Source organism: Caloenas nicobarica, chromosome 39 (assembly GCF_036013445.1).
Source record: "Caloenas nicobarica isolate bCalNic1 chromosome 39, bCalNic1.hap1, whole genome shotgun sequence".
Classification (NCBI taxonomy): domain Eukaryota; kingdom Metazoa; phylum Chordata; class Aves; order Columbiformes; family Columbidae; genus Caloenas; species Caloenas nicobarica.
In genome coordinates, this window is record NC_088283.1 from 281,232 (window position 1) to 347,764 (window position 66,533).

At 62.6% G+C, this 66,533-nt stretch overlaps 8 protein-coding genes and 10 non-coding genes across 21 annotated transcripts in view; 6 read left to right on the plus strand and 12 right to left on the minus strand.

The window, feature by feature from the left end:
- The first annotated feature begins 1,912 nt into the window (after positions 1-1,912).
- Positions 1,913-6,897, plus strand: THAP7 (THAP domain containing 7). 3 transcript variants are annotated; one of them, XM_065655348.1, is made up of 6 exons: positions 1,913-1,958; positions 2,523-2,602; positions 3,669-3,824; positions 4,476-4,658; positions 4,754-5,289; positions 6,367-6,897. In XM_065655348.1, exons 2-6 carry the CDS (start codon positions 2,523-2,525, stop codon positions 6,537-6,539), a joined length of 1,128 nt encoding a protein of 375 aa, XP_065511420.1. In that variant the 5' UTR covers positions 1,913-1,958; the 3' UTR covers positions 6,540-6,897. The 3 variants fall into 3 exon arrangements, with proteins under 3 accessions (XP_065511420.1, XP_065511418.1, XP_065511419.1); XM_065655346.1 differs by lacking the exon at positions 6,367-6,897 and having other exon boundaries at positions 4,754-6,359; XM_065655347.1 differs by lacking the exon at positions 6,367-6,897 and having other exon boundaries at positions 4,814-6,359.
- On the minus strand, positions 6,450-17,702 carry SLC27A5 (solute carrier family 27 member 5). Its single transcript, XM_065655362.1, has 11 exons — positions 17,658-17,702; positions 13,830-16,053; positions 11,970-12,179; positions 10,998-11,156; positions 9,919-10,043; positions 9,631-9,825; positions 8,930-9,020; positions 8,551-8,749; positions 8,368-8,465; positions 7,676-7,806; positions 6,450-7,035 (listed from the first exon to the last, which is right to left on the minus strand). Exons 2-11 carry the CDS (start codon positions 14,317-14,319, stop codon positions 6,859-6,861), a joined length of 1,875 nt encoding a protein of 624 aa, XP_065511434.1. The 5' UTR covers positions 14,320-16,053; positions 17,658-17,702; the 3' UTR covers positions 6,450-6,858.
- On the minus strand, positions 16,825-16,896 carry TRNAQ-CUG (transfer RNA glutamine (anticodon CUG)). Its single transcript has one exon. It is a non-coding gene; the product is annotated as a tRNA-Gln (tRNA).
- TRNAK-UUU (transfer RNA lysine (anticodon UUU)) lies at positions 17,067-17,139 on the minus strand. Its single transcript has one exon. It is a non-coding gene; the product is annotated as a tRNA-Lys (tRNA).
- Positions 17,703-17,948: 246 nt separating the features above from the next.
- On the plus strand, positions 17,949-18,403 carry LOC136001255 (histone H2A-IV-like). The gene has a single exon (XM_065655360.1). The coding sequence runs from the start codon at positions 17,949-17,951 to the stop codon at positions 18,336-18,338; it is 390 nt and encodes a 129-aa protein (XP_065511432.1). The 3' UTR covers positions 18,339-18,403.
- A 1,067-nt stretch (positions 18,404-19,470) lies between these two features.
- On the minus strand, positions 19,471-20,179 carry LOC136001256 (histone H2B 5-like). The gene has a single exon (XM_065655361.1). It carries the CDS (start codon positions 20,144-20,146, stop codon positions 19,766-19,768), a length of 381 nt encoding a protein of 126 aa, XP_065511433.1. The 5' UTR covers positions 20,147-20,179; the 3' UTR covers positions 19,471-19,765.
- Positions 20,180-20,979: 800 nt separating this feature from the next.
- TRNAG-GCC (transfer RNA glycine (anticodon GCC)) lies at positions 20,980-21,050 on the plus strand. The gene has a single exon. It is a non-coding gene; the product is annotated as a tRNA-Gly (tRNA).
- A 181-nt stretch (positions 21,051-21,231) lies between these two features.
- Positions 21,232-21,305, minus strand: TRNAN-GUU (transfer RNA asparagine (anticodon GUU)). Its single transcript has one exon. It is a non-coding gene; the product is annotated as a tRNA-Asn (tRNA).
- A 474-nt stretch (positions 21,306-21,779) lies between these two features.
- Positions 21,780-21,861, minus strand: TRNAS-GCU (transfer RNA serine (anticodon GCU)). The gene has a single exon. It is a non-coding gene; the product is annotated as a tRNA-Ser (tRNA).
- Positions 21,862-21,981: 120 nt separating this feature from the next.
- On the plus strand, positions 21,982-22,053 carry TRNAA-CGC (transfer RNA alanine (anticodon CGC)). The gene has a single exon. It is a non-coding gene; the product is annotated as a tRNA-Ala (tRNA).
- Positions 22,054-22,306: 253 nt separating this feature from the next.
- Positions 22,307-22,378, plus strand: TRNAM-CAU (transfer RNA methionine (anticodon CAU)). The gene has a single exon. It is a non-coding gene; the product is annotated as a tRNA-Met (tRNA).
- Positions 22,379-23,398: 1,020 nt separating this feature from the next.
- TRNAD-GUC (transfer RNA aspartic acid (anticodon GUC)) lies at positions 23,399-23,470 on the minus strand. Its single transcript has one exon. It is a non-coding gene; the product is annotated as a tRNA-Asp (tRNA).
- A 193-nt stretch (positions 23,471-23,663) lies between these two features.
- On the plus strand, positions 23,664-23,737 carry TRNAT-AGU (transfer RNA threonine (anticodon AGU)). Its single transcript has one exon. It is a non-coding gene; the product is annotated as a tRNA-Thr (tRNA).
- Positions 23,738-23,965: 228 nt separating this feature from the next.
- TRNAE-CUC (transfer RNA glutamic acid (anticodon CUC)) lies at positions 23,966-24,037 on the minus strand. The gene has a single exon. It is a non-coding gene; the product is annotated as a tRNA-Glu (tRNA).
- Positions 24,038-24,422: 385 nt separating this feature from the next.
- LOC136001250 (proline-rich proteoglycan 2-like) lies at positions 24,423-32,070 on the minus strand. Its single transcript, XM_065655356.1, has 5 exons — positions 31,964-32,070; positions 30,699-31,506; positions 28,645-28,770; positions 26,592-26,786; positions 24,423-25,634 (listed from the first exon to the last, which is right to left on the minus strand). The coding sequence occupies exons 1-5, from the start codon at positions 31,995-31,997 to the stop codon at positions 25,535-25,537; spliced, it is 1,263 nt and encodes a 420-aa protein (XP_065511428.1). The 5' UTR covers positions 31,998-32,070; the 3' UTR covers positions 24,423-25,534.
- Positions 32,071-32,819: 749 nt separating this feature from the next.
- On the minus strand, positions 32,820-41,138 carry ASPDH (aspartate dehydrogenase domain containing). Its single transcript, XM_065655335.1, has 7 exons — positions 41,078-41,138; positions 39,593-39,728; positions 39,025-39,109; positions 38,349-38,498; positions 36,035-36,267; positions 34,673-34,824; positions 32,820-32,887 (listed from the first exon to the last, which is right to left on the minus strand). Exons 1-7 carry the CDS (start codon positions 41,136-41,138, stop codon positions 32,850-32,852), a joined length of 855 nt encoding a protein of 284 aa, XP_065511407.1. The 3' UTR covers positions 32,820-32,849.
- Positions 41,139-49,259: 8,121 nt separating this feature from the next.
- LRRC4B (leucine rich repeat containing 4B) lies at positions 49,260-61,434 on the minus strand. 2 transcript variants are annotated; one of them, XM_065655350.1, is made up of 2 exons: positions 61,109-61,434; positions 49,260-51,245 (listed from the first exon to the last, which is right to left on the minus strand). In XM_065655350.1, the coding sequence occupies exon 2, from the start codon at positions 51,204-51,206 to the stop codon at positions 49,260-49,262; it is 1,947 nt and encodes a 648-aa protein (XP_065511422.1). In that variant the 5' UTR covers positions 51,207-51,245; positions 61,109-61,434. The 2 variants fall into 2 exon arrangements, with proteins under 2 accessions (XP_065511422.1, XP_065511421.1); XM_065655349.1 differs by lacking the exon at positions 61,109-61,434 and adding an exon at positions 54,518-54,573.
- A 2,587-nt stretch (positions 61,435-64,021) lies between these two features.
- Positions 64,022-66,533, minus strand: part of SYT3 (synaptotagmin 3) — a 22,105-nt gene continuing 19,593 nt past the window's right edge. Inside the window, exons 8-10 of the mRNA XM_065655352.1 lie at positions 65,762-65,891; positions 64,736-64,806; positions 64,022-64,110 (exon numbers count right to left, since the gene is read on the minus strand). Coding sequence (XP_065511424.1) covers positions 64,741-64,806; positions 65,762-65,891 — 196 coding nt within the window. The 3' untranslated portion in view covers positions 64,022-64,110; positions 64,736-64,740. The remainder of the gene's footprint in view (positions 64,111-64,735; positions 64,807-65,761; positions 65,892-66,533) is intronic.

The window sequence follows — 66,533 nt, forward strand, 5'->3', positions numbered from 1 at the left end:
CCGCCCCCAGTTCAGGGGACCCTTGGAACCACCCCCAGTTCAGGGGACCCTTGGAACCACCCCCAGCCTTGGGGGGGCCTTGAAACCGCCCCCAGCTCTGGGGACCCTTGAAACCGCCCCCAGTTCAGGGGACCCTTGGAACCACCCCCAGCCTTGGGGGGGCCTTGAAACCGCCCCCAGCCTTGGGAGGGACCCTTGAAATCACCCTCAGCCTTGGGGGGGACCCTTGAAACCACCCCCAGCTCAGGGGACCCTTGAAACCGCCCCCAGCCTTGGGGGGACCCTTGAAACTGCCCCCAGCCTTGGGGGGACCCTTGAAACTGCCCCAAGCCTTGGGGGGACCCTTGAAACTGCCCCCAGTTCAGGGGACCCTTGGAACCACCCCCCGCCTTGGGGGGGCCTTGAAACCGCCCCCAGCCTTGGGGGGGACCCTTGAAACTGCCCCCAGTTCAGGGGGGACCCTTGAAACCACCCCCAGCCTTGGGGGGGACCCTTGAAACTGCCCCCAGTTCAGGGGGGACCCTTGAAACCACCCCCAGCCTTGGGGGGGACCCTTGAAACCACCCCCAGCTCTGGGGACCCTTGAAACCGCCCCCAGTTCAGGGGACCCTTGGAACCACCCCCAGCCTTGGGGGGGCCTTGAAACCGCCCCCAGCCTTGGGGGGACCCTTGAAACTGCCCCAAGCCTTGGGGGGACCCTTGAAACTGCCCCCAGCTCAGGGGACCCTTGAAACCGCCCCCAGCCTTGGGGGGACCCTTGAAACTGCCCCAAGCCTTGGGGGGACCCTTGAAACTGCCCCCAGTTCAGGGGACCCTTGGAACCACCCCCCGCCTTGGGGGGGCCTTGAAACCGCCCCCAGCCTTGAGGGGGACCCTTGAAACTGCCCCCAGTTCAGGGGGGACCCTTGAAACCACCCCCAGCCTTGGGGGGGACCCTTGAAACTGCCCCCAGTTCAGGGGGGACCCTTGAAACCACCCCCAGCCTTGGGGGGGACCCTTGAAACCACCCCCAGCTCTGGGGACCCTTGAAACCGCCCCCAGCCTTGGGGGGGGCCTTGAAACCGCCCCCAGCCTTGGGGGGGCCCTTGAAACTGCCCCCAGTTTTGGGGGGACCCTTGAAACCAGCCCTGGTGACCAGCGCTGAAAGCGCCTTTGGGTCCAAGGAGCCCCTAGAAACCGCCTCCAGGGCCCACCCCCCCAAATCTAGCAGGAAGGGGCGGGGCTTATTGGGGGCGGGGCTTATTGGGGGCGGGGCTTGTCCGTATTCATTAAAGTGCCTTTAAGATGGATCCGCCCCCGAGTGACCCTGAGGGATCTGGGTGGGGAGAGGGACTCCCTGAGCCTCTCTTTGGGGGGGGGGCATTGAAACTCTCCCCAAAACACGATTGGGCACCTTGAAACGCCCCAAAACCTTGTCGGGGGGGCCTTGAAACCCTCTTTACTCCCATTGGGAGGTGTCTCTATCCCTCTCCATATATGGGAGGGGCTTTTAAAAATCACCAAAAACTTGTTGGGGCCTTTTTACCCCATTTTTTTTGGGGGGGTGGCTGAGACCCCACCCCAATATAGTAAAATCTCTTTGAAACAGGCGGGGGGGGCCTTGAAACGCCCCCAAACCTCGTCCGGGGGGAGCCTTGAAACGCTCGCAGCGGAGGGGCGGGGCTTGCATGGCTGCTAAGAAACGGGCCGGGTGATTCTGGCCAATGAGAGCGCGGCATGCAAATGAAGGGGCGGGCTCAGCGCGCGAGCGCTCCGCCCACCGCCGCGGCGCAGCCAATGAGAGGGAAGGGGCGGGGCGCGCGGGGCGGGGGGCGTGAGCCACGCCCCCTCGGCGGCGGCGCAGCCAATGAGAGGGCGAGGGACGGGAGGGAAGGGGCGGGGCGCGGGGGCTCTCGCGAGGGGTTGGGGGAGATCGCGCGGAATCTCGCGAGAGTTGGCGGCGGGATGGGAGCGCCGAGGTGAGGCCGGTTTTTGGGGTGGGGGGGGGACCCCGGGAACCGAACCGGGAACCGAACCGGGAACCAACCCCGGGAACCGACCCCGGGAACCAGCCCCTGGCGGTGGGGAACGGGGAGGGGGTGTCCGATCCCGGGGGGCTCCGGGCCCGCCCCTTCCGGCCCCCCCTTAGCAACCACGGCCGTTGCGAAGGGCCCTTAGCAACGGCTGCACCCCCCCCCCCCCCCAAAAGGTCCTGGGGATCCCCCTGTGATTTCATGGAGGGGGGAAACTGGGGGGCACTGGGGCTTTGGGGGAGCTCTGGGGGGCACCTGGGGACAAGGACTGTCCGGGGAGGGGGGGGCAACAAGGGGTCAACGGGGTGAACATGGGGTTTGGGGGGGCCCTGGGGTGACTTATGGGGGGGTAACAGGGATTTGGGGGGAACCTGGTGGGGGGGGAGGGTCTCAGCATCTGGCTGTTTGGGGGGGCAGGGACCGCGTTGAATTTTCAGGGGGGGGTTTCCTGGGGGAGATTCTTCTCAGCCCCTGCATTCTGTGTGTGTGTCCCCGCCCCCCCCGCCCCAGATGCCCCGTCACTGCTCTGCTGCCGGCTGCTGCACCCGCGACACTCGGGAGACCCGCAACCGAGGCATCTCCTTCCACCGGTGGGTGCCCCTGCGCCCACTTTTGGGGGGGTGGACCCCCCGACTTGGCCCCTTTGTTAACCCCCAAAATGCTCTGGCTCGGCGGGGTGGGGGGTGGGTCTCCCTGTTCCTGCCTTGGGATTTTGTTTGGGCTGGATCAGGTGTCCCCCCCTTAGCAATGGTTTGGCCCAGGCGTGTTGTCCCCCCCCCCTTAGCAATGGTTTGGCCCAGGCGTGTTGTCACCCCCCCTTAGCAATGGTTTGGCCCAGGTGTGTTGTCCCCCCCCCCTTAGCAATGGTTTCGCCCAGGTGTGTTGTCCCCCCCTCCTTAGCAATGGTTTCACCCAGGTGTGTTGTCCCCCCCCCTTAGCAATGGTTTGGCCCAGGTGTGTTGTTCCCCCACCTTAGCAATGGTTTGGCCCAGACGTTCCCCCCCCCTTAGCAATGGTTTGGCCCAGGTGTCCCCCCCCCCCTTAGCAATGGTTTTGCCCAGGTGTGTTGTCCCCCCCTCCTTAGCAATGGTTTGGCCCAGGTGTGTTGTCCCCCCCCCCTTAGCAATGGTTTCACCCAGGTGTGTTGTTCCCCCCCCTTAGCAATGGTTTGGCCCAGGCGTCCCCCCCTTTAGCAATGGTTTGGCCCAGGTGTGTTGTGTCCCCCCCCTTAGCAATGGTTTTGCCCAGGTGTGTTTCCCCCTCCTCCTTAGCAATGGTTTGGCCCAGGTGTGTGTGTCCCCCCCTTAGCAATGGTTTGGCCCATGTGTTTTTTCCCCCCAACTTTTGGCAATGGTTTGGCCCAGGTGTGTTGTCCCCCCCCCTTAGCAATAGTTTTGCCCAGGTGTGTTTCCCCCCCCTCCTTAGCAATGGTTTGGCCCAGGTGTGTGTTCTTCCCCCCCCCTCCCCCCCCGACTCCCCCATTTTCAGAATGGTTTAACCCCCATCCCCTTTCACTGAGCCACCCCGGGCCATTCCATTTGCAGACACCGGGGGACGACGACACCCATCCAACCTTACAGAAAACGGGCTGCGGGGGGGGATTTGAGGCCCCCGCTTCGCCGCTCACCCCCGTATGTGTGTGTCCCCCCTCCCCAGGCTGCCCAAGAAGGACAACCCGCGGCGGGCGCTGTGGCTGGAGAACAGCCGGCGCCGGGACGCCAGCGGCGAGGGGCGCTGGGACCCGGCCTCCAAGTACATCTACTTCTGCTCCCAGCACTTCGAGAAGAGCTGCTTCGAGATAGTCGGCTTCAGGTAGCTTAACGAGGGACCTAACGAGGTGGTCGTGGCGCCCCCCCGCCCCCGCTAAATGGGTCAGCCTAATTAATGACACCCCCCCCCACTTTGATTTCAAATGGACTCTTCCAGCCATGGGGGTTGATTGGGCTGTTCCCCCCTCCATGTGTGGAAATGGTTTGGTCTGACACCCCCCCCCCCCGCCTCAGTTTCCCAGCTGGGGGGTCCCACCCCCCCCGCTCTCCTCCCTTGTTCTTTTTGGGGGGTCCCCAGGACTTTGGGGGTTCGCGGTCACCCCCACGTACCCTCACCAAGGCTTTGGGGGGGGGCACAAACCTTCCCCTAGAGCTTTGGGGGACCCCCCCACTAAGGTCTCGGGTGGACACCCCAGGAACCCAGGGGTTATGGGTCCTCCAGAGCTTTTGGGAGCCCCCCCAATTCCCCCCAGGGCTTTAGGCCACCCAAGAGACACCACAGATCACCCTGAGGGCATTTTGGGGACCCCCCCCTCAAGGCTTTTAAACTTCCTCAAAGTTTTCCCTAGAGCTTGCGGGCACCCCCGGGGGCTTTTGGGGACCCGTCCTGAGGACCCTCTGGGCTTTTGGGACCCCCCAGGGAGTCTGACAGACGCTCCCTTGTCCCTCGCTGCCCCCCGTTTCCCCCCCGCAGTGGTTACCACCGCCTCAAGGAAGGGGCCGTACCCACCGTCTTCGAGTTGGCCACCCCCAGACCCCCCCGGGCCACCAAACTGAAGCCCCCGCCGCCCAGAGCGACCCCCCGAGCCACCAAACTGAAGCCCCCGCCGCCCCAGAGCGACCCCCCGAAGCCCCCTCGGGCCACCAAGAGGTGGAGGTGAGTCCCGAGGCGGGGAGGTTGGGGGGGGACGCGCGCCGCCGGGCCGCCGCCGTTTCCCCGTTTAACTCCTTGAAACCCGCGTCCCCGTGCAGGCGGGACCCCCCCGATTCCCCGCCGGACCCCCCCTTCCCCGACGTCTCCTGCTTCCCCAGCGAAAGCGAAGACCCCGGCGCCCCCCCGGCCGGTGACCACGGCGGCGTCCCGGCCCTCCCCGGCCCCTCGGGCGCCCGCGCCCCCCTCCCGGATGGCCTTTTGGTGACGGCGGGGGACGAGGACGCCACCCCCATCCCCTGTGACTCCAAGGCGTCCCCCCCCCAGCCCGTGTCCCCCTCCCTGTACATGCTGCGGCTGCCGCCGCCGGCCGGCGCCTACATCCAGAGCGAGCACAGCTACCAGGTGGGCAGCGCGCTGCTCTGGAAACGCCGCGCCGAGGCGGCGCTGGACGCGCTGGACAAAGCCCAGCGGCAGCTCCAGGCCTGTAAACGGCGCGAGCAGCGCCTGCGCCTGCGCCTCCTCGAGCTGCAGCGCGAACGGCGAGGGGCCGCCGAGCACCGCAGAGGAGCCGCTGAGCACCGCGGGGGCACCGGCAAGTCCCCGGGTGTCCCCGCCGAGCCCCAGCGTGTCCCCGGTGAGCACCGGGGTGTCCCCACCGAACCCCCTTATGTCCCTGGTGAACTCTGGGGTGTCCCCGGTGAGCCCCGGGGTGTCCCCACCAAACCCCCTTATGTCCCTGGTGAGCCCCGGGGTGTCCCCACTGAACCCCCTTATGGCCCTCGTGAGCCCCGGGGTGTCCCCACTGAACCCCCTTATGGCCCTCGTGAGCCCCGGCGTGTCCCCACCGAACCCCCTTATGTCCCTGGTGAACCCCGGGGTGTCCCCACCAAACCCCCTTATGTCCTCAGTGAGCCCCGGGGTGTCCCCACCAAACCCCCTTATGTCCCTGGTGAACCCCGGGGTGTCCCCACCAAACCCCCTTATGTCCCCAGTGAGCCCCGGGGTGTCCCCACTGAACCCCCTTATGTCCCCGGTGAGCCCCGGGGTGTCCCCACTGAACCCCCTTATGTCCCCGGTGAGCCCCGGGGTGTCCCCACCAAACTCCCTTATGTCCTCAGTGAGCCCCGGGGTGTCCCCACCAAACCCCCTTATGTCCCTGGTGAGCCCCGGCGTGTCCCTGAAGAGCCCCCGTGTGTCCCTGGTGAGCTCCGGGGTGTCCCCACCAAACCCCCTTATGTTTCTGGTGAGCCCCAGGGTGTTCCCACTGAACCCCCTTATGTCCCTGGTGAACCTCCATGTGTCCCCGGTGAGCCCCGGGATGTCCCCATTGAACCCCCTTACGTCCCCGGTGAGCTCCGGGGTGTCCCCACTGAACCCCCGTGTGTCCCCACTGAACCCCAGTGTGTCCCCGCCAAGCCCCCATGTGTCCCTGGTGAACCCCCGTGTGTCCCCACCAAGTCCCCATGTGTCCCCACTGAACCCCCTTGTGTCCAAACCAAACCCCCATGTGTCCCCGGTGATCCCCCACGTGTCCCCACCAAGTCCTCGTGTGTCCCTACCGAACTCCGGGGTGTCCCCACCGAACCCCCATATGTCCCCAATGAACCCCCATGTGTCCCCACCGATCCCCAGCCCGCCAGCCCCAGCGGCGAGTGCCACCGTCCCGGTGCCGCTGCCAAGGTCTGTAAATAAAGAATTTCACCTTTTCTAGGAAAAAACCAAAAATCGCGGGGGTTTAATCCCGGCCGGCGGTCGCGTCCCCGAGGTGGTTTTGCTCACGGATCCGGCACAAAGTGGAGAAATAACATTTATTTGGAGTCGTGGGGTGTGCAGGGGGGTCCCCCCGGCTGCTTTACACAGAAAATGGGCTCGGGGGGGAAATAAATCAAAGGGTTTTTTTCCAGATTTGTGAGCAAACGCAGCTCAAGGAGTCCGGGGTGGGATGAATTTGGGGCCGGGAGCGTCTCCGGGTCCCCAAAAGGGACGATGAGTGGATCAAGTCCCCCAAAAAACGTCCCTCACAAGCGCCCGCCCGGCCCCAAATAATCAGAATTAAACCTTTAATTGGCGCAGCCGGGGCGGCGAGCGCCGAGACCAGCCCGTTGTGCTCCCGCGCGGCTACCGAGGGTGCGAGAACCGCATAATTAGCCCCAAATTAGCCTCGTTAATCACCAGGAGGGCTGTTAGCGTGCTGGGGCCGTTTCTATAGGTTGAGCTTCATGTCCAGGATGGCGGCGAAGGTGTCGCGGGTCAGGGGGACGTAGGACTTGGCTTTGTCGTCGCGGAAGAACAGGGGGTCGGTGACGGCGTCGGGGTCGAAGCCGTCGCGGACCAGCTGCGTCTTGCGCTGCTTGAACGTCCCCGTCACCTCCAGGGTGTCCTGGGGACGGGGACGGTGTCACCGCGGCCGGGGGACGGGTGGTGGCACCAATAGGGGGAAATGGGGACCCTGGTGGTGGCGTCACCGTGGGAAATGGGGACCCTGGTGGTGGCACCGATAGTGGGGTGGGAAACCGGGACTGGAAATTGGGGGGACACTGGAACTCACTGGAAATTGGGGGGACCCTAAAACTCGTTGGAAACTGGGGGGACCCTAAAACTCGTTGGAAACTGGGGGACACTGAAACTCGTTGGAAATTGGGGGACACAAACTCATTGGAAATTGGGGGACACTGAAACTCATTGGAAATTGGGGGGACCCTAAAACTTGTTGGAAACTGGGGGGACACTGAAACTCATCGGAAATTGGGGGGACACTGAAACTGTCGTTGGAAATTGGGGGACACTGGAACTGTCATTGGAAATTGGGGGGACACTGAAACTCATTGGAAACCAGGGGACACCGAAACTGTCATTGGATATTGGGGGACACTGGAACCGTCATTGGAAATTGGGGGACACAAACTCATTGGAAACTGGGGGGACCCCGAAACTGCCCCTCGAACCGGGCGCCGCCGCGTTGGCCGGCAGCCGAATTTGCCGGGCGCCCGCCCGAACACGGCGCTGTCGTCCGCACTGACCTGGATGCGCAGGAATCGCGGCGCGGCGTAGCCGGGCAGCGCGGCGGCAGTGAAGGCGTAGAGCTGCTGGCCGTCGAAGGGCTGGCCGGCGCGCAGGCGCACCGCGGCCATGCCGCACCGGCCCTCGCACCCTGCGGGCGACAACCGACGCTTGGCCGGAGCTTCTCGGTGGCCACCGGACCGGCCCCCGGGTCCGAAAACGGCACCGGACGCTCGTTTTTTGGGGCGGACGGGGCCCGGTTGAAGCTTCGTGGTGGCCACTGGGATGGTGGCGGAGGGACGTTGGGCACCCAAAACAACACCCAATGCTTATTTTGGGGGGGTGTCTCCCGTTTTAGGCTTCCTGGTGGCCCCCTGGACCATCATGGGGACATCTTGGTTGCCCAAAACATCACCAGATGCTTCTTTCGGGCAACCGAGTCCCATTATGCTGTTCTTGGTGGCCACTGAGACCATTGTGCTGGCCCAAACCACAACCAGACGCTTGTTTTGGGGTGACCGCGTCGCACTCCGGCCTTCGCGGTGGCCCCCAGGGCCACGCTGAAGACCCATCATGCACCCAAACCAAAGTTGGGCGCTCCTTTTGGGGGGAACATCTCCTATTTTCGCCTTCTTGGTGGCCACCGGGACCGTTTTGGGGACGCTTCCCGTGGCTGAAACATTCAGCAGGTGGTTCTTTCGGCCCGACTCACCCGGCACGGACACGCCGTAGACATTGACCTCCTGGATGAAGTTCACCATGGCCAGAGTGGCCTCCACCTCCGTCGTGGCCACGTTCTCGCCTTTCCAACTACGGGAAGAGAAAAGGACGAAGCCGTGAGGGGACGCTCGGGTCGGCGGGCGACGCCGTCCGGGCGCGAGAACGTCGGAGTTACCGGAAAGTGTCTCCCACTCGGTCCTGGAAGTAGACGAATCCTTCCCGGTCAATCATGAGGAGGTCGCCGCTGTTGAAGTAAGAGTCGCCTTTCACCAAGACGTCCCTTAAGATCTTCTTCTCCGTCTTCTGGGCATCACCCACGTAGCCGTGGAAGGGGGTGTTCTTGGTGATTTTGATGACCAGCAGCCCCGTCTCGCCTTCGGGAGGGGAGGAGAAGGTTGGAGGTTGGTCAGTGACCTCCTGAGCGCCGGGGAACGTGTCCGTGTCCCACCAGGGCGACGTTTTGGTTTCTTTGAGGGGTTTCTGGTGCCTTCAAGCCACCGAGGTGATGGTGATAAGGACCAAAAGTGGCCCTGGAGAGGCCGAGCTGCTCTTACCGGGGCGGACTGGGATGCAGAGACCTCGCTCGTCACGGATGGGTTCGTTCTCCTCCACGTTGTACTCGATCAGCTCATAGGGAGCGAAACTCTGGAGGGACAAAAGGGAGAGAGTGGTGGGTGGAGGAGAAACACGGGACAAGAAAAGAGCAACAAGACTTTGCCTCCAGTGCCAGGCCCGACCCACAGAAACACCCCCCAATCCCCACATCGCCGCTCGTTTCCCCTCTGAGCTAATTGCTCTTTATATTGAAAGAAGATTTGATTGAATCGATTTGAGGGTTGACCAAGCTCATCGTGTTCTTTCAAATCAAAACCCGTGAGGGGACGCCGAGAGCTGGAACGGGGGGAAAAATCTTATTTTTGGAGCTTTTGGGTGGTTGGGGAGTGAGATGTGACACCGAAGTGGCCTTTTGTGGGATGACGAGGGGCATCCGGGTCACCATGGCCGCTCCAAAACTGACTTGACTTGGAGTCAACGCTGTTGAGTCACCGTTGGCCAAGGAGACGGAGGATGTAAAGATGGGATCTTGGAGATCCTGCTTGTGCATCCACCCAACGTGACGGGCAGCGTTGGCGTCTCCAGGGAGGTCATGGTTGTCACCGCCACGAAGACGGTGTCCTGGACACCCCGCTCTCGCCGTCAACCCAACTTGAGGTGGTGTCCCCAAGGCACCGATGTCCCCCCGCCGCGGTCTCACCCTGAGGAAGACGTTGGCCCTGCCCACGGCGCCGATCTTCCCGGCGTAGTTGACGAAGCCGGCGTTGCCCTCGGTGGCCCCGTAGAACTCCCAGATGGCGACGGGCCCGAAGCGCCGGAGAAACTCCTTCCACACGTCCGCCCGCAGCCCGTTGCCCAAGGCCAAGCGCACCCCATGCTCGCGGTCATCGGGGCGCTGGGGCGTGACAAAGGGAGGGACCATCTCACCGTGTCCCCCACGGCGGCGGCTTCACCCCCCGGGGCGGGTTTGGGGCTGGGGGGACCTCACCTTGGGCGTGTTGCACAGGTAGCGCATCAGCTCGCCCACGTACTGGATGACGGTGACGTTGTAGCGGCGACAGTCATCCCAGAACTGGGAGGCGGAGAACTTGGCCCGGAGAACGCAGGTGGCTCCTGCGGGGACACGGCGACGGTTACCCTTCCCCATCCCTCCCTCTGTCCGTCCGTCCATCCCCACGAGTGTCTCATGGCTGTCTACCCGCACAGTCACCCGTTATCCATGTGGACACCCTTCTCCTCCTGTCTTCTTCTCATCCACCTCTTTCCTCTGCTCCATAAAGCAGCTGTCTGTCCATCTCAGGTGTCCACCCATCTGTCTGTCCATCGCTTACTCATCCGTGGACACAGCTCCGTCCCTCCCATCTTCCTCTTCCCTCTCCCCACACATTTATCCATGTATCCCCCCATCTACCCATCTTTCCACCCATCCAGGTGTCCATCCACCCATCCATATGTCCATCCATCCATCTCTCCATCCAGGTGTCCATCCATCTAGATGTCCATCCATCCATCCAGGTGTCCATCCATCCACCCAGGTGTCCATGCATCCAGCTGTCCACCCATCCATCCAGGTGTCCACCCATCCATCCATTCATGTGTCCATCCATTCATCCAGATGTCCAACCATCCAGATGTGCATCCATCTATCTACCCATCCATCCAGATGTCCATCCATCCAGGTGTCCATCCATCCATCCATCTATCTATCTACCCATCCATCCACCCATCTATCCATCCATCCAGATGTCCATCCACCCACCCATCTATCCATCCATCCAGGTGTCCATCCATCCATCCCGGTGTCCATCCATCCATCTACCCAGGTGTCCATCCATCCATCTATCTCTCTATCCACCCAGGCATCCATCCATCCGTCCATCCCGGTGTCCATCCATCCATCCAGGTGTCCGTCCATCCATCCGTCCATCCGTCCATTGAGGTGTCCATCCATCCCTGTGTCCATCCATCCATCCACCCATCTCTCCACCCACCCGGGTGTCCAGCCACCCACGCCCCCGGCCCGTCCTGGCCCCGCAGCGCCCCCTGCTGGCCCGGGGGGGTCCGTACCGAGCTCGAAGCAACCGCCTACCCCGATGAGCAGCCCGGCCGAGTGGTAGAGCGGCAGCGTGGTGTAGATGACGTCGTCGGGCCGCAGCCCGCAGAGCCGCACCAGGTTGGTCACCATCATCAGCTTCATCTCCGTGATCACCGCGGCCTTGGGCAACCCTGGGGGTGGGAGCAGAGGGTGGGAATTTTTCTCCTGGGGGGTCCCTGTGTGGGCCGGGAGGTCCTGGGGATGAGCGAAACCCTTCGGGGTGGTGGGTCCCCATCCCTCAAGGTCTCCAGACCATGAGGAACCTCATCCGGATGCGCCCATTGGTCGGGGTGGGATCTGCTCTGGGCTCAGGGTCAGATGAGGGAGGTCCCACCCCACCGAGGACAGACCCACGGACACGGTTCCATTCTTGGAGCCTCCAACCCTGACACGGTCACCACCACGGTGGGGGTTTGTCCTGGTTTCGTTAAAAACAAGTTTCTCCTGTAGCGAACGGGGCGACCAAAACCGACCAAGTGAGTATTCCGTCCCGTTCGTGTGATATTTCCTGCAGAAGTGGGGGAGCACGAGGATCTCGTCCCTTTTTCCTTATGGCCGATGTTAGGAGAGGACCTCGCAAGTCGTCCCTGCGAACTGAGGCCCTAGTGACGGACTGAACCTGGCTCCGGTTGGCTGCAGAGTCCACTCTAGGACTTCTGGGTGTCTCCTGCTGCCGGAGACCTTGCTGGGACTTTCAACATTGGTTTTGTATTATTTTCCCTATTTTTATTAGTAAAACATTTTTAATTTTTCCAACTCTCTGTCCTTTCTGTATATAGTGGGGAGGGGGTGGCTAACAGGGAAAAGCGAGGGAGAGGGGGTTAATAAAAAGCCACACGGTTTATCGTCACCCCGCGATCAAACCTTGATGGGGTTGGAGAAGAGCCCACCCATGGGTGCCAACCTCCTCCCCACCGCGGCACCCAAGCCCTGGCCCGGCTCACCGGTGGTGCCGGAGGTGTAGATGTAGAGGGCGGTGGAGCTGGAGGTGACACCGGCGCGGTGCTGGGGGCTCACGGGCTCCGGCGACGCCGCCTCGATGTCCGGCAGCAGCGGCTCCACGCCCGGCGTGGGCGACGCTGAGCTCAGGTAGAAGACGCGGACGCCGTCGCGGTGCAGATCCGGCAGCGCCTCCTCCACGGCCGCCCGCAGCTCTGCCGGGGCGCAGCGGGGACGGGGGGTCAAGGTCAAGGTCGAGGGGGGGGCGTCCCGGGAAGCCCAAATGGGGAGCGCGCTCAGAGGGGGGTCCCAAAGAGAGTGGGTGGGCGCCCAACGTGCCCCAAATGGGCACCCCAGGGATCCCAAATGGGCACCTCAAGAAGATGAAGATCCCAAGGACCCCAGGTGGGCACCCGAGGGTCCCAAATGGGCACCCAATGCACCCCAAATGGGCACCCCAAGGATCCCAAATGGGCACCCAACGTGCCCCAAATGGGCACCCCAAGGATCCCAAATGGGCACCCAACATGCCCCAAATGTGCAAATGGGCACCCCAAGAAGAGGGGGAACCCAAGGACCCCAGGTGGGCACACAACATGCCCCAAATGGGCACCCCAAGGATCCCAAATGGGCACCCCAAGAAGACAGGGACCCTAAGGACCCCAGGTGGGCACCCAACATGCCCCAAATGGGCACCCCAAGGATTCCAAATGGGCACCCCAAGAAGATGGGGACGCCAAGGATCCCAAGTGGGCACCCAATGCACCCCAAATGGGCACCCCAAGGATCCCCACGTTCAGACACATGTACAGACACCAACACACGTGCAGACACACGTACAGACACTGACACACGTGCACAAAGACACCGACACATGTGCAGACACATGCACAGACACTAACACACATGCAGACATTGACACACGTGCAAACACCGACACGTGCACACACCGACACGTGCACAAAGACACCAACACATGTGCAGACACATGCACAGACACTGACACACATGCAGACATCGACACACGTGCAAACACTACCGCGTGCACACACTGACACGTGCACAAAGACACCGACACGTGCACAAAGACACCGACACATGTGCAAACACCGACACATGTGCAAACACCGACACATGTGCAAACACCGACACATGTGCAGACACATGCACAGACACTGACACACATGCAGACATCGACACATGTGCAAACACCGACATGTGCACACACCGACACGTGCACAAAGACACCGACACGTGTGCAAACACCGACACGTGTGCAAACACCGACACGTGTGCAAAGACACCGACACGTGTGCAAAGACACCGACACGTGTGCAAAGACACCGACACATGTGCAAACACCGACACGTGCACAAAGACACCGACACATGTGCAAACACCGACACATGTGCAAACACCGACACGTGCACAAAGACACCGACACATGTGCAAACACCGACACATGTGCAGACACATGCACAGACACTGACACACATGCAGACATCGACACATGTGCAAACACCGACATGTGCACACACCGACACGTGCACAAAGACACCGACACGTGTGCAAACACCCCAACACATGTGCAGACACATGCACAGACACTGACACACATGCAGACATTGACACACGTGCAAACACCGACGTGCACACACCGACATGTGCACAAAGACACCGACACATGTGCAAACACCGACACGTGCACAAAGACACTGCCACACGTGCAGACACGTGCAAACACCGCCACACGTGCAAACACCGCCCCGTGCACACCGCTATCGCCGCACGTGTGCAGCCCCTGCCGCGCGTCCCCGCTCGCGCCCACCCCCCCCCGGACGCCTGGGTCCCCCCTAAAAACTCACCGGGGGTGCTGAGCAGCCGCGTGGCCCCGGCGGCCGCCAGCGCGTGCCGCAGCGCGGGGCCGCGCACGCCGGTGTTGATGCAGGCCATGGGGCAGCCCAGCTTGGCCAGCGCCAGCCAGCACCACACGTAGACCGGGCTGTTGGGCAGCAGCACGGCCACGGCGCAGCCCGGCCGCAGCGCCAGGCGCCGCTGGAAGGCGCGGGCGGCGCGGTTGCTCCGCTCCTCCACCTCCCCGTAGGTGTGAAGCTCGGCCCCGAAGCGAAGCAGCGCCCGGCGCGGCCGCCGCCGCGCGTGAGCCTGGAAAACGTCCAGGAGGGTGACGGGGGGATGGCGGCGCAGGCGGCGGCGGCACCGCAACCCGGAGACGGTGGCCGTGGCGAAAGCCACCAGGTCAAGCCACAAGAAGGGGGCGAAACGAGCGGCCGCCCCCCACAACAGCAGCACCAGGGCCGCTAGCCCGGCCAGCGCTGGCACCGCCGGCAACGCCATCGTGGCCCCACGGGCGCCGTGGGGCCAAGGTCCGTCCCAGATGCACCTTTGCCCCGTGTGTGCCGGGATCAGGGCGGTTTGTTTGGTTTCTTGGCTTCTTTAGAGTTGTTTTTTTTTTTTCCTGCCCTATTTGTTCTGGCCCTGTGGCAGGAGCCGTGGCCCGGCACGCCGGGCGGCGACGGTGATCGCCCCGGACGGACGGACGGCTGCGCGGCCATGTGTCTGTCCCTGCGGCCGGCACGGGAAGGGCGCTTGTCTGTCCGCCCAGCTGTCTGTCCGGCTGCTGTTTGGAGCCCTCCGGCCGAGGTGTCCGGAATCTCCAGCTGTCCCCAACCATCTCCAGGCAACCCCAACCATCTCCAAGTGTCCCCAACCATCTCCAGGCATCCCCAACATCTCCAGGCATCCCCAAACATCTCCAGGTGACTCCAACCATCTCCAGGCGTCCCCAACCATCTCCAGGCGTCCCCAACCATCTCCAAGTGTCCCCAACCATCTCCAGGCATCCCCAAACATCTCCAGGCATCCCCAAACATCTCCAAGTGCCCCCAACATCTCCAGGCGTCCCCAACATCTCCAGCTGTCCCCAACCATCTCCAGGTGTCCCCAACATCTCCAAGTGTCCCCAACCATCTCCAGGCATCCCCAACCATCTCCAGGTGTCCTCAACCATCTCCAGCTGTCCCCAAACATCTCCAGCTGTCCCCAAACATCTCCAAGTGCCCCCAACATCTCCAAGTGTCCCCAACCATCTCCAGGCGTCCCCAACCATCTCCAGCTGTCCTCAACCATCTCCAGGTGTCCCCAACATCTCCAAGTGTCCCCAACATATCCAGGCGTCCCCAACCATCTCCAGGCGTCCCCAACATCTCCAAGTGTCCCCAACATCTCCAGGCGTCCCCAACATATCCAAGTGTCCCCAACATCTCCAGGTGTCACCAACATCTCCAGGTGACCCCAAACATCTCCAGGCGTCCCCAACATCTCCAGGTGACCCCAACCATCTCCAGGTGTCCCCAACTATCTCCAGGTGTCCCCAACTATCTCCAAGTGTCCCCAACCATCTCCAAGTGCCCCCAATCATCTCCAGGCATCCCCAACATCTCCAAGTGTCCCCAACCATCTCCAAGTGATCTCAACATCTCCAGCATTTCTCTTTTCACTGTAAAACGGGGGAAATCAGCCCATCCGCTGTTTATTTTAGTGCTGCCGCCAGGTGGAAATTCCACCCCACCAACATTTCTTCCCTTCCCCCCCATTTTCTTGCCCACCGGCCGCAGCTCCAGCCCTTCCCCAGCGGGACCAGCCCCTGTCACGCCAACAGGTCGTTCTTTCCCCAAGCTGCCAGCAGAGAAAAAACCCCAACGCTCGGCGTTCAAATCTCAGGCGTGGGCGTGAGCACCTGCCAAAGCCGCTCCTTGACGGGCTCGTTAATCTCACCGCTAATTAAAAGCAAAAAAACAAACCGGGTTTCACCGCTGTGTCACTCACCTTTGCCTCCGATTCGGCGTTCACGGGCTGGGAAATGGTCACGAGGCTCCAAGGGGGTTTTGGCGGCTGCCGGGAAATGTGTCGGCCGTTCGCTCCAGGAGGTTTTGTCATTTTTTGAGGGGTCATCGGTGTAGCGGGGATCGTGTCACCAAAGCACCGGCGCGGGGAGGGGATGGTGGCCCGGGCTGAGGGCGGACTCATGCCTGGACGTCCCCGCCAGCCAAGTTCCACCTTGGGGACATCCTGAAGGAGAGAATTTGGGGGGTAAATGGTGCCTTGTCCCCATCCCGTCCCTATATTCGTGTCCCCGTGCCCTGCTCTGTGTCACTGGCCTGCGGGGGGGCGCTGGGCTGGTTGGGGGTCTTGTGGGGCCACCAACCCCCTGGGCATCGTGTCCCCGTCATCCCCAGTCGCTGGCTGAGGACAAGTTGGGGACTGGGAGGCACTGGGAGGCACTGGGAGGCACTGGGAGGCACTGGGAGGCACTGGGAGAGCCCAGGCTGGGTCAGAGGTACAAGAGTGGCTGTAGAGCCACTTTCAGATCCCCTTGGGGACAGGATGACATGAGGTCACCTCCCCCTGGAGGTGGCACCTGTGGTCCCCAAGGAGGGGTCGGGGGACACGGTGGGGACTTGAGAAGTTGTCCCTGACAGGGTGTCACGTATGGAGTGTCGCACACGGGGGGTGACACCCCTTGGGTGACACACACGGACCGTGATGGGGTGTCACACACGGTCCCCAATGGGGCGTCACACTGGTCCCCCACGGGACATCAAATGTGGGATGTCACATGGGGTCCCCAACGGGGTGTAACATTTTGTCCCCACGCAGGGGGGACCATGTTTAGGGCAACTCATGTCATACCTGCGGGGTGACAAGCTTAGGGCTCAAAGTCCCCAAGAGAGTGTCGCCCACTGTCCTCGAAAGGGGTGGGACACGGAACAGGGATCCCCCCGCAACGCCCGTGCCGAGGGGGGTGACACGGGGTGACCAAGGGGTCGCAAAAGGAGGGGAAGGTCCCACCGAGATTTGAACTCGGATCGCTGGATTCAGAGTCCAGAGTGCTAACCATTACACCATGGGACCGGCCCGCGCGTGTCCCTCCGCCGCGCCCCACACCCCTGCGCGCCGCCTCCGCGCCGAAAAAAATCCCTGCTCGGGGCGGGGTTTTGGGGGGAGAACGACAAAGCGGGTTCCGGGGGGGCCGCGCTGGGAAAGGGACCCTGCGTGGGGAAGGGAAGACAAAAAGGTGCGTTCGCCCGAACAGGGACTTGAACCCTGGACCCTCAGATTAAAAGTCTGATGCTCTGCCGACTGAGCTATCCGGGCTCTGGGGCGCTGTTCCCCGCCGCCGGCACATGGGCTGCGGGCTCCCAGGGGTGAAACAGTCACTAAGGCACAAGGACCCCGAGGGTTCCGAGGAAAAAAGAGAGAAAAAAAATAAAAGGATTTGGGAGGGGGGGGTGTGGATAAAAATGTGGGTTTACGAGCGAAAAACACACCAGAGCGCGGAAAGCAACGCACAAAAGACTACGCGGAGCTTCCTTATGTAGAGTCAGGACGGACCTGAGTGAGAACCGCCCACCCGCCAACCCCTTCTCCCGCTGCGGACCAATGGGAAGGCAGCCGGCTCGCAGCGCGGCCAATCAGCGCCCAGCACCTGGGGACCCACCCCCGTAGCGGCAGGAAACCGGCAGCGCCAGCAGTCACTGAACACACTTGAAAAGCCCTAGAACGCTGTTTGCGGGAGTGGGGAGGCAGCGGCTCGCCCTGAGCCCCGCACCAGACTTGTCCTGAGCTACCAATACTTAAAAGGTTTAATGTATAACCTAAATATTCATCTATACCTTGAGCGATGCGCTTCACCGCCGCCCCAGCCCCGCGGAGCCCCGAATGTCGCCGTCTGCTCCTCCCGCCTCCCTTTTATAACCTCCGCGCGGCCCGCTGATTGGCCGCGACCCGCATGGCCAGGAGGTGGCTCCAAACTTCGGGCTGGCATTGGCCAGAAGTCGGTGCTGTTCTATTCGTCCTCCGGCCGGCGTTGTAGCCAATCAGAAGGCGCCGTTTCGATCCCGGGCAGGCTATAAAAGCCAGGCCCGCGGGGTGGCGGTGTTAGTTTGTGTCGCGGAGCAGCAGCGATGTCGGGTCGGGGGAAGCAGGGGGGCAAGGCCCGAGCTAAGGCTAAGTCGCGATCGTCCCGCGCCGGCCTCCAGTTCCCCGTGGGCCGCGTTCACCGGCTGCTCCGCAAAGGCAATTACGCGGAGCGGGTGGGCGCCGGCGCTCCCGTCTACCTGGCCGCCGTCATGGAGTATCTGACGGCCGAGATCCTGGAGCTGGCCGGGAACGCCGCCCGTGACAACAAGAAAACGCGGATCATCCCGCGGCACCTCCAGCTGGCCGTTCGTAACGACGAAGAGCTGAACAAGCTGCTGGGCGGTGTCACCATCGCACAGGGCGGGGTTTTGCCCAATATCCAGGCTGTGCTGCTGCCCAAGAAGACCGAGAGCCACAAGGTCAAGGCCAAGTGAGGTGGTGGGTTCTGCTTTGCAGGAAACCTCCAGGTTTTTGTCGCCTTGAGGTTTTAATTCTCGTTTTTTTAAACCCAAAGGCTCTTTTCAGAGCCACCGACCTTTTCAGAAAAAGAGCTGGAGGAGCCGGGGTGACATGGACATGATGCTAATAAGAGCTAAATATTTATTACTCAGGTCTGAGTGCTTTTTACGGCTGGAAAACCTGGACTCAAAAAGGGGAGAAACCCCTGTGGGTGAGGCCCCTTTACCACAGAACTCAATTAACAGCCTCAAAATCAGTGGAGACCAAGACGGGCTTCAGGGCTCTGGTAACACCTGGGGCAAGTACGACTTGAAAAATGTACAAACCCGCTTAATTTCTACTGATAGAGTGACCCGGTAATTCTGTAGCAGATGATAGAAGAGCTTAGTTATAAGCGGGGGCCAGAAATATCTCAAAACAGACCTTTATAGGACACATTGCATTTACAACAAATTCCAGGTAAATTCTCTCCGGACCATTTGTAGGGTTTTCTTCGGTAGCGCCGCCGCTTTTTCTCGGAGCCGGTTCGGGCAGCGCTTGGCCGTATGCAAATGACGGCTCCAATCGGCATCCACCCATTGGCTGGGTCAGCCCCTGCGGAGCGACTCCGACCACGCCTCTCAAGCGGCTCCAAAGCCCGCGCGCTGATTGGCCCGTCCTGAATTCGCTCAGCCAATGACCGCGCGGCGTTTGGATTCCGTTCCTACCGCCACCTTGGCCGCGGGGGAGCCGGCGGCCGGGGCTTTTTTCCGCTCAGTAATTTCGATTTTTGGTACAGTCGTTGCTTTTTAGCAACCCAGAAAAGACTCAGTTCTACCCTGAAAAAAAAAAAAAAAAACAACGAGGCGACAAGGCACCGCTTGCAGTGAAGCCCAAAGCCAAACACAACGCCCGCACACTGTACAGATCCGTGTCTAAAACACGGGGCATCTGCTTACGGGAATAAAGCCTCTTATACTCCTAAATAGGATACACCGACCCCCCCCACCTGCTGTGGTGGTCCCACCCGAGGGGTTTATAGTCGCGGGTCGGACCAGAAGGAAAACTGCACTGCAAACACCACCCCCCCACCCCCCCCCCCGTGACGTTCGCGCCTGTTCTGATCAATCAGAGCTGAGCGATGGTTTGAAGGCGAAAGCGGCAATACAAGTAATCCTGGCCGTGAAACTGCTATGTTAAAACACATTAAAAAAAATACCCATTTTAAAGGGAGCTTGCAAAACGCCCAGTACCTACCCCAACCCCACATGCGACCTACAAACCGTTCCGCTCCTCGAAAACCCCACAAAAAAGGGTCATTCCAGCAGCAAAATCAGCTCTTTGGTGAAGAGGTGGGTGGCTCTGAAAAGAGCCGTTAGGGTGGGTTGAGCCGAGCGGGCTCCCGCGGTCGGGCCCGGCCGCTTCACTTCGAGCTGGTGTATTTGGTAACGGCCTTGGTGCCCTCGGACACCGCGTGCTTCGCCAGCTCGCCGGGCAACAAGAGCCGCACGGCCGTCTGGATCTCCCGGGACGTGATGGTGGAGCGCTTGTTGTAGTGCGCCAAGCGGGACGCCTCGCCCGCGATGCGCTCGAAGATGTCGTTGACGAAAGAGTTCATGATGCCCATGGCCTTGGAGGAGATGCCGGTATCGGGGTGCACCTGCTTCAGTACCTTGTAGACGTAGATGGAGTAACTCTCCTTGCGGCTGCGGCGCCGCTTCTTGTCGCCTTTTTTCTGGGTCTTTGTCACCGCCTTCTTAGAGCCCTTCTTAGGGGCGGGGGCCGATTTGGCTGGTTCGGGCATCGCGCTCTCGATCGCAGCCTCTACAACCTCGATACAGACACGCAGCGGAATGAAGGGAGCGAGCGGGCGGCGCCGCTTTTATAGCGGCGTTATGCAAATGAAGGATTGACTCGCCGCGCACGCCTATTGGCTGAGGCAGCGCGCACCGCCCATTGGCCGAGGGAGCGCGCACCGCCTATTGGCTGAGGCAGCGCGCACCACCCATTGGCTGAGGCAGCGCGCACCGCCCCGTGGGGCGAGAGCCCGCGCATGCAAATGTGGTGGCTCCAAAACGCAAGCTCTGATTGGACGCTGGTCGCCAGTGCACAGCAAGCGTCTCAACCAATCAGAGCACGAGTTTTGGATCCTGCCGAGCACAGTATTGACCTGGGGGAAGCCGCGCTGGTCCCTGTGCCCACCCGGGGAGCAGAGGGTAAGGCCGGCGCTGGGGAACCGAGTTCCTGGGCGGGGGCTCTGGCGCAGCGGGGATTCCCCGGGGAAGGAGGCGGCTGCGGAGCCGCCCGGCCCCGCTCTCCCCGCAGCCCCGGAGCCGCTCGGCCCCGCTCGGCCCCGCAGCCCCCGCGCTCCCCTCGCGGCCCCGCCCACCCGCGTGCATCGGCCAATCAGCGCCGAGCGCGCGAAATTCAAATCTCCCGCCGCGCACCCCGGGGGAGCGCGCAGCCAACGAGAGGCACCGTTTCCGCCGCTAATTGCTACTAATCCCAATTAGCGCGGCGTCCTGATTAGCAAGGGGTTTGCCCCTCGCGGGAAAAAAAAAAAAGTGTTACACATCATGGGGCTGGTTTCGGTTAAATCATCTTATTTTTTAGTGCCCCAAAACCCTCGCAGCGGAAGCATTGGTGGTTCAGTGGTAGAATTCTCGCCTGCCACGCGGGAGGCCCGGGTTCGATTCCCGGCCAATGCAGCGCTTTACTTTTCCCTCTTATCAACTTTATTGTTTTTCCCCTTTTTCATCCCTTTTTTTTTTTTCCCCCCAGCCTCGTTCTCCCCCTGGAACACAATAAGTGGCAGCGCCGCCACCTGCCGCCGGCACCTCAAAAATTAAAACCACACGTGGGGAAAAAACTTTTTCGCCCCACTCCCTCCGTCCCTGGGTGGGCTCGAACCACCAACCTTTCGGTTAACAGCCGAACGCGCTGACCGATTGCGCCACAGAGACCCGCGGTGCGACCCGTCCCGCGCCCGGGAACCCCCGGGGTGGCTGAAATTTTGGGGAGAGGGCGTGGGAAAAACGCACGGGGTGGGGCGGGTCCTGCAACTGAAACCTGAAAGGGGGGACCCCGCGTTGGAAAATAACACGGCGCTGCTGCACCTGCAAGCTGCACCCCGCAAAATGCTGCAGAAAATGGGGGAGGGGTTCCTGCACCTGCAATAAACGGGGCGGGGGGGGCAGCACGTGTTTGAAAACTGCGGGGGGGGGGGGGCCGTGCACGTACCTGCCGGAATTCGCGAAGGGAGGGGAAAGGAAGGTAGAAATCGCAGGGACCCAACACAAACTCCCCCCGCCCCCTCCTCAAAGCCAGTTGGTAAAAAAAAGGGAAAACTGTAGACGGGGACCCTCAAAAAGCCGGTTGCAATAAGGGGTGCGAGCAACCTCGAAAACGAAGTGGAGCGAGCAAAACTCCAAGCACCCCGACGAGGATGGGATTCGAACCCACGCGTGCAGAGCACAATGGATTAGCAGTCCATCGCCTTAACCACTCGGCCACCTCGTCCGGCGGTTTCGGTGCCTCCGCCGCTCCGCCATGCGGCGCGCGAGGGCGGGAGTGGGCGGGGCGCGGCGTGGGCGGGGCCTCGGTGGCGCCAAGGGCGGCGGCGGGCGGGGGGCGCGCACAGGGGATGTAGCTCAGCGGTAGAGCGCATGCTTCGCATGTATGAGGCCCCGGGTTCAATCCCCGGCATCTCCAGCGGGGGGGCAAGCCCGCTTTCTTTTTGGTTTTTTTTTTTGACTCTTTTATGGGGAACCCTGAGCGGGAGCAATAAGGACTGGGCGGTGAAGAGGGGCGTCCTCACCCCTGTTTTTTTCTTCCCGCCTCGGAAACTCCGCCTCTTCCCACCCTTGGGGCAACACAACCGGTCTCCTCCCAGGCCGAGCTGCCGGAGGAAATTTCTTTTCATATATAGTTTATCAAGATAAATTAGAACCAAACCGCAATCAGGAGCAGAGTGGCGCAGCGGAAGCGTGCTGGGCCCATAACCCAGAGGTCGATGGATCGAAACCATCCTCTGCTAATTGCGTTTTCTTTCCTTTTGAATCCTCTTTTATCTCTTCTTTTTCCCCTGTCCTGCGTTTGCCTCATGTCCCCAACGCCCCTCCCTTCGGACAAACGCCCCCACGAACACACACGTTTACTGAATTTCTCCTGAATATCGTTAATTTCTTGCACTAGCAGGGGCGGCTGCCCTGAGATCCCCACAGGGTCGACCGGAGCAAGTCAGGAGATCAAACCGGATCGCCCAGCGCTTCAGCCTGCGGGATCTGCAAGGGCGACGAGCGCGGACCCGCCCTGCGCGGTGCTGTCCGGTGTGACCGCGCCCCCGCTCGCTCCGGGGGGGTCAACCGGTGCTCAGTGCTCGGACAATAAAGCTGCTCCACGCAGCAAGGTGGTGCCGGGATGACCAGGGCTGCGGGGAGGGGAAAAATCAGGCCCCAAAACGCCGCCGGGATCCGTCCCGCAGCGGGCGCTCCCGCTTTGGCGCCAAAACCTTCCATTCAAACTCCAGTGCCGCCATCTGATTGGTGGGAGAGAGGAGCGGCGCTATTGGTCGGTGGGCGAAGGGGCGGGGGCGGTAGCGGGGCCGTTCGCAGTTCCCACTCAGGTCCGCACCCGCCCTATATAAAACCCGCGCGGAGGGACTGGGAAGGGCCAGTTCGCGGTGGGATGGGCAGGGGGAGTGTCGGTGGTGGTGAGTGACGGGGCGGGCGCGGAGCCGCGGCCGGGTGTCATTTTTAGGCTTATGTGGTAGTGTCAACCGCACTATTGCCGTGCAGCTTTTGCTACTTTAAAAATAATGTTTCGCCAGTTGTGGGGGGTTAACGGCAACCCCTTAGGTAGGGGGAGCCGGGCGATGTGTAGCGACTCACCCACCCACTGTACAGGTGATGGGTTTGGCCTCGCCGGCATGAGCGTCCTGGAACGAGTGGGGATAAAACCACTGAAAAAAACCCGATTTTTTTTTCCCCTGAGGAAAAAGAAAAAGCAGGCAGGGTTGTGGGGTAGAGAGAAGATAAAAGCAAAGAAAAGAAGTAACCTCCCCGTCGGGGAATCGAACCCCGGTCTCCCGCGTGACAGGCGGGGATACTCACCACTATACTAACGAGGAAGGGGCTGCGCAACCGCTGCGGCCGCGGGGTCCTAAAGGCCCCGGCGGGGAACGGCCCCGCGTGTCCCTCCCGGCATCGCCGTCACGGGGAGCGGGGGGACCCGGGGCAGCGCGGACACGCGTGGGGCAGCTGGGCCGCGCGGGGGCGGAGGCGCCCGGAGATGGAGGGAGAGGGCGGCAGAGCCGAGCGAGCGGCGCCGTGGCTTAGTTGGTTAAAGCGCCTGTCTAGTAAACAGGAGATCCTGGGTTCGAATCCCAGCGGTGCCTTCGCTTTCGCGCGTTTTCATGGCGATAATAAGGCGTGATGGGTTTTTTTATTGAAAATTTTTTTTAAATGGTTTCCCCCTCCCACCCACGCATAGCGAGGGAGGGAGGCACCGTGGTGGAACCCGGTGCCGTGCGAGGGGGTGAGTGGTCCCGGTTGGAAAATGAAAAATGAAAAGCGAAAAGCGGATGGGGGAAAAAAAAAAAGCATAAAAACCGAAAAACTTGATGTTCCCTGACCGGGAATCGAACCCGGGCCGCGGCGGTGAGAGCGCCGAATCCTAACCACTAGACCACCAGGGAGCGCTAGGGAAAGCTTCCCCGCCGCCTCCTTCTCGCCGTCGCCGCCCTGGATCCAAACGGAGCGCACCCATTGGGTGCGTTGGGCCGGGCAGCGAACCAATCAGCGTGCGCGCTTTGGAGCCGCCTCCGAGGAGCTGGAGAGCCGGACGGCGCGGAGCGGGACCGACCCCGGGACCCCCCGACCTTCCCGGGACCCCCCGGCCTTCCCCGGGACCTCCCGTCCTCCACATCAACCATAAACCCGCCGCTTCATCCCTGGGGATCTTCCTCCTCCACTACAGGCTGCGGGGACCAGGGTGGGGAATTAAATCGGGGTCGGATTTGGGGGGTTATTCAGCCCCAGATTCTCACCCCGAGCCCAAAGACAGAGGTGCAGACACATAGCTGAAAACCCGGCAGTTTTAATCACTTTTGGGGGGAATTAATCACTTTTTGGGGCCTAATAAAACGTGAGAATTTGGGGGTGTCAGTGGGTTTTGGGGTGCCGGGGGTTTTTGGGGCACGTTGGCGGTGGAATGAGCATAAATTTCGGGGCTCCCAGTGATGTCTGGGGAGTCGTAGAGCTGCTCGTAGACCTGGGAGCAGGGGGGACACCCCAGTTTTGGGGGAACCCCCCAGGGATCTGGAGGGACCCAGGCGTCCGGGGCGGCCCCCCCACCCCCCCAAGGAGCTGCTGGGGAGGATTTGGGGGGACCCCGGGGGGAAGGGGGGGGCTGAGAGGGGTTTGGGGGGCCGAGGAGATATTGGGGGGCCCTGGGGGATATTGGGGGGTCCAGGAGGGATGTTGAGAGGCCCGGGAGGGATAATGGGGGGATGTTGGGGGGACTGGGGGATAGTGGGGGGCCCTGGGGGGATATTAGGGGGCCCTATGGAAAACTGGGGGCCCTGTGGGATATTGGGGAGCCCTGGATGGATGTTGGGGGGCTCTGTGAAATATTGGGGGCCCCATGGTGACGTGGGGTCCCATGGGGGTTTTGGGGTCCCCATGAAGGTTTTGGGGATCCTGTGGGGGTCCCATGGGGGTTTTGGGGTCCCTGTATGGTTTTGGGGGGTCCTGTGGAGGTTTTGGGGTCCCCATGAGGGTTTTGGGGGTCCTGTGGGGGTCCCATGAGGGTTTTGGGGTCCCATGGGGATTTTGGGGACTCTGTGGGGGTCCTGTATGGGTTGTGGGTTCCCCATGGGGGTTTTGGGGTCCCCGTATGGGTTTTGGGGTCCCTGTATGGGTTTGGGGGGTCCTGTGGGGGTCCCATGTGGGTTTTGGGGTCCCATGGTCACGCACCAGTGGAGGGGGAGGGATGTGCCACGCACCAGCATCGTTAACGGGCACTAACGAGCACCCCCAGAGGGGGCCACAAAAACGGGGCGAAATCGGGGACCAGAAGCGCCGCAGCTCCTCAAAACCTTTTTTTTTTTTTTTTCCCCCAGCTTCCCCTCGCCCCACGCCCCGGGAAGAGTCCCAAAGCGCGGCGGTTTCGGCCCAAAGCGCCGCCCCACGCGTCACTCGGGGCTCAGCCACGCGCCCGACTCCTCCACGTCGCGCGGAACCACCAGGAAAACCTCGCAGGGGCCCCGGGCCAGGACATCGCGCAGGAATTCTCTGCGGAGAGAGGCACAATCACAAAATCAGGGGTTGGGTTGACCTCGAAAAATCGTCTGTTCCGGAGCAGGAACGCCCAGGTGAGGTTACACAGAACCAGGCGGGTTGGAATGAATCCAGAGGAGGAGACTCCACAACCTCCCTGGGCAGCCTGGTCCAGGCTCTGCCACCCTCACCGGGAAGAAGTTTCTTCTCAAATTTAAGTGGAACCTCCTGTGTTCCAGTTTGCACCCATTGCCCCTTGTCCTGTCACTGGTTGTCACCGATGGCTCCATCCCCTGACACTCCCCCTTTCCATATTGATCCCCATGAAGGATTCACCCCTCAGTCTCCTCTCCTCCAGCCCAGAGCCCCAGCTCCTCAGCCTCTCCTCACACGGGAGCTGCTCCGCTCCTCTAATCATCTTTGCTGCCCTGCGCTGGGGTCTCCCAACAGTTCCCTGTCCTTGGACTGAGGGGCCCAGAACTGGACACGATATTCCAGATGTGGTCCCACCGGGGGAGAGGAGAGGGGGGGAACAAGGGAGAGACCCCCAAGCTGCCTCAGAATGGCCCCAAAACCACCTCAGGGAACAAAATGTTAGCGGCAAAACCACCTCAGGGCTCGAAATGACGGGATGAAGATCATCTCAGGGCTCAAAATGGCACTAAAGTCACCTCAGGGCTCCAAATGGCCCCAAAATCACCTCAGGGCTCCAAATGGCCCCAAAATCACCTCAGGGCCCAAAATGGTGTCACTAAAATAATCTCAGGGATCTTCATGGCCCCAGAACCACCTCAGGGCCCAAAATGGCCCAAAACCACCTCAGGGCTCGAAATGGCCCCAAAATCACCTCAGGGCCCAAAACGCCCCAAAATCACCTCAGGGCTCCAAATGGCCCCAAAACCACCTCAGGGCCCAAAGTGGCCCCGGATCCACCTCCGGGCTCCCCGTGTCCCCGTGTCCCGCTGCACGCACCGCAGCTCGGCCTCGCCGCCGATGGGCGCGGGCGCGGGCAGCTTGGAGTCCAGGTTGTAGTAGGTGCCGCGGAGCTGCCGAACCGCCAGCCAGTGGTGCCGGCGCAGCGGGAGCCGCACCGCCAGCAGCCGCACGGGCGCCGGCACGTTCAGGATCAGCCCCAGCAGCCGGCCCAGCGCCAGGCGCTCCAGGGACCTGCGGGGAACGGGGAAACGGCGGAAGAATGGGGGGAAAACGGGGCAAGAGTGAGGGGGGAATGGGGGAAATGGGGGAATGGGGGAAATGGGGGGAATGGGGGGAATGGGGGAAATGGGGGAATGGGGGGAATGGGGGGAATGGGGGGAACGGGGGGAATGGGGGAAATGGGGGGAATGGGGGGAATGGGGGAAATGGGGGGAATGGGGGGGAAATGGGGGAAATGGGGGGAATGGGGGAAATGGGGGGAATGGGGGGGAAATGGGGGGAATGGGGGGAAATGGGGGAAATGGGGGGAATGGGGGAAATGGGGGGAATGGGGGGGAAATGGGGGGAATGGGGGGAATGGGGGAAATGGGGGGGAATGGGGGGAATGGGGGGAATGGGGGAAATGGGGGGAATGGGGGAAATGGGGGGAATGGGGGAAATGGGGGAATGGGGGGAATGGGGGAAATGGGGGAACGGGGGAAATGGGGGAAATGGGGGGAAATGGGGGAAATGGGGGGGAATGGGGGGAAATGGGGGGAATGGGGGGAAATGGGGGAACGGGGGGAATGGGGGAACGGGGGAAATGGGGGGAATGGGGGAAATGGGGAAATGGGGGAAATGGGGGAAATGGGGGGATGGGGGAATGGGGGGAATGGGGGGAATGGGGGGAAATGGGGGAAATGGGGGGAATGGGGGGAATGGGGGAACGGGGGAACGGGGGGAATGGGGGAAATGGGGGGAATGGGGGGAATGGGGGGAATGGGGGGGAAATGGGGGGAATGGGGGGAAATGGGGGGAATGGGGGAAATGGGGGAAATGGGGGGAAATGGGGGGAATGGGGGGAAATGGGGGGAATGGGGGAAATGGGGGAAATGGGGGGAATGGGGGAAATGGGGGAAATGGGGGGAATGGGGGGAAATGGGGGGAATGGGGGAAATGGGGGGAAAAGTGGGGGGAAAATGGGGGGAAATGGGGGGAAATGGGGGGAAATGGGGGGAACGGGGAAATGGGGGGAAATTGGGGGAAAACAGGGGGGAAATGGGGGGAAATGGGGAAATGGGGGAAATAAGGGGGAAATGGGGGAAAAATGGGGAGAAATGGGGGGAAAAATGGGGGGAAATGGGCGGAACGGGGGGAAAATGAGGGAAAAATGGGGGGAAATGTGGGAACAGGGAAATGGGGGGAAATGGGGGGAAATGGGAGGAACGGGGGGAAAAATGGGGGAAAAATGAGGGGAAATTGGGGGAACGGGGGAATAGGGGGAATGGGGGGAAAATGGGTGAGAAACGGGGGGAAAATGGGGGGAAATGGGGAAATGGGGGGAAATAAGGGAGAAATGGGGGAAATAAGGGGGGAATGGGGGAAATAAGGGGGAAATGGGGGAAAAATGGGGGGAAATAAGGGGGAAATGGGTGGAACGGGGGGAAAAATGAGGGGAAAATGGGGGGAAATGGGGGGAACAGGGAAATGGGGGGAATGGGGGGAAAATGGGGGAAATGGGGAAATGGGGGGAACGGGGAAATGGGGGAAATAAGGGGGAAATGGGGGAAAAATGGGGAGAAATCGGGGAGAAAACGGGGGGGAAATGGGCGGAACGGGGGGAAAAATGGGGGGAAATGGGGGAACAGGGAAATGGGGGGAAATGGGGGAAAACGGGGGGGGAAATGGTGGAAAATGGGGGAAACGGGAAAGGGGGAAAATGGGGGGAAAAATGGGGGCAAACGGGTGGAAGTGGGGGAAAAATGGGTGAGAAACGGGGGGGAAATGGGGGAAACGGGGCGAGAAATGGGGCAAAACCGGGGGAAAAAAATGGGTGAAATTGAGGGAAAATGGGGGAAACGGGGGAAAATATGGGGAGCGCAGTTGTTACCGGCGCTTGTCCCACCAGACGGCCGCCAGCCCCAGCCCCTGCAGCGCTGCCTGCACCACGTTCACGTCGTAGTTGCCCGTGCCCAGGAGGCTGCGGTGCCGCGGCAGCCGCGCGTCGGGAGACAGGCTGGAAAACCCCCAAAGCGGGGAGAAACGGCGAAATCGGGTGAGAAACTGCGAAACTGGGGGGTGGGAAACACCGAAACGGGGGGAGAAATGGCGAAATTGGGGGAGAAACTGCGAAACTGGGGGGTGGGAAACACCGAAACGGGGTGGGAAACAGCGAAACGGGTGAGAAACACCGAAACGGGATGGGAAACAGCGAAACGGGATGGGAAACACCGAAACGGGATGGGAAACACCGAAACGGGATGGGAAACAGCGAAACGGGTGAGAAACACCGAAACGGGTGAGAAACACCGAAACGGGATGGGAAACACCGAAACGGGTGAGAAACACCGAAACGGGATGGGAAACAGCGAAACGGGATGGGAAACAGCGAAACGGGTGAGAAACACCGAAACGGGATGGGAAACAGCGAAACGGGTGAGAAACACCGAAACGGGATGGGAAACAGCGAAACGGGTGAGAAACACCGGAACGGGATGGGAAACACCGAAACGGGATGGGAAACACCGAAACGGGATGGGAAACACCGAAACGGGGTGGGAAACACCGAAACGGGTGAGAAACACCGAAACGGGATGGGAAACACCGAAACGGGATGGGAAACACCGAAACAGATGGGAAACACCGAAACGGGTGAGAAACACCGAAACGGGAGAGAAACACCGAAACGGGGCGGGAAACACCGAAACGGGTGAGAAACACCGAAACGGGATGGGAAACAGCGAAACGGGATGGGAAACACCGGAACGGGATGGGAAACACCGAAACGGGATGGGAAACACCGAAACGGGAGAGAAACACCGAAACGGGAGAGAAACACCGAAACGGGGCGGGAAACACCGAAACGGGTGAGAAACACCGAAACGGGATGGGAAACACCGAAACGGGTGAGAAACACCGGAACGGGATGGGAAACACCGAAACGGGATGGGAAACACCGAAACGGGAGAGAAACACCGAAACGGGATGGGAAACACCGAAACGGGATGGGAAACACCGAAACGGGTGAGAAACACCGAAACGGGGGGTGGGAATAGCTAAAATAGTGAGATTTAGGAAATATGTTGTTGTGGGATTCGGGAAATAGGGTGTTTGGGAAATATCGGAAATTGCGGGATTTGGGAAATATCTGAAATTGTGGGATTTAGGAAATAGGTTACATTGGAAATATCTGAAATTGTGGAATTTAGGAAATACGTCATTGTGGAATTCAGGAAATATGTTGTTGTGGAATTCAGGAAATAGGTTATATTGGAAATATCTGAAATTGTGGGATTTGGGGAACATGTCGTTGGGGAATTCAGGAAATAGGGTGTTTTGGAAATATCTGAAATTGTGGGATTTGGCAATATCTGAAATTGTGAGATTTAGGAAATATGTTGTGGGATTTGGGAAGTAGGTTGTATTGGAAATATCTGAAATTGTGGGATTTAGGAAATACCTGAAATTGTGGGATTTTGGAAATATGTTGTGGGGGAATTCAGGAAATAGATTATATTGGAAATATCTGAAATTGTGGGATTTGGGAAATATATCGTTGTGTGATTCAGGAAATAGGTTGTTTTGGAAATATCTGAAATTGTGGAATTTAGGGAATATGTCAAATTGTGGAATTTAGGAAATAGGTTATATTGGAAATATCTGAAATTGTGGGATTTTGGAAATATCTGAAATTTTGGAATTTAGGCAATGGGTTACATTGGAAATACCTGAAATTCTGAGATTCTGGAAATATCTGAAATTGTGGGATTTAGGAAATAGGTTGTTGTGGAATTCAGGAAATAGGTTGTTTTGGAAATCCCGGAAATTGTGGGATTTGGGAAATATCTGAAATTGCGGAATTTAGGCAATGGGTTACATTGGAAATATCTGCAATTCTGAGATTCTGGAAATATCTGACATTGTGGCACTGCGCTGCTGACCCACCTCTTGCAGATGGCGTCGGCGTGGCGGCGCGTGAACAGCGGGCGCTGCAGCAGGTTGTTGAGGGCGTGCAGGGCGCAGAGCTGCAGGCGCTGCCGCTCGTGGTACGGGACCCCCGGCCCCCCCGCGTCGTGGGGCCCCCCCGCATCCTGGGGACCCCCCAGAAACTGGGGACCCCCCAGAAACTGGGGATCCCCCAGGACATGGGGCTGCCCCGGGACATGGGGACCGTCCGGATCCTGGGGTCCCCTCAGTTCATGGGGCCCCCCCAGATCATGGGGACCCCCCGCATCCTGGGGACCCCCCAGAAACTGGGGCCCCCCCAGATCATGGGGACCCCCCGCATCCTGGGGACCCCCCAGAAACTGGGGCTCCCCCGGGACATGGGGACCCTCCGGATCCTGGGGACCCCCCAGAAACTGGGGACCCCCCAGAAACTGGGGCTCCCCCGGGACATGGGGACCCTCCGGATCCTGGGGACCCCCCAGAAACTGGGGACCCCCCAGAAACTGGGGCTCCCCCGGGACATGGGGACCCTCCGGATCCTGGGGTCCCCTCAGATCATGGGGCCCCCCCAGATCATGGGGACCCCCCGCATCCTGGGGACCCCCCAGAAACTGGGGCCCCCCCAGATCATGGGGACCCTCCGGATCCTGGGGTCCCCTCAGATCATGGGGATCCCCCAGATCATGGGGTCCCCCCGGATCATGGGCCCCCCCTGGCTCCTTGGGACCTCCCTTCGGATCCTGGGGCCCCCCCGGCCCACAGAGGGACCCCAAAACGGCCCCGGGCTCGGGGGGGGCACGGCGGCCTGGGGGGGAGGGGGGGGACAGGGAGGAATCAGGGGGGACCCCCAAAAGCTGGGGGGGTTGCAGAAGGGGGAGGAAACTGGGGGCACGTGTGTGGGTCCCCCCCGATGTTTCACACACGCTCAGGGTCCCCCCAGTTTCCAATGTCCCCCCAATTTCCAATGAGTTCCAGTGCCCCCCAGTTTCCCCACCCCCCCAAAAACCCTTCAGCCCCCCCCCCACCCCCCCCGCATCGCCAAGAGCCCCCCAGGAACCCCCCAAACAGACACCCCCCCCCCCCAAACCCCACAAATAACCCCCCGAAAACTTCCAACCCCCCCCTCCCGGCTCTGGCAAACGGCCCCAGGGAGCCCGCAGCCCCCCAAACCCCCGGGCCCCCCGGATCCCCCCAAACCCCCGGGCCGCCCCGGATCCCCCCGGATCCCCCCGGATCCCCCCGGCCCCCCCGGCCCAGCGCACCCGGCGGTTCCTCCGGGCCCGGCGGCGGCCGCATCGCGTCCCCGCCGGAACTACAGCTCCCGGCGTGCCTTGCGGCGGGCGGACCTTCCTCCCGGCGTGCCTTGCGGACCTTCCTCCCATCGTGCCCTGCGCCTCTTTGCCTTTAGGCCGCCGCGGACCTCCCTCCCATCGTGCTCTGCGCCTCTTTGCCCTTACACATCTGCGGACCTCCCTCCCATCGTGCCTTGCGCCTTAGACGGCTGCGGACCTCCCTCCCATCGTGCCCTGCGCCTCTTAACCCTCACACGTCTGCGGACCTCCCTCCCATCGTGCCTTGCGCCGCGCTTCCTGCAGACAGCTGCGGACCTTCCTCCCGGCATGCCCTGCGCCACGCTCTTTTAGGCGGCTGCGGACCTTCCTCCCATCGTGCCTTGCGGACCTTCTTCCCATCGTGCCTTGCGCCTTAGACGGCTGCAGACCTCCCTCCCATCGTGCCTTGCGCCTCTTTGCCTTTAGGCCGCCGCGGACCTCCCTCCCATCGTGCTCTGCGCCTCTTTGCCCTTACACATCTGCCGACCTCCCTCCCACCGTGCCTTGCGGGCCTTGCTCCCATCGTGCCCTGCGCCGCGCTCCCTGCAGACAGCCGCGGACCTCCCTCCCGGCATGCCCTGCGCCGCGCTCCTTTAGGCAGCTGCGGACCTTCCTCCCATCGTGCCTTGCGCCTCTCTGCCCTTACACACCTGCGGACCTCCCTCCCATCGTGCCTTGCGCTTTATTGCCGTTAGGCCGCCGCGGCCCTTCCTCCCATCGTGCCCTGCGCCCGCCCCGCCACGCTGAGGCGCAGTCGGTGTCGCCGCCTTTAATGTCCCCAAACTGCGTCCCCCGTTGTCCCCGGGCGTCCCCGCCCTCAGCAGAGCCGGACGCATCCGCCGTGTCCGCGGCAGGCTGGGGGGGTACGGAGTGAGCGGGGTGGGGGGACACGGGGGGACACGGACACGGGGGGGAGTGGGGGGGACAGGGGACACGGGGACGTTTGGGGGGGACACGAGGGGACACCGGGGACAGGGCGGCCGTGGGGACACGGTGGCCATGGGGATGTGGTGGCTGTGGGGACATGAGGGGACACCCGGGGACAGTGGTGGCTTTGGTGACGCGGTGGCCTTGGGGACATGGTGGCCTTGGGGACACGGTGACCATGGTGACGTGGTGGCCGTGGGGACATGAGGGGACACCCGGGGACATGGTGGCCTTGGGGACACGGTGACCATGGTGACGTGGTGGCTGTGGGGACATGAGGAGACACCCGGGGACATGGTGGCCTTGGGGACATGGTGGCCTTGGGGACACGGTGACCATGGTGACGTGGTGGCCGTGGGGACATGGGGGGACACCCGGGGACATGGTGGTCTTGGGGACACGGTGACCATGGTGACGTGGTGGCTGTGGGGACATGAGGGGACACCCAGGGACAGTGGCAGCTTTGGTGACAAGGTGGCCTTGGGGACACGGCGACCATGGTGACGTGGTGGCCGTGGGGACATGAGGGGACACCCAGGGACATGGTGGCCTTGGGGACATGGTGGTCATGGGGATGCAGTGACCGTGGGGACACAGTGGCCTTGGTGACGCGGTGGCCTTGGGGACACCCAGGGACAGGGGTGGCCTTGGGGACAAGTGTGACCATAGAGGACAGTGGTGGCCTTGGGGACATGGTGGCCTTGGGGACACGGTGACCATGGTGACGTGGTGGCCGTGGGGACATGAGGGGACACCCGGGGACAGTGGTGGCTTTGGTGACGCGGTGGCCTTGGGGACATGGTGACCATGGTGACGTGGTGGCCGTGGGGACATGAGGGGACACCCAGGGACAGTGGTGGCTTTGGTGACGCGGTGGCCTTGGGGACACGGTGACCATGGTGACGTGGTGGCCGTGGGGACATGAGGGGACACCCAGGGACATGGTGGTCTTGGGGACATGGTGGCCATGGGGATGCAGTGACCGTGGGGACACAGTGGCCTTGGTGACGCAGTGGCCTTGGGGACACCCAGGGACAGGGGTGGCCTTGGGGACAAGTGAGACCATAGAGGACAGTGGTGGCCGAGGGGACACCTGGGGACACAGTGGCCTTGGGGACACCTAGCAACAGGGGTGGCCTTGGGGACGAGGTGGCCTTGGTGACACGGTGGCCACAGGGACACTTGGGGACATGGTGGCCATGAGGATGCAGTGACCATGGGGACATGGTGGCCTTGGTGACACGGTGGCTGTGGGGACAAGGGTGACCATAGAGGACAGTGGTGGCCTTGGGGACATGGTCGCCATGGGGACATGGTGACCATGGTGACATGGTGGCCATGGTGACGTGGTGACCATGGGGACACAGTGGCCTTGGGGCTGCGGTGGCTGTGGTGACATGGTCACCATGGGGACAAGGTGGCCGTGGGGACACCCCGGGACAGGGGTGGCTTTGGTGATGCGGTGACCACGGGGTGGCCTTGGGGACATAGTGGCCTTGGGGACACGGTGGCTTTGGGGACATGGTGGCCTTGGTGACACGGTGGCCGTGGGGATAAGGGTGACCATAGAGGACAGTGGTGGCCTTGGGGACACAGTGGCCATGGGGACACCCAGGGACAGGGGTGGCCGTAAGAACAAGGGTGACCATAGAGGACAGTGGTGGCTTTGGGGACACGGTGACCTTGAGGACGCGGTGCCGCAGTGTCACCCACCCTGCAGGCTGCTCCAGAAACTGTCCCTGGTGGCGGCCCCGGTGACGGCTCCCGGCGCCGCCGGGTTGCGGCGGGTGCTGGTGACGCTCATGGCGCGTCCCCCGTCCCCAACCGCCGTCACCTCCACCTCCACGATGTGCCAGTCGGGGACGCTGCGGGACACGGGGGACACGGGTCACACACACAGGCTGGCGCCTGCGGGGGGACATGGGGGGGTGACACGGGGGGTGGCATTGGGGAGGGGACACAGGGAGGTGAAACGGAGTGACACGGGGAGGGTGACATGGGGTGACATGGGGAGGGGACACCAGGGAGGGGACACTGGGGGTGACATGGGCAGGGGACACGGGGAGGTGACACGGGGTGGGGACACAGGGGGTGACACAGGGAGGGGACACGGGGTGACATGGGCAGGGGACATGGGGGGGGTGACAGGAGGTGACACGGGGAGGTGACACGGGGTGGGGACACAGGGGGTGACATGGGGAGGTGACACAGGGAGGGGACACGGGGTGACATGGGGGTGTGACACAGGGGGTGACACAGGGTGACACGGGGACAGTACATGGGGGGGTGACACAGGGTATGCAGGGACAGGACATGGGGAGGTGACACGGAGAGGGGACACGGGGTGACACGGGGACGGGACATGGGGAGGTGACATGGGGTGGGGACACAGGGTGGGGACACAGGGCAACACAGGGAGGTGACACAGGGTGACATGGGGACAGGACATGGGGAGGTGACACGGGGAGGGGACACGGGGTGACACGGGGACGGGACATGGGGAGGTGACATGGGGAGGTGACACGGGGTGACATGGGGACAGGACATGGGGAGGGGACACGGGGTGACACGGGGACGGGACATGGGGAGGGGACATGGGGAGGGGACATGGGGAGGTGACATGGGGAGGTGACACGGGGTGACATGGGGACAGGACATGGGGAGGGGACACGGGGTGACACAGGGACGGGACATGGGGAGGTGACATGGGGAGGTGACACGGGGTGACATGGGGACAGGACATGGGGAGGTGACACAGGGAAGGGACACAGGGGGTGACAGGGGGACGGGATATAGGGGGGTGGCACAGGGAGGTGACACGGGGGTGACATGGGGAGGTGACACAGGGAGGGGACATGGGGAGGAGACCCGGGGGGTGACACGGGGGGTGACACGGGGGCAGGACATGGGGAGGTGACATGGAGAGGGGGCGACGCGAGGACAGGACATGGGGAGGAGACCCGGGGGGTGACGCGAGGACAGGACATGGGGACAGGACATGGGGAGGTGACACGCGAGGTGACACGCGAGGTGCCACAGGGTGACACGGGGTGAGCAGGGGCTCGGTGTCCCCACCCCGGGTCGGCCACCAGTCGGGCGCGGACGCCGTCGAAGCCCAAACCCGGAGCCGCCAGCGCGGCGGCCGCCATGGAGTTGACGTTCTGGGGACACAGGGGACACAGCGGGCGCAGGGGCCCCTCGTACAGCACCGAGCGCGTCCCCGAGGCCGCCGCGGCCGCCACGCGCTCCCGCAGCCACCCCTGCGCGCGGAAACTCTGCGGGGCCTTGGTCATCGTCACTGTCAGCGCCTGCGGGCACGGGGACACGGTCATTGTCACCGTCAGAGCTTGGGGACACGGGGACGTGGTGATTGTCACCGTCAGAGCTTGGGGACGTGGTGATTGTCACCGTCAGAGCTTGGGGACATGGTCATTGTCACCGTCAGAGCTTGGGGACACGGGGATGTGGTCATTGTCACCGTCAGAGCTTGGGGACACGGGGATGTGGTCATTGTCACCGTCAGAGCTTGGGGACACGGGAATGCGGTCATTGTCACCGTCAGAGCTTGGGGACACGGGGACGTGGTGATTGTCACCGTCAGAGCTTGGGGACACGGGGACGCAGTCATTGTCACCGTCAGAGCTTGGGGACGTGGTGATTGTCACCGTCAGAGCTTGGGGACACGGGAACGCGGTCATTGTCACCGTCAGAGCTTGGGGACACGGGGACGTGGTGATTGTCACCGTCAGAGCTTGGGGACACGGGGACGCGGTCATTGTCACCGTCAGAGCTTGGGGACGTGGTGATTGTCACCGTCAGAGCTTGGGGACATGGGGACGTGGTGATTGTCACCGTCAGAGCTTGGGGACACGGGAATGCGGTCATTGTCACTGTCAGAGCTTGGGGACGTGGTGATTGTCACCGTCAGAGCTTGGGGACACGGGAATGCGGTCATTGTCACCGTCAGAGCTTGGGGACGTGGTGATTGTCACCGTCAGAGCTTGGGGACATGGGGACGTGGTGATTGTCACCGTCAGAGCTTGGGGACACAGGAACACGGTCATTGTCACCGTCAGAGCTTGGGGACATGGTCATTGTCACTGTCAGAGCTTGGGGACATGGGGACGTGGTGATTGTCACCGTCAGAGCTTGGGGACACGGGGACTTGGTCATTGTCACCATCAGTGCTTGGGGACATGGGGACTCGGTCATTGTCACTGTCAGCGCCTGGGGGGGACATGGTGGCACCAAGAGCCCGGTTGGTGGCACTGAAGTCCCCAGGGACGTCCCCAAGGCCCTGTGTCACCCATGTCACCCGTGTCACCTGGGCCGGGTGTTGTCCCCAAATCCCTGGAGTGTCCCCAACCCCCCGGCGTCCCAAGGTCCCCAGCACAGTGTCCCCAACCCCACAGTGCCCCCTGTGTCCCCCTGCTGTGTCCCCCCCATGTCCCCATTGTCCCCCCCATGCCCGCCCCATGTCCCATTGTCCCCATTCTTACCACCAGGGTCTCTGCCCTGTCCATCCTCTCTATGTCCCCATTGTCCCCGTGTCCCCATTGTCCCATGTCCCCATTATCACCATGTCCCCATGTCCCCCTGTCCCCATGTCCCCCTGTCCCCCTGTCCCATGTCCCAATCTCACCACCAGGGTCCCTGCCTGGTCCATCCTGTGTCCCCATTGTCTTCATTGTCCCCATGTTGCCATTGTCCCCATGTCCCCTTGTCCCATTGTCCCCATTGTCCCCATGTCCCATCCTCACCGCCACAGTCCCGGCCTGGTCCATCCTCTCTATGTCCCCATGTCCCCCCGTCCCCATGTCCCCATTGTCCCAGATGCCCATGTCCCCCTGTCCCCATTGTCCCATGGCCCCATGTCCCATTGTCCCCATTGTCCCCATGTCCCCTGTCCCCATGTCCCCCTGTCCCCATGGTCCCCATTGTCCCCATGGTCCTTGTGTCCCCATTGTCCCCATTCTTACCACCAGGGTCCCCGCCCTGTCCATGCTCTCTATGTCCCCATTGTCCCCATTGTGCCCGTGTCCCCATTGTTCCCATGTCCCCATGTCCCATATCCCCATGTCCCCCTGTCCCCATTGTCCCCATGTCCCATGTCCCCCCGTCCCCATGTCCCCCGTCCCCATGTCCCCTGTCCCCCTGTCCCCATGTCCCCATGTCCCCCTGTCCCCATTGTCCCCTGTCCCCATACCCCCTGTCCCCATGTCCCCCTGTCCCCATATCCCCATGTCCCCATGTCCCCTGTCCCCATGTCCCCCTGTCCCCATTGTCCCCATTGTCCCCATGTCCCATGTCCCCATGTCCCCCTGTCCCCATTGTCCCCCTGTCCCCTGTCCCCTGTCCCCATGTCCCCTGTCCCCTGTCCCCTCCTCACCGCCAGGGTCCCCGCCCGGTCCATCCTCTCTATGTCCTCGCAGCCCCAGAGCGCCCCCCGCGGGATGTAGAGCGTGTGGCCGCTGCGCAGCGCTGCCCCCTGCAGGCGCCGCTGGGTCTCTGCGTCCGCCAGCGCCGACACCGATCCCAGCTGGGGACAGGGACGTCGTCAGTGTCCCCAAATGGGACAGGGACAGTGTGAGTGACCCCGACTGGGGACACGGACATGTCCCCATGTCCCCCCATCCCCAGATCCCCCTGTCACATGTCCCCCTGTCCTCATATCCCCATGACTCCCATCCATGTCCCCATGTCCCCCTGCCCCATGTCCCCATATCCTCATTTCCCCCGTCCCCATGTCCCCCGTTCCCCTGCCCCCGCGTCCCCCTGTCCCCATGTCTCCATGTCCCCCTGTCCCCATATCCTCATTTCCCCCGTCCCCATGTCCCCCTGTCCCCCTGCCCCCGCGTCCCCCTGTCCCCATATCCCCCTGTCTCCATATCCCCCTGTCTCCCATCCATGTCCCCATGTCCCCATATCCTCATTTCCCCCATCCCCATATCCCCCTGTCCCCATGTCCCCCATATCCTCATATTCCCCCTGTCCCCGTGTCCCCTGTCCCCATGTCCCCGCGTCCTCCTGTCCCCATGTCCCCCTGTCCCCTGCTGCGTCCCCACCAGCAGATCCGCGTGTCTCAGAATTTCCTCTCCGTGCTCTTGGGCCACCGAGGGATGAGCCACCTCCACCACCAGGTCCACCCCCCTGGGGACAGGGGACATGGGGACATGGGGACACAGGGACAGGGGGACATGGGGACAGGGGGACATGGGGCTGGGGAGGTGACAGGGGGTGACATTGGCGTCCTGGGGGTGACACGGGGCTGGTTCAGGTGCCCGGGAGGGTGACGGGGACACAGGTCACAGGGGACGGGGCGACAAGTGACACAGGGGACACGGGTGACACGGGGACAGGGGGGACAGGGGTGATGGGGTGACACAGATCACAGGTGACACGGGGGACACGTGACCCAGGTGACACATATGACCCAGGGGACACGTGACACAGGGGACAGGGTGACAGGTGACAGGGGTGACACTTGACACGGGTGACTCGTGACACAGGTGACACACATGACACAGGGGACACATGTGACACGGGTGACATGTGACCCAGGGGACACGTGACCCAGGGGACAGGGTGACACGGGTGACACGTGACCCAGGGGCCACGTGGCCCCGCACTCACGTGCCGGGCAGGTCGCGCAGGTCCCGCAGCGGGGGGGGGAGGGGCGGCTCGGGCCCCGCCCCCCGCGCCCACACGAAGCCCAGCGCCAACCCCCAGGGGGCGCCCTCGGCCGCCAAGCGCGCGGCCAGAAACCGCCCTGGGACACGGGGACCATAGAGACCATAGGGACCGTAGGGACCAGAGAGACCATAGGGACCATAGAGACCAGAGAGACCATAGGGATCATAGAGACCAGAGAGACCATAGGGACCAGAGAGACCATAGGGACCGTAGAGACCAGAGAGACCATAGGGACCAGAGAGACCATAGGGACCGTAGAGACCAGAGAGACCATAGGGATCATAGAGACCAGAGAGACCATAGGGACCAGAGAGACCATAGGGACCGTAGAGACCAGAGAGACCATAGGGACCAGAGAGACCATAGGGACCGTAGAGACCAGAGAGACCATAGGGATCATAGAGACCAGAGAGACCATAGGGACCAGAGAGACCATAGGGATCATAGAGACCAGAGAGACCATAGGGACCAGAGAGACCATAGGGACCAGAGAGACCATAGGGACCGTAGAGACCAGAGAGACCATAGGGACCATAGAGACCAGAGAGACCATAGGGACCGTAGAGACCAGAGAGACCATAGGGACCAGAGAGACCATAGGGACCGTAGAGACCAGAGAGACCATAGGGACCATAGGGACCATAGAGACCAGAGAGACCATAGGGACCGTAGAGACCGTAGGGATCATAGAGACCATAGGGACCATAGGGACCATAGAGACCAGAGAGACCATAGGGACCAGAGAGACCATAGGGACCAGAGAGACCATAGAGACCAGAGAGACCATAGGGACCATAGGGACCATAGGGACCATAGAGACCAGAGAGACCATAGGGACCGTAGAGACCATAGGGATCATAGAGACCAGAGAGACCATAGGGACCGTAGAGACCATAGGGATCATAGAGACCAGAGAGACCATAGGGACCCGAGAGACCATAGGGACCAGAGAGATCATAGAGACCATAGGGACCAGAGAGACCATAGGGACACACAGGGACCAGAGAGACCCAGAGAGACCATAGGGACCCATGGGGACCCCCCCCTGCCAAAAACTGACCTGGGGACACCCCCTGTGTCCCCCCCGTCACCCTCCCAGTCCCTCCCAGTCCCCACCCAGTTCCTCCCGTTCTCCCCATTTCCCCCCGAGTCCCTCCCAGTTCCACCCCAGTCCCCTCCAGTTCCCCCCCATTACCCCCCCCCCAGTCCCCTCCATTCACCCCCAATCTCCCCAGTTCCCTCCCAGTCCCCCCATTTCCCCTCCCAGTGCCCCCCAGTTCCCTCCAGTTCCCTCCCAGTGCCCCCTAAGTCCCTCCCAGTCCCCCCCAGTTCCCTCCCAGTGCCCCCTAAGTCCCTCCCAGTCCCCCCCAGTTCCCTCCCAGTGCCCCCTAAGTCCCTCCCAGTCCCCCCCAGTTCCCCCAGTACCCAACTGGCCGTAGCCCAGGATCCCCACCCGGCGGCACCGTGGAGCCCCCGTCCCCTCCATGGCCTGGGGGGCAACGAGAACTGACCCACGGCTGCCCCACAACTGACCCACGGCTGCCCCACAACTGACCTAGAACTGACCCACAACTGCCCCAGAAATGACCAGAACTGACCCACGACTGCCCAGAACTGCCCACAGCTGCCCCAGAACTGCCCCACAACTGACCAGAACTGCCCCACAACTGCCCCCCAGCCCCAGAACTGCCCCCCCGCCCCATAACTGCCCCCCCCAAGTGCCCCCTCAGCCCCCTGGGCGCACACCCACTCCCCCCCAATTGCCCCCCTGCCCCATAACCGCCCCCCAGCCCCCACTTGCCCCCCCTCCCCCGTTAATTACCCCTCACCCCCTAATTGCCCCCCAGCCCCACCTGCCCCTTCCCGCTGCTCCGGCCTTTGCCCCCCCCGCCCCCCTGGTTAATGCTCAACCCAGACGCCTGGGTCCCTTATTGGGAGGGGGGGCCCGAACGCCTGGGTCCCTTATTGGGAGGGGCCATAGGAGAGGGGGGACCCGCACTCCTGGGTCCCTTATTGGGGGGGAGGGGCCCGGACGCCTGGGTCCCCTGAGTGGGGGAGGGGGCCTGGATGGCTGGGTTCTTTATAGGGGGAGGGGCCCGAACGCCTGGGTCCCTTCGGGGCGGGGCCTTGGGGAGTTGGGGGGGGAGCCGCACTCCTGGGTCCCTTCTTCGGGGGAGGGGCCCGAATGCCTGGGTCCCTTTGGGGGTGGGAAGGGCTCGAACGCCTGGGTCCCTTTTTCGGGGGGAGGGGCCCGGACGCCTGGGTCCCTTTTTCGGGGGGAGGGGCCCGGACGCCTGGGTCCCTTATTGGGGGGAGGGGCCCGAACGCCTGGGTCCCTTATTGGGGGGGAGGGGCCCGGACGCCTGTGTCCCTTATTGGCAGCCCGGACTCCTGGGTCCCTTTTTTTTTTTGGGGGGGGGGGGGGGGAAGGGGGCGGGACCCGGACGCCTGGGTCCTTTTCTTTGGGGGAGGAGCCCGGACGCCTGGGTCCCATCAGCAGGCGCCGTTGCCATGGCGACCGCTCCGCAGCGCCGTTGCCCCGGCAACCCGGGAGGTTCCCCCTCCCTCCCCCGTGCAGTGTTTCCATGGTAACCGCCGCACTGCCCCTCCCCCCCGTCCGCAGTGTAACCCGGGTGGCCGGCCCGTTGCCATGGCAACCGGCATCCGCAGGACCCCGGCAGCATCGCAACCGGGGGACCCAGGCGTCCGGGAAACGATCCCCCCCATTCCCCAACAAAAAGGACCCAGGCGTCCGGGAAGAGATCCCCCCCATTCCTCACTAAAAAGGACCCAGGCGTCCGGGAAGCGATCCCCCCCCATTCCCCAACAAAAAGGACCCAGGCGTCCGGGAAGCGATCCCCCCCCATTCCCCAACAAAAAGGACCCAGGCGTTCGGGAAAACGCGAAAAAAGGGACCCAGGCATCCGGGAACATGGAGTCCCCACAGTGTCCCCTCAGTCTCCTCAGTGTCCCCTCTCTCCTCAGTGTCTCCTCAGTGTGCCCTCAGTCTCCCCTCAGTGTCCCCTCATTGTCCCCTCTCTCCTCAGTGTCCCCTCGGTCTCCCCTCAGTGTCCCCTCAGTCTTTCCTCAGTGTCCCCTCGGTCTCCCCTCAGTCTCCCCTCAGTGTCCCCTCGGTCTCCCCTCAGTCTTTCCTCAGTGTCCCCTCAGTGTCCCCTCGGTCTCCCCTCGGTCTCCTCAGGGTCCCCTCAGTGTCCCCTCGGTCTCCTCAGGGTCCCCTCAGTGTCCCCTCGGTCTCCCCTCGGTCTCCTCAGGGTCCCCTCAGTGTCCCCTCGGTCTCCTCAGGGTCCCCTCAGTGTCCCCTCAGTGTCCCCTCGGTCTCCCCTCAGTCTCCCCTCAGTGTCCCCTCGGTCTCCCCTCAGTGTCCCCTTGGTCTTTCCTCAGTGTCCCCTTGGTCTCCCCTCAGTGTCCCCTCGGTCTCCCCTCAGTGTCCCCTCAGTCTTTCCTCAGTGTCCCCTCAGTCTCCCCTCAGTGTCCCCTCAATGTCTCCTCAGTGTCCCCTTGGTCTTTCTTCAGTGTCCCCTCAGTGTCTCCTCAGTGTCTCCTCAGTCTCCCCTCGGTCTCTCCTCAGTGTCCCCTCGGTCTCCCCTCAGTGTCCCCTCAATGTCTCCTCAGTGTCCCCTTGGTCTTTCTTCAGTGTCCCCTCGGTCTCCTCAGTGTCCCCTCAGTCTCTCCTCAGTGTCCCCTCAGTGTCCCCTCGGTCTCCCCTCAGTGTCCCCTCGGTCTCCTCAGTGTCCCCTCAGTGTTTCCTCAGTGTCCCCTCAGTGTCCCCTCGGTCTCCCCTCAGTGTCCCCTTGGTCTTTCCTCAGTCTCCCCTCAGTGTCCCCTCAGTGTCCCCTCGGTCTCCTCAGTGTCCCCTCAGTCTTTCCTCAGTGTCCCCTCAGTGTCTCCTCAGTGTCCTCTCAGTGTCCCCTCGGTCTCCCCTCAGTGTCCCCTCAGTCTCCTCAGTGTCCCCTCAGTGTCCCCTCAGTCTTTCCTCAGTGTCCCCTCGGTCTCCCCTCAGTGTCCCCTCGGTCTCCTCAGTGTCCCCTCAGTCTTTCCTCAGTGTCCCCTCGGTCTCCCCTCAGTGTCCCCTCAGTGTCCCCTCAGTCTTTCCTCAGTGTCCCCTCGGTCTCCCCTCAGTGTCCCCTCAGTGTCCCCTCGGTCTCCCCTCACTCTGCTCCATCCCTCCATGTTTCACAGACCCTTTCACTCCAGCTGTTCCTCACCCACCTTCTCCTCCAACCTCTTCGCTCCGTCCCCAGCACTCGCTCCCTCGCGGCTCCAGGGTCGCTGCTGTTCACGTTCGACTCGTCTTCAATCGGAACCCCCGGATCCCTCCCCGGATCCCTCCCCAGCATCTCGTCCCCCCCGTCCGTCTGTCCAGCCAGGACCGTGCTGGTCGGGGGCAGGATCACAGCAGCGCCCAAAATGGTGGGGTCACGATCGCCTCAGGGCTCGAAATGGCCCCAAAATCACCTCAGGGCTCCAAATGGCGCCACTAAAATCACCTCAGGGCCCAAAATGGCGCCACTAAAATCACCTCAGGGCTCGAAACGGCGCCAAAATCACCTCGGGGCTCGAAATGGCCCCAAAATCACCTCAGGGCTCGAAATGGTGGCGCCAAGATCACCTCAGGGTCAAAATGGTGCCAAAATCACCTCAGGGCTCGAAATGGCCCCAAAATCACCTCAGGGCCCAAAATGGCCCCAAAATCACCTCAGGGCCCAAAATGGTGTCACTAAAATAATCTCAGGGATCTTCATGGCCCCAAAATCACTTCAGGGCTCAAAATGGCCCCAAAACCACTTCAGGGCTTGAAATGGTGGGGCCAAGATCATCTCAGGGCTCCAAATGGCATCAAAGTCACCTCAGGGCTCAAAACGTTGGCGCCAGAATCACCTCAGGGCTTGAAATGGCCCCAAAATCACCTCAGGGCTCGAAATGCTGGAGCCAAGATCATCTCGGGGGCAAAATGGCGCCAAAATCACCTCAGGGCCCCAAATGGCCCCAAAACCACCTCAGGGTTGAAAATGGTGCAACCAAAATCACCTCAGGGCTCAAAATGGTGTCACTAAAATAATCTCAGGGATCTTCATGGCCCCAAAACAACTTCAGGGCTTGAAACGGTGGGGCCAAGATCATCTCAGGGCTCAAAATGGCATCAAAGTCACCTCAGGGCTCAAAACGTTGGCGCCAGAATCGCCTCAGGGCTCGAAATGGCCCCAAAATCACCTCAGGGCCCAAAATGGCCCCGAAATCACCTCAGGGTTGAAAATGGCCCCAAAATCACCTCAGGGCCCAAAATGGTGTCACTAAAATAATCTCAGGGATCTTCATGGCCCCAAAATCACCTCAGGGCCCAAAATGGCCCCAAAATCACATCAGGGCTCAAAATGGCCCCAAAACCAATTCAGGGCTTGAAATGGTGGGGCCAAGATCATCTAAGGGCTCAAAATGGCATCAAAGTCACCTCAGGGCTCAAAACGTTGGCGCCAGAATCACCTCAGTGCTCGAAATGGCCCCAAAATCACTTCAGGGCTCGAAACGGTGGGGCCGAGATCATCTCAGGGGCAAAATGGCGCCAAAATCACCTCAGGGCCCAAAATGGCCCCAAAACCACCTCAGGGTTGAAAATGGTGGCACCAAAATCACCTCAGGGAACAAAATGGCCCCAAAATCACCTCAGGGCCCGAAATGGTGTCACTAAAATAATCTCAGGGATCTTCATGGCCCCAAAATCACTTCAGGGCTCGAAACGGTGGTGCCAAAATCACCTCAGGGCTCGAAATGGCCCCAAAATCACCTCAGGGCTCCAAATGGCGGCTCCAGGGGCACCAATTTTGGGAGTTTTAGCCTCGATTTCACGATGTAACAGAAGAAAATGTACAAAAAGTGATTAATGTGGGAATTATCGACAAACAGCGCGACCCCTAAGCTGCCTCAAAATGGCGCCAGGATCATCTCAGGGCTCCAAATGGCCCCAAAATCACTTCAGGGCTCGAAACGGTGGGGCCGAGATCATCTCACGGTCAAAATGGCATCAAAGTCACCTCAGGGTTCAAAACGTTGGCGCCAGAATCACCTCAGGGCCCAAAATGGTGTCACTAAAATAATCTCAGGGATCTTCATGGCCCCAAAATCACTTCGGGGCTCGAAATGGTGGGGCCAAGATCATCTCAGGGCTCAAAATGGCCCCAAAATCACCTCAGGGCTCAAAACGTTGGTGCCAAAATCACCTCAGGGCTCCAAATGCCCCCAAAATCACCTCAGGGTTGAAAATGGCCCCAAAATCACCTCAGGGCTCCAAATGGCAGCTCCAGGGGCACCAATTTTGGGAGTTTTAGCCTCGATTTCACGATGTAACAGAAGAAAATGTACAAAAAGTGATTAATGTGGGAATTATCGACAAACAGCGCGACCCCTAAGCTGCCTCAAAATGGCGCCAGGATCATCTCAGGGCTCCAAATGGCCCCAAAATCACCTCAGGGCCCAAAATGGTGTCACTAAAATAATCTCAGGGATCTTCATGGCCCCAAAATCACTTCGGGGCTCGAAATGGCCCCAAAATCACTTCAGGGCTCAAAACGGTGGGGCCGAGATCATCTCACGGTCAAAATGGCATCAAAGTCACCTCAGGGTTCAAAACGTTGGTGCCAAAATCACCTCAGGGCTCCAAATGCCCCCAAAATCACCTCAGGGTTGAAAATGGCCCCAAAATCACCTCAGGGCCCAAAATGGTGTCACTAAAATAATCTCAGGGATCTTCATGGCCCCAAAATCACCTCAGGGCCCGAAATGGCCCCAAAACCACCTCAGGGCTCCGAACGCCGTCCACGCACACGCCACGCACACGCCCACCCCCCCGGCAGCACCGCGGGGCCGTCGGGGGTTGGAAACCCCGTGATGGATTTTTATTAAAATAGGAAAGTGTCGGCGGCGGCGAATTAAAAAATCCCCCCCCCCTCCCCCCCCCCCGCCCCAGGCCTAGAAAAGGCCCCTGGGGACCCCCGGGCGGGGGAGGGGCCGGGCGGGGGGGGCACGAGGGGCTCGCACGAGGGCCCCGCGTCGCGGCCGTGTCGCTCGCACGAGGCCGCCGTGGCACGAGTGGGTCCTTCGTCGTACGAGTCCTTCCTTGCACCCCGTGCATTGCACAAGTCTAGTGTTGCAAAGCCACGCCCTGCATTGCACGAGTCCTTCCTTGCGCCCCGTGCATTGCACAAGTCCTTCCTTGCGCCCCGTGCATTGCACGAGTCCTTCCTTGCGCCCCGTGCATTGCACAAGTCCTTCCTTGCGCCCCGTGCATTGCACGAGTCCTTCCTTGCGCCCCGTGCATTGCACGAGTCCTTCCTTGCACCCCGTGCATTGCACAAGTCTAGTGTTGCAAAACCACCCCCTGCATTGCATGAGTCTGTCCTTGCACCCCGTGCATTGCACAAGTCCTTCCTTGCACCCCGTGCATCGTGTGAATCTTGTGTTGCACAGCCACCCTGTGCATTGCACGAGTCCTTCCTTGCACCCCGTGCATTGCACAAGTCTAGTGTTGCAAGACCACCCCCTGCATTGCACGAGTCCTTCCTTGCACCCCGTGCATTGCACGAGTCCTTCCTTGCACCCTGTGCATTGCACAAGTCTCTCCTTGCACCCCATGCATTGCACAAGTCTCTCCTTGCACCCTGTGCATTGCACAAGTCTAGTGTTGCAAAACGGCCCCCTGCATTGCACGAGTCCTTCCTTGCACCCCGTGCATTGCACGAGTCCTTCCTTGCACCCCGTGCATTGCACAAGTCTAGTGTTGCAAAGCCACGCCCGGCATTGCACGAGTCCTTCCTTGCATCCCGTGCATTGCACAAGTCTCTCCTTGCACCCCGTGCATTGCACGAGTCCTTCCTTGCACCCCGTGCATTGCACGAGTCCTTCCTTGCACCCCGTGCATCGTGTGAATCTTGTGTTGCACAGCCACCCTGTGCATCGCACGAGTCCTTCCTTGCGCCCCATGCATTGCACAAGTCTAGGGTTGCAAAACCACCCCCTGCATTCTACGAGTCCTTCCTTGCACCCCGTGCATTGCACGAGTCCTTCCTTGCACCCTGTGCATTGCACGAGTCCTTCCTTGCACACTGTGCATCGTGTGAGTCCTTCCTTGCACGGCCCTATACATTGCACAACCTCGTGCATTGCACAAGTCTCTCCTTGCACCCCGTGCATGGCACAAGTCTCTCCTTGCATCGCATAAGTCCCTCCTTGCACCCTGTGCATTGCACGAGTCCTTACCTGCACACCGTGCATCGCACGAGTCCTTCCTTGCACAGCCCTGTGCATTGCACAACCCCGTGCATTGCATGAGTCCTTCCTTGCATCCCGTGCATTGCGCGAGTCCTTCCTTGCACACTGTGCATTGCATGAGTCTTGTGTTGCAAAGGGACCCCGTGCATCACTCAAATCCTTCCTTGCACGGCCCTGTGCCTTGCACAAGTCCTTCCTTGCACCCCGTGCATTGCACAAGTCTTTCCTTGCATGGCCCTGTGCATTGCACAAGTCCTTCCTTGCACCCCGTGCATTGCACAAGTCCTTCCCTGCACCCCGGGCATTGCACAAGTCCTTTCTTGCACCCTGTGCATTGCACGAGTCCTTCCTTACACAACCCCATGCATTGCACCAGTCCTTCCTTGCACCCTGTGCATTGCAGGACTCCTTCCTTGCACACTGTGCATCCCACAGGTCCCTCCGTGCACCCTGTGCATCGCGCAAGTCCTTCCCTGCACCCCGTGCATTGCACAAGTCCTTCCTTGCACCCCGTGCATTGCATGAGTCCTTCCTTAAACAACCCCGTGCATTGCGCAAGTCTTTCCTTGCACGGCCCCGTGCATTGCACGAGTCCTTCCTTGCACCCTGTGCATTGCAAAACCCCGTGCATCGCACCAGTCCTTCCTTGCACCACGTGCATTGCACCAGTCCTTCCTTGCACCCTGTGCGTTGCAAAACCCCGTGCATTGCATGAGTCCTTCCTTGCACAACCCCGTGCATTGCACCAGTCCTTCCTTGCACCCTGTGCATTGCACAAGTCTTTCCTTGCATGGCCCTGTGCATTACACGAGTCCTTCCTTGCACCCCGTGTATTGCACGAGTCCTTCCTTGCACGGCCCTGTGCACCGCACAACCCCGTGCATTGCATGAGTCCTTCCTTACACAACCCCGTGCATTGCACAAGTCCTTCCTTGCACCCCATGCATCGCGTGAGTCCTTCCTTGCACACTGTGCATCGCACGAGTCCTTCCTTGCACCCCGTGCATTGCACAAGTCTTTCCTTGCACGGCCCCGTGCATTGCACGAGTCTTTCCTTGCACGCTGTGCATTACACGAGTCCTTCCTTGCACCCTGTGCACTGCGCAACCCCGTGCATCGCACGAGTCCTTCCTTGCACAACCCCGTGCATTGCAGGACTCCTTCCTTGCACCCCGTGCACTGCACGCATCCCTCCTCGCACCCCGCGCGAACCCCGCGCCGCACGAGTCCGTCCCCCGCGCCCCCCGCGCGTCGCACGAGCCCCTCGCCGCCCCGCGCCCCCCCCCCACCCAACTCCCCCCCCGCCCTCCCGCAGGAGGCGCCGTCAGATCTGGGTCTCCTGCACGTTCTCCTTGGACGGGCTCTTGAAGAGCAGCGGTTCGTGCACCGAGTTGAGCAGCGGGTTCTTGCCCAGGCCGCCCGCGCCGCTGTTGGCGTAGTGGGCAGCGAAGGCCGCGTAGCGGTCCAGGTGGTCGCGCTCCAGCGCCGGCAGCGCCAGCCGGTTGTCCCCGGCGCCCCCCCCGGCGCCGCCGCCGCCGCCGCCGCCACCGCCGCCTCCCCCCAGCTCGTCCTCCACGTTGACGATCTCCACGGCGCGGGCCGGGCCGCCGCGGTGCTTGTGGCGCTGGTGCTGCTTGCGCAGCTTGTAGAACGCCACCAGCATGACGGCCGCCATGAAGGTGATGGCCACGAAGCAGCCGATGATGATCTTGGTGGTCTTGAGGACGTCGTCCAGGTCCTGCAGCCCCGAGCCCGCGCCGGCCGCCGCCGCCGTGATGGGCACGGTGAAGGGTTTGCCGGTGGCGCGCGTGGCCGGCGGGGCGGCCGTGGAGCCGCCGTCCCAGCCCGGGGTGGGCGCCGGGGGCGTCTGCGGCGCCGCGTCGTCGCCGCCGGCGTCCGTGGTCTCCACGGTGACCGTGGTGAAGTAGGTGTAGCCGGTGGCGGCGGCGGCGGCGGCGGCGGCAGCGGCGGCGTCGGCGGCCGAGACGTTGAGCGTGGCGGAGGCCGTGGTGTTGCCGGCGGCGTTGGTCACCATGCAGGTGTACTGGCCCGTGTCCTGCACGGTGACGTTGGTGAAGTTGAGCGTCCCGTCGTGCAGCACCGAGATGCGCACGCGGTACGAGCCGTGCGTCATGAGCGTCCCGTTGGGCGTCAGCCAGTTCACCGACGTCATGGCCGTGCCCGTGCGGCACTTGAGCTCGGCCGCCATCCCCTCGGTCACGTTCAGGTCGGCCGGCGGCTCCACGATGACGGGCGCGTAGCAGGTGAAGTGCCCGGGCTCCAGCTCGCCCAGGTAGCGGCCGCGCAGCGCCGGCGGCGCGTGGCAGCGCGCGCAGCAGCTGGTGTTGCTGGGCACCGTCTCGCGCAGCCACCAGCTGAGCCACAGCACGTCGCAGTCGCAGCGCCAGGGGTTGTGGTGCAGGTGCACCCGCTCCAGCCGGTGCAGCGGCGCGAACAGGTCGTGCGGCAGCGACGCCAGCTCGTTGTGCGCCAGGTTCAGCTCCTCCAGCGCCTTCAGGTCGTCGAAGGCGTTGCGCTCCACCGCCGCCACGCGCGCGTGCATCAGCCACAGCTTGCGCAGGCTGCCCAGCCCCTGGAAGGAGCCCGGGCGCACGCGGCCCAGCCGGTTCCCCGACAGCTCCAGCTCCTCCAGCCGCACCAGCGCCGTGAGGTTGGGGATCTCCTTGAGGTTGCACATGCCCAGGTTGAGGTACCGCAGGTTGACCAGCCCCTCGAAAGCCGCCTCCGAGATGTACTCGAGGCGCTTGAGCTCGCCCAGGTCGAGGCGGCGCAGGGAGGGGACGCGGTTGAAGGCGTACGACGGGATGCTCTCGATGGGGTTGTTGCGCAGCCACAGCTCCCGCAGCTTCGACAGGTACTCGAACGCCTGCGTGGGGACGGTGGTGAGGCGGTTGTCGAACAGCTCCAGCGTGTTGAGGTTGGGCAGCCCGTTGAACGCCCCCACTTCCACCTTGCGCACCAGGTTGCGGCTGAGCTGCAGGATCTCCAGGTGCCGCAGGTGCTTGAAGGTGTCGGTGCGGATCACCTGGATGTGGTTCTCCTGCAGGTTGAGGTACCGCGTGTTCACCGAGATGCTGCCGGGCACCTCGAGCAGCTCGCGGCGGGTGCAGATCACCCGGCTCGCCTGGTTGCTGCAGGAGCAGGCGGCCGGGCAGGACGTGGGAGCCGCCGCCGGCGCCGCCGGCACCAGGAGCAGCAGCAGCAGCAGCGGCGGCGGCGGCCGCGGCCGCATCCTACCGGGAAGCGCCATGGCACAGGGACATCGTCCGCGTCAGGGACCCGGGAGGCGCTGGGGACAGAGAGACGGGGGTTAGAGGGGACAGGGGATGGGGGACGGGGGGACAAGGGGACAGGGGACGGGGGGGATGGAGGGACAGCAGGGATGGGTATGGGGTGATAGGGGGACGGGGGGACATGGGGACAGGGGGATATGGGGACAGGGGGACATGGGACGGGGGAAAAGGGGATATGGGGACATGGGGACATGGGGATATAGGGACAGGAGGACATGGGGATGTGGGGATATGGGGACATGGGGACATGGAGACATGGGGACAGGGGGATATGGGGACAGGGGGACATGGGACAGGGGGATATGGGGACAATGGGGAAGGGGGATATGGGGACAGGGGGACATGAGACAGGGGGAAAAGGGGATATGGGGACATGGGGACGTGGGGATGTGGGGATATGGGGACAGGGGGACATGGGGACAGGGGGATATGGGGACAGGGGGATGTGGGACGGGGGAAAAGGGGATATGGGGACATGGAGATATAGGGACAGGGGGACATGGGGATGTGGGGATATGGGGATGGGGGGACATGGGGACAGGGGGATATGGGGACATGGGGATATGGGGACAGGGGGACGGGGAGACATGGGGACAGGGGGATATGGGGACAGGGGGACATGGGACAGGGGGATATGGGGACATGGGGACAGGGGGATTTGGGGACAGGGGGACATGAGACAGGGGGAAAAGGGGACAGGGGGATATGGGGACAGGGGGACGGGGAGACATGGGGACAGGGGGATATGGGGACAGGGGGACATGGGACAGGGGGAAAAGGGGACATGGGGATGTGGGGATATGGGCACAGGGGGATATGGGGACATGGGACATGGGGATGTGGGGACATGGGGATATGGGGACAGCGGGACATGGGGACAGGGGGATATGGGGACATGGGGACAATGTGGGGACAACAGGACATGGGGATATGGGGACATGGGGTGACCAGGGTGCAGGGCCCATGGGCCGTGCAACCTGCTGTGTGTGCACGGTTGGCGCGATGCACACGCGTGTGCACGGGCAGAACGGAGCACACGCGTGTGCACGGGCAGAGCGGAGCACACGCGTGCGCCGCGGCCTCCGAGCAGCTGCACGGGCTCGTGCCCCTCCCTGCACCCCCCGTGCACACACGCGTGTGAACCCCCACCCCGTGCAAACCCTGCGCACGTGGCCCCGCGCAGTTACACACCCACGTGCACAAATGCGCGTGTGCAGCCCCGCGGGGGTGCGAACCCCTGTGCGCGCAGGCACACGCGTGTGCAACCCCGTGCAGCCCCCCTTGTGCACGCACACGCGTGTGCACAAGTCGACTGTGTGCGCAGGAGCGTGCAACGCAGCCCCTCGTGCAATGGGGGTGCAGGGGGTGCAATGGGTGCAATGGGTGCAGTGGGTGCAGTGGGTGCAATGGGTGCAAGGGGTGCAATGGGGGGCAACGGGTGCAATGGGTGCAATAGGTGCAGTGGGTGCAATGGGTGCAGTGGGTGCAGTGGGTGCAATGGGGGTTCAATGGGTGCAGTGGGTGCAATAGGTGCAGTGGGTGCAATGGGTGCAGTGGGTGCAGTGGGTGCAATGGGGGGCAATGGGTGCAGTGGGTGCAGTGGGTGCAATGGAGGGCAATGGGTGCAGTGGGTGCAATGGGTGCAATGGGTGCAATGGGGGTGCAGTGGGTGCAATGGGTGCAGTGGGTGCAATGGGTGCAATGGGTGCAGTGGGTGCAGTGGGTGCAATGGGTGCAGTGGGTGCAGTGGATGCAGTGGGTGCAATGGGGGTGCAATGGGTGCAGTGGATGCAGTGGGTGCAATGGGGGGCAATGGGTGCAATGGGTGCGATGGGTGCAATGGGGGTGCGATGGGTGCAATGGGGGCAATGGGTGCAATGGGGACAATGGGTGCAATGGGGGAAATGGGGGGACAATGGATGCAATGGGGACAGTGAGAGGTGCAGTGAGTGCAACGGGGGGCAATGGGTGCAATGGGTGTGATGGGTGCAATGGGTGCAGTGGGTACAATGGGTGCAATGGGTTCAATGGGTGCAATGGGTGCAATGGGTGCAATGAGTGTGATGGGTGCAATGGGTTCAATGGGTGCAATGGGTGCAATGGGTGCAGTGGGTGCAATGGGTGCAATGGGTTCAATGGGTGCAATGGGTGCAATGGGTTCAATGGGTGCAATGGGTGCAGTGGGTGCAATGGGTGCAATGGGTGCAGTGGGGGGCAATGGGTGCAGTGGGTGCAGTGGGTGCAGTGGGTGCAATGGGTGCAATGGGGGGCAATGGGTGCAGTGGGTGCAGTGGGTGCATTGGGTGCAGTGGATGCAGTGGGTGCAGTGGGTGCAATGGGTGCAGTGGGTGCAGTGGGTGAAGTGGGTGCAATGGGGGTGTAATGGGGGTTCAATGGGTGCAGTGGGTGCAATGGGTGCAGTGGGTGAAGTGGGTGCAGTGGGTGCAATGGGGGTTCAATGGGTGCAATGGGTTCAATGTGTTCAATGGATTTAATGGGTTCCATGGGTGCCATGGGGTGCAGTGGGTTCAATGGGTGCCATGGGCTCGATGCCATGGGGTGCAGTGGGTGCAATGGGTGCCATGGGTGCCATGGGGTGCAGGGGGTGCAATGGGTGCCATGGGTTCAATGCCATGGGGTGCAGTGGGTTCCATGGGTGCCATGGGTGCCATGGGGTGCAGGGGGTGCAATGGGTGCCATGGGTTTGATGCCATGGGGTGCAGTGGGTGCAATGGGTGCCATGGGGTGCAATGGGTGCCATGGGTTCAATGCCATGGGGTGCAGTGGGTTCCATGGGTGCCATGGGTGCAGTGGGTTCCATGGTGCAATGGGGGTTCCATGGGTGCCATGGGTGCAGTGGGTTCCATGGTGCAATGGGGGTTCCATGGGTGCAATGGGTGCTGTGGGTCCCATGGGTGCAGTGGGTTCCATGGGTGCAGTGGGTTCCATGGGTTCCATGGGTGCCATGGGTGCAGTGGGTTCCATGGTGCAATGGGGGTTCCGTGGGTGCAATGGGTGCTGTGGGTTCCATGGGTGCCGCGGGTTCCACGGGGTTCCACACACGCGCGTGCAAACCCCCCCCCTCCCCCCCCCGCCACTTCCCGCGCACACGCGCGTGCACGAGCCCGTCCCCGCGCGCGGCCCCTCCCCCCCCCGTTCCCGCCGCCGCCGCCACGCGCGTGCGCAGCCCCCCCGCCCCTCCCCCCCCCCCCCCCGATGCACCGACCACCCCCCCCACCCCCCACCCATGGGTGCCCCCCGGCCCTACCCCGCACCCCCGGCCCGCTGGGCCGCGCTGCGCTCCCGCTCAGCCTTCCTCCGCCTCCTCCTCCTCCTCCTCCCCCTCCCCCCGCCCCTTCCTGCCCCCCCCCCCCCTTCCTGCCCCTCCCCCCAACGCGGCGGCGCCGCCGGCCCCTCCCCCACCCCGCCCAGCCCCCACCCGCGGCCTCCGCGCGGGACGCGGCGCCCACCCCCAGCGCAGCCCCGGGGCCACAGCGGGCCCGCGGAACCCAGGGAACCCCAGGGCACCCATGGCACCCATGGAACCCCCACGGAACCCAGGGAACCCCATGGAACCCCATGGGACCCCCATGGAACCCCATGGCACCCATGGAACCCCCACAGAACCCCCACTGCACCCATGGAACCCCATGGAACCCATGGAACCCCCACGGAACCCCCACTGCACCCATGGAACCCCATGGAACCCCATGGAACCCCATGGCACCCATGGAACCCACTGCACCCATGGAACCCCCACGGAACCCCATGGCACCCATGGAACACCATGGCACCCCCACTGCACCCATGGAACCCCATGGCACCCATGGAACCCATGGAACCCATGGAACCCATGGAACCCCATGGCACCCATGGAACACCATGGCACCCCCACTGCACCCATGGAACCCCATGGCACCCATGGAACCCATGGAACCCCATGGCACCCATGGAACCCCATGGAACCCATGGCACCCATGGAACCCATGGAACCCATGGAACCCATGGAACCCCATGGCACCCATGGAACCCCATGGAACCCATGGAACCCATGGAACCCCATGGCACCCATGGAACACCATGGCACCCCCACTGCACCCATGGAACCCCATGGCACCCATGGAACCCATGGAACCCCATGGCACCCATGGAACCCCATGGAACCCATGGCACCCATGGAACCCATGGAACCCCATGGCACCCATGGAACCCCATGGAACCCATGGAACCCATGGAACCCATGGAACCCCATGGCACCCCATGGCACCCATGGAACCCATGGAACCCCATGGAACCCATGGAACCCATGGAACCCATGGAACCCATGGAACCCCATGGCACCCCATGGCACCCATGGAACCCATGGAACCCCATGGCACCCATGGAACCCCATAGCACCCATGGAACCCATGGAACCCCATGGCACCCATGGAACCCATGGAACCCCATGGCACCCATGGAACCCCAGGGCACCCATGGGACCCATGGAACCCCATGGCACCCCCACTGCACCCAGGGCACCCATGGAACCCACTGCACCCCATGGCACCCATGGAACCCCATGGAACCCCCACCGCACCCATGGAACCCCATGGCACCCATGGAACTCATGGAACCCATGGAACCCGCACTGCACCCATGGAACCCCATGGAACCCCATGGAATCCATGGAACCCCATGGCACCCATGGAACCCACTGCACCCATGGAACCCCCACGGAACCCCATGGCACCCATGGAACACCATGGCACCCCCACTGCACCCATGGAACCCCATGGCACCCATGGAACCCATGGAACCCATGGAACCCCCACTGCACCCATGGAACCCCATGGCACCCATGGAACCCATGGAACCCATGGAACCCCCACTGCACCCATGGAACCCCATGGCACCCATGGAACCCCATGGAACCCATGGAACCCCATGGAACCCCATGGAACCCCATGGCACCCATGGAACCCGCACTGCACCCATGGAACCCCATGGAACCCCATGGAACCCCATGGCACCCATGGAACCCACTGCACCCCATGGCACCCATGGAACCCCATGGAACCCATGGAACCCCCACTGCACCCATGAAACCCCATGGAACCCCATGGAACCCCATGGCACCCATGGGACCCATGGAACCCCATGGAACCCCATGGCACCCATGGCACCCCATGGCACCCCCACTGCACCCATGGAACCCCCATGGCACCCATGGCACCCATGGAACCCCCATGGCACCCATGGAACCCATGGAACCCCATGGCACCCCCACTGCACCCATGGAACCCCAGGGCACCCATGGAACCCATGGAACCCATGGAACCCATGGAACCCCATGGCACCCCATGGAACCCCATGGCACCCATGGGACCCATGGAACCCATGGAACCCCATGGAACCCCATGGCACCCATGGGACCCATGGAACCCCCATGGCACCCATGGAACCCCATGGAACCCATGGAACCCATGGAACCCCCATGGCACTCATGGAACCCATGGAACCCATGGAACCCTATGGAACCCCATGGAACCCCATGGCACCCATGGAACCCATGGGACCTATGGAACCCCCACGGAACCCCATGGCACCCCCAGCGCAACCCCGGGGCCCCAGCGGGCCCGCGGAACACATGGAACCCCATGGGACCCCATGGGACCCCCACTGCACCCATGGCACCCATGGAACCCATGGAACCCCATGGAACCCCCACTGCACCCATGGAACCCATGGAACCCCATGGAACCCCCACTGCACCCATGGCACCCATGGAACCCATGGAACCCCATGGAACCCCCACGGAACCCCCAGAGCACCCATGGAACCCCATGGCACCCATGGAACCCCCACGGAACCCCCAGCGCACCCCCGGCACCCCAGCGGGCCCCGCGGAACCCATGGAACCCATGGAACCCCCATGGCACCCCATGGCACCCATGGAACCCATAGAACCCCATGGAACCCCATTGCACCCATGGAACCCCACAGAACCCCCACCGCACCCATGGAACCCCATGGAACCCCATTGCACCCCCACTGAACCCCCATTGCACCCATGGAACCCCATGGAACCCGCACTGCACCCCTGGGACCCCAGGGAACCTCATTGCACCCCCATTGAACCCCCATTGAACCCATGGAACCCCATGGAACCCCCACTGCACCCCTGGGAACCCATGGAACCCCATGGAACCCCATTGCACCCATGGAAACCCATGGAACCCATGGAACCCCCACTGCAGCCATGGAACCCCATGGAACCCCATGGAACCCCATGGGACCCCCACCGCACCCATGGAACTCCATGGAACCCCATTGAACCCCACTGCACCCATGGAACCCATTGAACCCCATTGCACCCATGGAACCCCATGGAACCCCCACCGCACCCATGGAACCCCAGGGCACCCATGGAACCCCCACCGCACCCATGGAACCCCATGGAACCCCATGGAACCCCCATTGAACCCCCACTGCACCCATGGAACCCCATTGCACCCATGGAACCCCATGGAACCCCACAGAACCCCCACCGCACCCATGGAACCCCATGGAACCCCATTGCACCCCCATTGAACCCCCATTGCACCCATGGAACCCCCACCGCACCCATGGAACCCCAGGGAACCCCATGGAACCCCATTGCACCCACTGAACCCCCATTGCACCCATGGAACCCCATGGAACCCCCACCGCACCCATGGAACCCCAGGGAACCCCATGGAACCCCATTGCACCCATGGAACCCCATGGAACCCCCACTGCACCCATGGAACCCCATTGCACCCATGGAACCCCATGCAACCCCACAGAACCCCCACCGCACCCATGGAACCCCATGGAACCCCATTGCACCCCCACTGAACCCCCATTGCACCCATGGAACCCCATGGAACCCCCACCGCACCCATGGAACCCCAGGGAACCCCATGGAACCCCATTGCACCCATGGAACCCCATGGAACCCCCACTGCACCCCTGGGACCCCAGGGAACCTCATTGCACCCCCATTGAACCCCCATTGCACCCATGGAACCCCATGGAACCCCCACTGCACCCCTGGGAACCCATGGAACCCCATGGAACCCCATTGCACCCACTGAACCCCCATTGATCCCCCACTGCACCCATTGGACCCATTGAACCCCCTTTGCACCCCCATCGCACCCATTGAACCCACTGAACCCCCTTTGCACCCCCACTGCACCCATTGAACCCCCACTGCACCCACTGACCCCCCTTTGCACCCCCATTGCACCCATTGAACCCACTGAACCCCCTTTGCACCCCCATGGAACCCCCGCTGCACCCCCATTGAACCCACTGAACCCCCTTTGCACCCACTGAACCCCCATTGAACCCCCATTGCACCCACTGCACCCCCAAACTGCACGAGGACCCCCCAAACTGCACAGGGACCCCAAAGTGCACAGGGACCCCCCCAAACTGCACAGGGACCCCCCAAAGTGCACAGGGACCCCAAAGTGCACAGGGACCCCCCCAAACTGCACAGGGAGCCCCCAAACTGCACAGAGATCCCAAAGGGCACAGGGACCCCCCAAACTGCACAGGGACCCCCCAAAGTGCACAGGGACCCCAAACTGCACAGGGAACCCCCAAACTGCACAGGGACCCCAAACTGCACAGCGAACCCCCAAAATGCACAGAGACCCCAAACTGCACAGAGACCCCCCAAAATGCACAGAGACCCCCCAAAATGCACAGGGACCCCAAAGTGCTCAGGGACCCCAAACTGCACAGGGAACCCCCAAAATGCACAGGGAGCCCCCAAACTGCACAGAGACCCCAAAGGGCACAGGGACCCTCCCAAACTGCACAGGGACTCCCCCAAAATGCACAGGGACCCCAAAATGCACAGGGACCCCCCAAAATGCACAGGGACCCCAAAGTGCATAAAGACCCCAAACTGCACAGGGACCCCCCAAACTGCACAGGGACCCCAAAGTGCACAGGGACCCCCCCAAAATGCACAGAGACCCCCCAAACTGCACAGGGACCCCAAAGTGCACAGGGACCCCCCCAAAATGCACAGAGACCCCCCAAAATGCACAGGGACCCCAAAGTGCAGAGAGACCCCCCAAAATGCACAGAGACCCCCCAAAGTGCACAGGGACCCCCCCAAACTGCACAGGGACCCCAAAATGCACAGGGACCCCCCAAAATGCACAGGGACCCCCCAAAACTGCACAGGGACCCCCCCAAAATGCACAGAGACCCCAAAGTGCACAGGGACCCTCCCAAACTGCACAGGGACCCCCCCAAAATGCACAGAGACCCCCCAAACTGCACAGGGACCCCCCCAAAATGCACAGAGACCCCCCAAACTGCACAGGGACCCCAAAATGCACAGGGACCCCCCAAAATGCACAGGGACCCCAAAGTGCACAGGGACCCCCCAAAATGCACAGGGACCCCAAAATGCACAGAGACCCCCCCAAACTGCACAGAGACCCCCCAAAATGCACAGGGACCCCAAACTGCACATGGACCCCCCAAAATGCACAGGGACCCCTATAGATCCTATAGGGTGGGGAGGGCTGGATAGGGCGGGGGGGTTGGCCCTATAGACCCTATGGAGCCCCGGGGGGCCCTATAGCCTTTATGGGGCTGGGGGGGGCAGGAGGTCCCCCCTACAGTTCCTATAGGCCCCAGAGGCCAACAGTCCCTATAGGGCCTGGAAACCCCTATAGCCCCTATGGACCGAAGCCCTATAGCTCCTGGAGGGGGGACACCCTATAGGCCCTATAGGGCCTGGAAACCCCTATAGCCCCTGGTGGAGGGGGGCAGATAGTCCCTATAGGGCTGGAGAGGAGCCCCTATAACACCTATGGAGTGGTTCCCTTATAGTCTCTATAGGGGGGGGGGCTATACCTCCTATGGAGCCGGGGGGGCGGTCCCAGCCAGGACAGGGGGGCCCTAGAGCCCCTATGGACTCCCTAGAGATGCTGGGGGGGACCCTATAGAGCCAGGGGGGGACCCTATAGAGCCAGGGGGGGGACCCTATAGGGTGGGGGGGCGGGGGGGCATCAGGCCCTATGGCCCCTATAGGAGGTGCCGGGGGGGCCCTATAGCCCCTGTGGGGTCCCTATAGCGCCGGGGGGGGCACCTATAGCATGGGGGGGTCCGGCCTTGCCGCATCCCCCCCCCCCGTATCCATGGGCTCCCGTCACCGCGGCAACCGTCACCGTGGCGATGAGCATCCCCCCGGTCCACCGGGCTCCACCGGGCTATACTGGGCTATACTGGGCTATACTGGGGGGATGGCGCCGGGGAACTGGGCTATACTGGGGGGGGGGGGATGCAGGGGCGGCTGGTCAATACTGCAGAGAATCAGAGAGGGACTGGGGGGACTGGTCTATACTGGGAGGGGGGTGCAGGGGGGGACTGGTCTATCCTGAGGGGCCAAAGAGTAGGGACGGGCCTATACTGGGAGGGACTGGTCTATACTGGGAGGGATGGGGGGGGACGGGTCTATACTGGGAGGGACTGGTCTATACTGGGAGGGATGGGGGGGGGACAGGCCTATACTGGGAGGGACTGGTCTATACTGGGAGGGGTGGGGGGGGACTGGTCTATACTGGGAGGGATGGGGGGGGACGGGTCTATACTGGGAGGGAACTGGTCTATACTGGGAGGGATGGGGGGGGACGGGTCTATACTGGGAGGGATGCGGGGGGGACGGGTCTATACTGGGAGGGAACTGGTCTATACTGGGAGGGATGGGGGGGGACGGGTCTATACTGGGAGGGAACTGGTCTATACTGGGAGGGGTGGGGGGGACAACGGGTCTATACGGGGAGGCCCGGGGGGGTTACTGGTCCGCACTGGGGTCCGCACTCACCGGGCCGGGCCGCAGCATCGCTCGGCGGCCGCCGGGGCCCCGCTCGGCTCCGCTTCGGGCCGGTTCGGCTCCGCTTCGGGCCGGTTCGGCTCCGCTTCGGGTGGGTTCGGCTCCGCTTCGGGTGGGTTCGGCTCCGCTTCGGGCCCGGTTCGGGTCCGGGCCCGGGTTCGGCTCTTCGTTCGGGTTCCGCTCGGCTCCGCGTTCGGGTTCGGGCGCAGGTTCGGCTCCGTTCGGCTCCGCTCGGCCCCGTTCGGGTTCGTTCGGCTCCGTTCGGGTTCGTTCGGCTCCGCTCGGGTTCGTTCGGCTCCGCTCGGCTCCGCTCGGCCCCGTTCGGCTCCGGGGGGCGGTGGCGGCGCTGGATGGGCGGGGGGTGGGGGCGGGGTCGGGGATGGGGCGGGGGGACATTGGGGGACATTGGGGGACATTGGGGGACATGGGGGGATATTGGGGGACATTGGGGGACATTGGGGGATATTGGGGGACACTGGGGGACATTGGGGGACATGGGGGACACGGGCAGACGGTGCCACATCCCAGCCTGGGACACCGCGCCATGAGCCCGTGTCCCCATGTCCCCATGCCCCCATATCCCCCTGTCCCCCTGTCCCCATGTCCCCATATCCCCCTGTCCCCATGTCCCCATATCCCCATGTCCCCCTGTCCCCCTGTCCCCCTGTCCCCATATCCCCCTGTCCCCCTGTCCCCATGTCCCCCTGTCCCCATGTCCCCATGTCCCCATGTCCCCATATCCCCCTGTCCCCATGTCCCCATGTCCCCATGTCCCCCTGTCCCCCTGTCCCCCTGTCCCCATGTCCCCATATCCCCATGTCCCCCTGTCCCCCTGTCCCCCTGTCCCCATATCCCCCTGTCCCCATGTCCCCCTGTCCCCCTGTCCCCATGTCCCCCTGTCCCCATGTCCCCATGTCCCCATGTCCCCATATCCCCCTGTCCCCATGTCCCCATGTCCCCATGTCCCCCTGTCCCCCTGTCCCCCTGTCCCCATGTCCCCCTGTCCCCCTGTCCCCCTGTCCCCATGTCCCCATATCCCCCTGTCCCCATGTCCCCATATCCCCATGTCCCCCTGTCCCCCTGTCCCCCTGTCCCCATATCCCCATGTCCCCCTGTCCCCCATCCCCCTGTCCCCATATCCCCCGTCCCCATGTCCCCATGTCCCCACATCCCCCTGTCCCCATGACCCCCTGTCCCCATGTCCACCTGTCCCCATATCCCCCTGTCCCCCTGTCCCCATGTCCCCACATCCCCCTGTCCCCATGTCCCCCGGTCCCCATGTCCCCCTGTCCCCCTGTCCCCATATCCCCCTGTCCCCATGTCCCCATGTCCCCCTGTCCCCATGTCCCCCTGTCCCCACATCCCCCTGTCCCCATGTCCCCCTGTCCCCCTGTCCCCATATCCCCCTGTCCCCATATCCCATGTCCCCCTGTCCCCCTGTCCCCATATCCCCATGTCCCCATGTCCCCATATCCCCATATCCCCCTGTCCCCTGTCCCCATGTCCCCCTGTCCCCCTGTCCCCATGTCCCCCTGTCCCCATGTCCCCATATCCCCATGTCCCCATGTCCCCCTGTCCCCATGTCCCCATATCCCCCTGTCCCCATGTCCCCCTGTTCCCATGTCCCCTGTCCCCATATCCCCCTGTCCCCCTGTCCCCATGTCCCCATATCCCCATGTCCCCCTGTCCCCCCATCCCCCTGTCCCCATGTCCCCCTGTCCCCATGTCCCCCCGTCCCCATATCCCCATGTCCCCCTGTCCCCCCATCCCCCTGTTCCCATGTCCCCTGTCCCCATGTCCCCCTGTCCCCCCGTCCCCCGTCCCCTGTCCCAGCTCAGGGAGGCTCAGGCGGCTCCTGGGGGTTTATTGGGGGGTTTTATGGCTTCTGGGGCCCCCCCGGCCCCACACGGTGACACAGACACAGGGACATGGGACGGGGGGGGACGCGGGGCCTTCGGGGGGGCCCGGACGCCTGGGTCCCCTACATAGACACACACGAGGGGGGGCTCCCGGATGCCTGGGTCCCTTTTGGGGCCCCCCATAGACACACAGAAGGGGGGGGGGTGGGGCGCACCGGACGCCTGGGTCCCCTTTGGCCCCCCCCACGTACAAATACATGACACGAGGTGGGAGGGGGGGGGGGGGTTGGGGGGCACCCGGACGCCTGGGTCCCTCCAAGGGCCCCCCACATACAAACACATCACGGGGGGGGGGGAGCGATGCCCGGACGCCTGGGTCCCTCAGGGGGGGATCCCCTCCCGGACGCCTGGGTCCTTTGGTGGGATCCCCTCCCGGACGCCTGGGTCCTTCATGAGGGGGGATCCCCACCCGGACGCCTGGGTCCCTCAGTGGGGGCGATCCCCTCCCGGACGCCTGGGTCCTTTGGGGGGATCCCCTCCCGGACGCCTGGGTCCTTCAAGGGGGGGATCCCCCTCCCGGACGCCTGGGTCCTTTGGTGGGATCCCCTCCCGGACGCCTGGGTCCTTCAAGGCGGGGATCCCTTCCCGGACACCTGGGTCCTTTGGTGGGATCCCCTCCCGGACGCCTGGGTCCCTCAGTCGGGGGGATCCCCCTCCCGGACGCCCGGGTCCTTCATGGGGGGGGATCCCCCTCCCGGACGCCTGGGTCCTTCAAGGGGGGACGGATCCCCTCCCGGACGCCTGGGTCCTTCACGGGGATCCCCTCCCGGACGCCTGGGTCCTTCAAGGGGGGGATCCCCCTCCCGGACGCCTGGGTCCTTTGGTGGGATCCCCTCCCGGACGCCTGGGTCCCTCAGTCGGGGGGATCCCCCTCCCGGACGCCTGGGTCCTTCAAGGGGGGACGGATCCCCTCCCGGACGCCTGGGTCCTTCATGGGGATCCCCTCCCGGACGCCTGGGTCCTTCATGGGGATCCCCTCCCGGACGCCGGGGTTCACAGTGGGGGGGGCGGGGCCCCCCTTGTGGTGCAGGTCGGGGCCCGGGGGGGCCCGGGGGTCCCTATGGCTTCGGGGTCCTGCGGAGAGACAGACCAGTGACTCCCAGTATGGCCCAGTACCCACCAGTATGGTGATGTGCCCCCAGTATGGCAAAGTGCCCTCCCAGTATGGCCCAGTGTCCCCCCAGGATGGTAAACTGGCCTCCCAGTATGCCCCAATGCCCCCCCCAGTAAGGTATTGTGCCCCCCCACTATGGCCCAGTATCTACCAGTATGGCCCAGTACCCACCAGTATGGCAAAGTGCCCTTCCAGTATGGCCCAGTACCCCCCCCAGTATGGCCCAGTACCCCCCAGTATGGCCCAGTACCCCCCCCAGTATGGCCCAGTACCCCCCAGTATGGCCCAGTACCCCCCAGTATGGCAAAGTGCCCTCCCAGGATGGTAAAATACCCCCCCAGTAACCCCCAGTTCCCTCCCAGTACATCCCAGTGCCCCCCAGTGTGTTCCCAGTGCCTCCCTGTACATCCCAGTACCTCCCAGTGCCTCCCAGTACATCCCAGTGTCCACCAGTGTGTTCCCAGTGCATCCCAGTGCAGCTCCCAGTACATCCCAGTGCCCCCCAGTGCCCCCAATGCGGTTCCCAGTCCCTCCCAGTCCTTCCCAGTCCCTCCCAGTCCCTCCCAGTCCCTCCCAGCTCCTCACTGGGCTCAGTCGGGGCCCACGGGCTCCAGCACAGACCCGGGTTTGTCCCGCGATGTCACCAGAGACTTTTCCTGTATTGGGGACATGGGGACATGGGGACAGGGGGTTATGGGGACATGGGGACAGGGGAACGGGGGGACACGGGGACAGGGGGACATGGGGACATGGGGACAGAGGGATAGGGGGACATGGGGACATGGGGACAGGGGGATTTGGGGACAGGGGGACAGGGGACATGGGGACAGGGGGACATGGGGACATGGGGACAGAGGGATAGGGGGACATGGGGACATAGGGACATGGGGACAGGGGGATATGGGGACAGGGGGACAGGGGACATGGGGACAGAGGGACAGGGGGACATGGGGACATGGGGACAGGGGGATATGGGGACATGGGGACAGGGGGACAGGGGAACATAGGGACATGGGGACAGGGGGATATGGGGACAGGGGGACAGGGGACATGGGGACAGGGGGACACGGGGACATGGGGACATGGGGACAGAGGGACATGGGGACGTGGGGACAGGGGGACATGGGGACAGGGGGACGTGGGGACAGGGGGACGTGGGGACATGGGGACAGAGGGACATGGGGACATGGGGACAGGGGGACGTGGGGACAGGGGGACATGGGGACAGGGGACAGGGGGACATGGGGACATGGGGACATGGGGACAGGGGACATGTGGACAGGGGGACATGGGGACAGGGGACAGGGGGACATGGGGACAGGGGGACAGGGGGATGGGGGGACAGAGGGACAGGGGGACAGGGGGACAGGGGTATATGGGGACATGGGGATATGGGGACATGGGGACGTGGGGACAGGGGGACAGGGGGACATGGGACAGGGGACGTGGGGACAGGGGGACATGGGGACATGGGGACAGGGGGACATGGGACATGGGGACATGGGGACAGGGGACATGGGGACAGGGGGACATGGGGACAGGGGGACATGGGACATGGGGACAGGGGACAGGGGGACAGGCCACAGGCCACAGCGCGGGGCAGCCGCTCACCTCCACCAGGGGGTGCCACTGCTCGATGGGTTTCCGGGGATTCGCCAACATCCGCTCCCAGTGAGCCCGGCCCGGAGGCTCCGCCCCCCGGCCCACGCGGCACAGCCCGATCACCTCGTTGTGACCGATGCTGGGGACAGGGGGACATGGGGACATCAGCATGGGGGCATGGGGACATGGGGACATGGGGACATGGGGACATGGGGACATCAGCATGGGGACATGGGGACATCAGCATGGGGACACATGGGGACATGGGGACATGAGCATGGGGACATGGGGACATGAACATGGGGACATGGGGACATCAGCATGGGGACACATGGGGACATGGGGACATGGGGACGTCAGCATGGGGACATGGGGACATGAACATGGGGACATCAGCATGGGGACATGGGGACATCAGCATGGGGACATCAACATGGGGACATGAGGACATCAGCATGGGGACGTGGGGACATGGGGACATGGGGACATCAACATGGGGACATCATGGGGACATAGGGGCACATTGGGGACATCAACACCCACAGCCCGATCACCTCGTTGTGACCGATGCTGGGGACACATGGGGACATGAGGGGGGACACCCCCATGACCCCCACAATCCCCCCCAGCCCCACGGCGAGGGGACCCAGGCGTCCGGGCCCCATAACTGACCCGTTATAATCCATGATGGTGATAGTGAAACCAACCTGGTGCACGTTCTTGTGCAAAAGCCCTCGCACGAGGACTCTCCCCATGACCCCCGGGCCCTTCCCAGCCCCTC

Coding starts and splice junctions, on each gene's coding strand:
- THAP7 (XM_065655346.1), top strand. CDS start 2,523: ATGCCCCGTCACTGCTCTGCTGCCGGCTGCTGCACCCGCGACACTCGG. Junction 3,825..4,475: donor TTCGAGATAGTCGGCTTCAG/GTAGCTTAACGA, acceptor TCCCCCCCGCAG/TGGTTACCACCGCCTCAAGG. Junction 4,659..4,753: donor CGGGCCACCAAGAGGTGGAG/GTGAGTCCCGAG, acceptor GTCCCCGTGCAG/GCGGGACCCCCCCGATTCCC.
- SLC27A5 (XM_065655362.1), bottom strand. CDS start 14,319: ATGGCGTTGCCGGCGGTGCCAGCGCTGGCCGGGCTAGCGGCCCTGGTG. Junction 11,157..11,969: donor CTACACCTCCGGCACCACCG/GTGAGCCGGGCC, acceptor TCCCACCCCCAG/GGTTGCCCAAGGCCGCGGTG. Junction 7,807..8,367: donor CTACGGCGTGTCCGTGCCGG/GTGAGTCGGGCC, acceptor TGTCGCCCGCAG/GGTGCGAGGGCCGGTGCGGC.
- LOC136001255 (XM_065655360.1), top strand. CDS start 17,949: ATGTCGGGTCGGGGGAAGCAGGGGGGCAAGGCCCGAGCTAAGGCTAAG.
- LOC136001256 (XM_065655361.1), bottom strand. CDS start 20,146: ATGCCCGAACCAGCCAAATCGGCCCCCGCCCCTAAGAAGGGCTCTAAG.
- LOC136001250 (XM_065655356.1), bottom strand. CDS start 31,997: ATGCGGCCGCCGCCGGGCCCGGAGGAACCGCCGG. Junction 26,787..28,644: donor GTCTGGTGGGACAAGCGCCG/GTAACAACTGCG, acceptor CGTTCCCCGCAG/GTCCCTGGAGCGCCTGGCGC. Junction 25,635..26,591: donor GGCGGCGAGGCCGAGCTGCG/GTGCGTGCAGCG, acceptor CTCTCTCCGCAG/AGAATTCCTGCGCGATGTCC.
- ASPDH (XM_065655335.1), bottom strand. CDS start 41,138: ATGGAGGGGACGGGGGCTCCACGGTGCCGCCGGGTGGGGATCCTGGGC. Junction 39,110..39,592: donor CTGCGCGACCTGCCCGGCAC/GTGAGTGCGGGG, acceptor CCCTGTCCCCAG/GGGGGTGGACCTGGTGGTGG. Junction 38,499..39,024: donor TGAGACACGCGGATCTGCTG/GTGGGGACGCAG, acceptor CCCTGTCCCCAG/CTGGGATCGGTGTCGGCGCT.
- LRRC4B (XM_065655350.1), bottom strand. CDS start 51,206: ATGGCGCTTCCCGGTAGGATGCGGCCGCGGCCGCCGCCGCCGCTGCTG.